The sequence below is a fragment of the Uranotaenia lowii genome, chromosome 3 (assembly GCF_029784155.1).
Source record: "Uranotaenia lowii strain MFRU-FL chromosome 3, ASM2978415v1, whole genome shotgun sequence".
NCBI lineage: Eukaryota > Metazoa > Arthropoda > Insecta > Diptera > Culicidae > Uranotaenia > Uranotaenia lowii.
Genome location: NC_073693.1, coordinates 36,309,179 through 36,381,267, shown reverse-complemented (window position 1 = coordinate 36,381,267; position 72,089 = coordinate 36,309,179). Strand labels below are relative to the sequence as shown.

At 34.1% G+C, this 72,089-nt stretch overlaps 1 protein-coding gene across 1 annotated transcript; it reads left to right on the top strand.

Annotated features, from left to right (window-relative positions):
* The first annotated feature begins 20,813 nt into the window (after window positions 1-20,813).
* LOC129756154 (uncharacterized) lies at window positions 20,814-59,054 on the top strand. Its single transcript, XM_055752939.1, has 3 exons — window positions 20,814-20,976; window positions 41,293-41,849; window positions 57,639-59,054. The coding sequence occupies exons 2-3, from the start codon at window positions 41,293-41,295 to the stop codon at window positions 58,258-58,260; spliced, it is 1,179 nt and encodes a 392-aa protein (XP_055608914.1). The 5' UTR covers window positions 20,814-20,976; the 3' UTR covers window positions 58,261-59,054.
* Window positions 59,055-72,089: the final 13,035 nt, after the last annotated feature.

The window sequence follows — 72,089 nt, the reverse complement described above, 5'->3', positions numbered from 1 at the left end:
AAACGCATTTTAAAGTTGTGATCCCAAATTTCGGTCCAAATCACGAAATAACGCTTCTAAAGGCCAAAAAACGCATTTTAAAGTTGTGATCCCAAATTTCGGTCCAAATCACGAAATAACGCTTAGAAAGGCCAGAAAACGCATTTTAAAGTTGTGATCCCAAATTGAAGTCCAAATCACGAAATAACGCTTAGAAAGGCCAGAAAACGCATTTTAAAGTTGGGATTCCAAATTTCGGTCCAAATCACGAAATAACGCTTAGAATGGCCAGAAAACGCATTTTAAAGTTGTGATCCCAAATTTCGGTCCAAATCACGAAATAACGCTTAGAAAGGCCAGAAAACGCATTTTAAAGTTGGGATCCCAAATTTCGGTCCAAATCACGAAATAACGCTTCTAAAGGCCAAAAAACGCATTTTAAAGTTGTGATCCCAAATTTCGGTCCAAATCACGAAATAACGCTTAGAAAGGCCAGAAAACGCATTTTAAAGTTGTGATCCCAAATTTCGGTCCAAATCACGAAATAACGCTTAGAATGGCCAGAAAACGCATTTTAAAGTTGTGATCCCAAATTTCGGTCCAAATCACGAAATAACGCTTAGAAAGGCCAGAAAACGCATTTTAAAGTTGGGATCCCAAATTTCGGTCCAAATCACGAAATAACGCTTCTAAAGGCCAAAAAACGCATTTTAAAGTTGTGATCCCAAATTTCGGTCCAAATCACGAAATAACGCTTAGAAAGGCCAGAAAACGCATTTTAAAGTTGTGATCCCAAATTTCGGTCCAAATCACGAAATAACGCTTCTAAAGGCCAAAAAACGCATTTTAAAGTTGTGATCCCAAATTTCGGTCCAAATCACGAAATAACGCTTAGAAAGGCCAGAAAACGCATTTTAAAGTTGTGATCCCAAATTGAGGTCCAAATCACGAAATAACGCTTAGAAAGGCCAGAAAACGCATTTTAAAGTTGGGATTCCAAATTTCGGTCCAAATCACGAAATAACGCTTAGAATGGCCAGAAAACGCATTTTAAAGTTGTGATCCCAAATTTCGGTCCAAATCACGAAATAACGCTTAGAAAGGCCAGAAAACGCATTTTAAAGTTGGGATCCCAAATTTCGGTCCAAATCACGAAATAACGCTTCTAAAGGCCAAAAAACGCATTTTAAAGTTGTGATCCCAAATTTCGGTCCAAATCACGAAATAACGCTTAGAAAGGCCAGAAAACGCATTTTAAAGTTGTGATCCCAAATTGAGGTCCAAATCACGAAATAACGCTTAGAAAGGCCAGAAAACGCATTTTAAAGTTGTGATCCCAAATTGAGGTCCAAATCACGAAATAACGCTTAGAATGGCCAGAAAACGCATTTTAAAGTTGGGATCCCAAATTTCGGTCCAAATCACGAAATAACGCTTAGAAAGGCCAGAAAACGCATTTTAAAGTTGGGATCCCAAATTTCGGTCCAAATCACGAAATAACGCTTAGAAAGGCCAAAAAACGCATTTTAAAGTTGTGATCCCAAATTTCGGTCCAAATTACGAAATAACGCTTAGAAAGGCCAGAAAACGCATTTTAAAGTTGTGATCCCAAATTTCGGTCCAAATCACGAAATAACGTTTTGAAAGGCCAGAGAACGCACCTTCGTACTAAAAAAATTCTTCCCTTTTCTGAATTTATGAGGGTACGCAGAGAGATTTTGGAAGACCAAGATGAATGGGTTAGAATTGTATGAATGGAAAAGGGATTGAATTTCCGAAAGAACGGAGTTAGCTCTTCCTGGATGCAACCAATTATGCCTGCAGGTAATAAAACAATTTCATGCATAATTCACACATTTGCACCTGCCACAATGAAAGGGAAAGCTAATATTTTTTTATCATTAGAAGGATGAAGGTTTAAATTACAGGTAGTCAAAAGAAGATCATGGATTACAGTAGTGCAATATTTATTGCAATCGACATTTCTTCTGTGAATAAGCAAAAAAAAAGTAAAGTGGAAGGAGAAGTGTGGTGAACATACACTTTGAGACTTAAAAATTGGAATCTGTGGAACAAATTAGAAGAATGAAAAATTGGGTTATGAATTCAAAATTATTAGATATTGAGTTATGAGTCATGAGCTATGAGTTATGAGTTATGTATCACTCATGAGTTATGAATTATAAGTTGTTATGAGTTATGAGTTATGAGTTATGAATTATGAGTTATGTGTTACGAGTTATGAGTTATGAGGTATGACGTATGAGTTATGAGTAATGAGTAATGAATAATGATTAATGAGTTATGAGTTATGAGTTATGAGTTGTGAGTTATGAGTTATGAGTCATGAGTTGTGAGTTATGAGTTTTGAGTAATAATTTAAAAATTTAAACTTTCTAGGGTGATTTGCCAATCGTTGCACAGCTAAGCACTTTATTTTGGTGTTTATGCTGTATTTTAGTGATTTTAACCAAATTCACTCGATTTTTTTTGTCGATGAACTCATACAGGATTGGTCAACAAGACCCAAAAGTTCAAGTGTTTGAAAAAAGTGACATAAAAATTTAAAAAAATCATTTAAAACAGCTTGTCTGTGCCCAATAGTTGCACAGGCAAATTTTGTGTCGTGCATAATGTTGTCCGATTTTTTCCAATGGTTGCACATTTTAAAAATCAGTCACCATGAGGTCGAATAGGCTGATATTTGTTACGGAAGCTTATTTTGAGATCTTCTAGTTCAAATGCAATCTAATTTTTTGACGGCCCCTTATGAGGGGGGGGGGGGGGGTCTTCCATATAAACCGTCCAATGCACTTTCCAATTCCAATTCGGCCTCAAAAAAAAACACAAAGCCGCCGGTTTGAGTGTCTGGAATAGCATTTATCACACGTGAAGTTTTCTCAGAAACTCAAATCCACCTCTTAATTCACCCGAAGCCATTTGAGTGGAGTGTTATTTAACCTAATTTGCCCAGTGTTGAGCCTTTTTCTTTATATGTCCTACCAACATAAATCTTTATGTCTTCAAAATCCCATAGAATGAACTGAAAGGTATTTAATGCTTGATTTTTAAGTGGCTATTAACAGGTGAAAAATTTAGAGAACGTGATCTGTTTTGCCCCCTTTTATCCCTATGAAGAAGATCCGATTTTACAAAACATATGTTTTAGGACTCACTTGGAAGTCGATCGATTTTTAAAATAATGAATCTCAATTTAAAACTTGAAAATGGACACACCCACGCCTAAAGTTTCAGATCGTTTGACTGATTTATGCTCATGCTATACAATTTTGTATAAGATTTTTTTTTTCGAAAAGTTAATTGATTTAAATATCTTTTTCATAGAAGTGGGTTTATTTGTAATTAATGTAACCTCTGTAGCATTTCATCAATCTTCAGGAAACATCGCATAGAAATGCTTCCCGAGAGTTTTCCGGCTGAAAAACTGTTTTGGATCAAATTAAGTTTCACAAAGCTATGACTGTTTATTTTTCTGGATGATAAGGGCCAAATAAAGCTTCACTTAGATGTCTCCAGTGACGGCAGATTCGAATTCCTAAGAAAATTGCACGTTAGTTAAGTAATATTTCGGGTCTTCCAACCTTCGACTTCTAGTTTCTGAGATTAAGGGTTGTAGTTTTCCTTCTGTACAATATTCTGACAATATTAATAACAATATCAAAGGGATCGCTGTTGACATGGAAAAAAATTCTTTTAGATTTGTCGTCACGAAATTAGAGAAACAGATTTTTTCAAAACAGCTTTTAGATTCTTTGCATAAAATGTTGAGTAAATGGTCGGGATAAAGGATTTCAAAATAAATCTGATAAAAAGTAGTCTCTCAAAGCCAATGCAGTTGAGTTGACTTTGACATTTTTCAGACAATGCAAACTGCCGACTTTCATATAAAGAATCAATCATATATTAATTATAAAAATAAAAGTAAATAAAAAAATTAAATTTTGAAAACATAAGTTTTTCAACAAGTTTAATAATTTCAAAACTTAATTTTTAAGATTTGACGGTAGAAAAAATAAACATATGGATATATAAAGGGGCCGTCCACATACCACGTGGACAACTTATGGGTGGGAGGGGGGTATGGAAATGTCCACGCTTGTCCACGGAGAGGGGGGTAGGGGTTTGGGTCATGTCCACGTGGACATACTTACTTTCAAATTATTTTCTAAAGGTGAATAAATATTAAGATGTTTAAATCAAAATCTTAAAATTGCATAGCTTTCCAGTTTAAGTTTGAACAATAAGAAGCTACAAGTGATAAATATGATAAATTAGAAATTTAAAATTTTTAAAATTATTTTATATCAAGAAATTTCAGTTTTTTTTTTAATTCAGCCATGTCAATATCAAAAAAGCAAAAAGTGGTGTTTTCTAACTGTCAAGTTATAGATATTAAAAAAAAACTATTTCAAATCTGTCCACGTGGACATCCGGGGAGGGGGATAGGGGTTTGCCAAATGTCCACGCTTGTCCACGGAGGGGGAGGAGGGGGTCAAAAATCTAATTTTTCTGTCCACGTGATATCTGAACGGCCCCAAAGTGTCTTTGAATTATTGAATTAATTCACTAGTTTACAGCATTTTTGAACTCAGTAAACTGAAGGTCATTTCCAATGTGAAATCGGGCGCCAAATCCGAAAATGAAATTCAAAAAATCTCAGTAGAACCGTTTTTGAGTTATGCTCCAATTATGAAACTTCGAAAAAATTAAAAAAGTTCTTGTACTTAGATTAAAATATCTCGGACGGCATAACAGTAATTTGAAATCCCTCTTTTGCATATTGATGGTGAATAAGTTTTCTATCGTTCATCTGAACTCTGTTTTTGCGTTTGACTAACAGTATTGTTGATATTAGTGACTTTATGAGAAAAAAAATTATAAAAAACGCATTTTTTTAGAGAAAATTTTGTTTCAACGAAAGTTTTAGACTCGATGGTAGCATTTAAAAAATCTGATTTTCTTTTGCGCTTAAATGTCAATTTGAAACAAAGATTTAAAGTGGTTATTTATCAAAATCGGTTGAAAATTGAAGAAGTTATGGCTACTTTACCATAACTGAAATTTTTGGAGTTTTTAATAATTTAACGAATCGCAGTAAACTTATCATAGTATAGGAAGAATGAAACATGATAAATCTCACTCGCTTCAAGTCAAAATTATTCATTAGCTTACCAGAAGGTCACATGCCAAGTTTCAGGAAGATCTGACCATAGGGAGGGGTTGCTTATGTCTCAAACGTGAATAAAATTTTGAGGTATTTTGCCCGGAAGGAACGAAAAATACTGGTGTTTCATCAATTACCTTTTTTCATCACCAGCTGATTGTTTTTTATGGTAAATTTTCTTAAAGCCTAAATTGAGACAAATATTTCACCCGAAGACTGTAACTCGATTGGATTTGAAACAGAAAAGTTATTGCGGTTCAAAGATTGTATTTTGGTCGAAAATTGTCGTATAAAACGCAATGCGTAAAAAGTACTCATTGCGTGTTGGACAAAATTTGCGGCCTTTGAACCGACCATAAAAAACAAACAGCTAGTGATGAAAAAAGTTATTGATGAAAAACCAGTATTTTTCGTTCCTTCCGGGCAAAATACCTTAAAATTTTATTCACGTTTGAGACTTAAGCAACCCCTCCCTATGGTCAGATCTTCCTGAAACTTGGCATGTGACCTTCTGGTAAGCTAATAAATAATTTTGACTTGGAGCGAGTGAGATTTATCATGTTTCATTCTTCCTATACTATGATAAGTTTACTGCGATTCGTTAAATTATTAAAAACTCCAAAAATTTCAGTTATGGTAAAGTAGTCATAACTTCTTCAATTTTCAACCGATTTTGATAAATAACCACTTTAAATCTTTGTTTCAAATTGACATTAAAGCTCAAAAGAAAATCAGATTTTTTAAATGCTACCATCAAGTCTAAAACTTTCGTTGAAACAAATTTTTTTCTAAAAAAATGCGTTTTTTATAATTTCTTTTCTCATAAAGTCACTAATATCAACAAAACTGTTGGTCAAACGCAAAAACAAAAATCAGATGAACGATAGAAAACTTATTCACCTTCAATATGCAAAAAAGGGATTTCAAATTACAGTTTTGCCGTCCGAGATATTTCAATCTAAGTACAAGAACTATTTTAATTTTCTTGAAATTTCATGTTTGGAGCATAACTCAAAAACGGTTCTACTGAGATTTTTTTGAATTTCATTTTCGGATTCAGCGCCCGATTTTACATTAAAAAGGATGGTCAGTTAATCAAGTTCACGCGTTTTCTAAAATTTTGTAAACTAGTGAATTATTAAAACCAATATTGAGTGCAAAAAATGTGAAAATTCTGATTGTAGAATAATTAATTAAAGTACAGAATTTACCAAAATTACTAGTTAAACGTAAATATCCACTTATTCAGAAAAAAAACATGTCATATCAATAGACAATTCGAGTTGTTTTAGTTGCATGTAGTCAATGAACGTGTTCAATGTTGTATGACAATTTGTATGCAAGAAAAACTTTTCGCATATACAAAAAATTCAAATAAGTTAGAAATGAATTTTGTTTTAAATTATTGATTTTGCCCATTCCTAAGAATAATTGTTTGCCAGCATGAGAAGAAGCAAAGTATTTCACGAAAAAAGTTATAACAATTTCGAAATAAAAAATTGTTATCCATTGAAAAGTATTGTAAAATTGCAGTTTTTGCTTTCTGAAGCTTTCAATTATTTCATGACATGTTTTTGCGAAAGTTTTGAATCATCTTACTTATTGGCTATGCAAAGCAGTATAATGCGATTGTTATTTTCATCTGGTTAACCAGCTTTCAAATTAGCTGGCAATACACTTAAATTAAAAAATATTTACCTTTTTGAATTTTTTGTATGACAACGACTATCATTTCAGAAGTACAAGTTAGGATTAGTTTTTGTTCACATGCAATGTATTTAAAAAACCAAGAAATATTTTAAAAATACAAAATTATGATTTTGAACTTTCAGTACATCTCTGATGGTTTTTGAATGAAAATTTGGATTTTTCCGTACAAGCCTCCATACTAATTCAAAACACGTTATAATTCAGGACTTTATCAATCGCTTTCAAAACTTTTATTGCTATTTTTTGTTGTAAAAACATCCAAACAATGTTATTGGAGGCATACGAATTTATAAATTTGAAATTTCCAAACAAATTTTGCAGCGGAATTATGTACAACAATGGGGCAGGAGGAGATTGAGCGGACCAATTGTTGCACGATCCAACATATTTTCTTATTAAGTATGGATCATAATTTTTTTTCAAAATCATGGTGCTAAAATTGTCCAACAAACGTTTCGTATAGAAAACTGATACGAAAAATGTTTTGTTCTGACGTAAAACCTTATTTGCCGTAGAAGGAATGTTAAGGTTTTTGTTAACAATTAGCACAAAAATCGCGCGAAAAAAACAAGAAAAATTAAAACTGTCGTAAGATGCATACTTACCAGCAGAAAATATCACAAAAGCCTCATTTCATCAGAAAACATTCCGAATTACATGATTCAGTATTATTTTTGAGGAAAAGTTGAAAAACAGCTAAAATATTGACAGTTTAAGTCATGCTGTGCAACAATGGGTTAGGGGACAACGATTGGCAAATCACCCTAGTTGTGTTTATTTTTTCAAATAAAAAAAATTAAAATTGTATAATGTTAAACTTTTATTTTTGTTTACCCATCCACTGTGAATTCATGTTCAGCTGATCGGCCTCATTATAATTCTGAATCAGCAAAGGGCCAACCGATGTCGCGGTTTGGATCGATTCAAGTTCATCGGGGCCATATTTCACACTTAAAGACGAAGGGTGAAAATGCGATCGAGCATGTAAATTAAATATCGCGGCGACGGAATCTCTCCGCAGAAAAATAAAGCAACAACGTGTATGTCGTTTGTTTTAAATGCTCAAGACGTTCGAAATGGACCGATTCTGAATTGAAAGTCAAGACCAGACTTGCGCGGCGCGTTCTTGGGTGGAACTGTTCTGAAGTAAGAAGGTTGAAGACTAAGAAGATCCTAGCTGGCAGAAACTGGTTTAGTTGCGATGCGTGTTACGTGGGGTTCTCTGCGTGCGCAAGTAAACATCTTTGGCCTAGGTCGTCGTGGCTGCGTTACTGAAGAATTGGCTGCAATTGCACATTCTTGCTTGGAATGCACTCTCGGTAACATCAGGGGGTATCCGATCTAGGAAACTAGTTTCGTGCCAAAAGACACTATCACATATGATCGGACGCTGACTTATTTACTTAACCGGTTGGAATTGCGTTCTTTTCGTTTGGATGATTCTTTCGTTTCGTTCAACTTCTTATTGCAAAAGGAGAAAGATGTGGAATTGCTTCAAATAAGATACTTTTTTCCGCATTTCATTTCGAGAACCGCAAGCTGTACTAATAAATTATGAAGATGTGCGAAGCACGATCTTAATGTTAGTTCTTCTGGTTTATTAATTTAGAAACAGAATCGATTTGTTTGAATTTCTCGGATTCTTTCTTGGAAGTTTGTTAACCAGTTATTTCAAGAAAAAAAAAACAACTTGAAAACATGAATACTGTGGAAACCACATAATGCCAAAGTGCTGATATAAACATGTCCGCGGTGTACAGGTATAACAGAGGTCCATTGCGTTAGCGATACCTAACGACGTGCTCATGATGAGTACCCGTGCGCGAAGAGGTGTCGTATAATATGCACTGCGCTTCTCATATAGCGGTGACCACCACAAATACATTAAAAAATAAAATTTGTTAACAGAAACCGAACAGACAGACAGACAGGTAGGTAGGTATAGCATGGGCTCTATCTGGTTGGAAAACAACATTTCGGATTCACCGAAGTTAGCCCAAATCCAGGGAAGCACTCGGTTCTTAAAATGTTCAAGTTGACTTAACTTTTAACTTTTACTTCAGCTTTTAGGAAAACATGAGGCACCATCAATCCATTCCAAGCAACCGCTCCAAATACCATGATACTTGGTAGTTGACTACACAGCAAAAAAAGTGTTGCGATATTACATCAAAAACGTGCACATAACTTGAGTCGCAAATGCTACCTAATATAACATCGTTTTGATGTAAAACCTAAGACCTCGATAAAATGGAACAAAATTACACTAGAAAATTCAACGTAGTAGACAAACATGGGAACATTTATTTAGAATAGAAACGATGAAATATGTTGATACAATTCAAAGGATAATAATATTTTTGTAAATTTGTGTAGAAATTTCAGAAATGTGTACAACTCTACACTTAGTCAAGATTCAATCGAACACTTTGCTCTAGAAAAAAATGCGGTAGTCCAAATGACGAAATATTTATTGGAAAATCACAATTCGCCAAAGTGCTTACAAATGATACTCTGTCTATTCATAATTTCATTTCCCCGGCGATATATTTTTCACAACAATTTCTAGTAATGTACTCCGCCGGTGGAACTATTAGCTTTTGGCTTTCCGTAGACTTGGAAGTAAAAATAACTGTCCCTTCGACGCTGGATCTCGGTATTGGCCTCGGATCGACATGTAAGACATGAAGAGATCTTCGGGATATTGCTCTGGGCCTAAAAAAAGGTGAATCCCAAGGTAGCGGGTATGAAAAAAGAATCATAATATGACCTACTCACCGATCCGTTTGAAAAATTCCTTTCCATACTCCTTGTACTTTTTTTCTTCGTAATAAATATCCTGGAACAAACTAATAGGAAAATCAGTTAGTATCACTGGATTTGCTTAATAATAAGAAACAAATCGAGGTATCTTACCAGTAGATCTGTTGTCTCTGAGCCTCAGAAACCCTTCCGGAGTTTTTGATTTGAAAACTATTTTGTTGACAGTTATGAGCTGCTTCGATGTGATTACATTTACGACGTAATATTACATAAACAGACATGTTTAAAATTGTGTACATCGATTGGATGTAATAAACGGACGGTTGAGTAGTTTCACAATAAAAAGTCATACTAAATGTTACATTTTTTGGCTAACATCTGCTCAAATTACATCGGCCAGCGTTACAATATTTTTTGCTGTGTAGAATTTCACATTCTCTGTAACATCCTAAGCCTTCATGGGTGAAATATACCGATCTGTACGTGAATTGGACACTGGATCGAAAAAAGTTTCGCATCTGTCAATACGATGATGAGCTGCTTCTTCTGCAGCTTAGAAGAATTCGAAATATTCACTTTCTTAGCCAACCTCACGATTGAGATTATTGAGTTCCGTTTCACTTTCGTCAGTTTTGAATTTCTCAAATCCTGGGGTCCAAAAAGCTTTGCATCCGTGATTTTTGGTACAAATTTTCTTTGGAGAATTTATAAATTGGCACAAAGATAGAGATTTTTCAGTACGAAATTTCGAATTTTTTCCATACAAACCTTAATGTTCAAATTTACTCGTAAGCGTTTTTTAAAAATTCTGCAAAAAATCATGGATGAGTACTGAAACAAAAAGAAGCTTTTTAGGTCGAAAACACTGAGCGCGATGCGAAGGGCGAAGAAAATTTTAAATAGCTTCTTATTAAAACACGTTGAAAAAAACATCGACCGGCGACAGAGCAAGCGATTTCTCGCGCGAAGCACCGGCTCAATCGCGCGAATTTATCCAGTTCATCCGGGCATACACTGAAAATATTTTCTCTTGTTTTGTTGATGTTTTTGCAAATAACGCGGTATCAGTCTTTTTCAATGGAAACAAATTGGAACTGGCAATAAACGACCGGTGGCATGAAACCCCCACAAATTGTTTCCAATGTTACCGTCTAGTGTAAGGTTGCCCGAATTTTTTCCACTCCCATCCGGGCGTAGCAATTCCGGGCATGTTTTCAAAAAAACCTGGCAAAATTCGGGCATGGATTTCAATTTTTCAAATCCAAAAACCGGGCAAAAACCGGGCAAAATTTAGGTGTTGTTATGTATAAAAACAAAGAAAAAATGCAAAAAAATGAAATCAATATTTTATTGATGTAATTGCAGACTTCCAAAAACTTTTTGGAACACTTAAATATTTAAAGGTAAAATAAAGTAAAAGTAAAAGTAAAGTAAAGTAAAAGTAAATCAGCAAAATAATTTGAAACAACCGTTGAAAATTTCCATACCATTAATCGATTTTGCTAAAACTTAATCAAAAACTTAGATTTTTTTTGGTTTTTTTGTGAAAATTGTGAAAAAATCCGGGCAATATCCGGACTTTTTTCACGATATCCGGGCAACCGGACCGGGCCGGACTTTCTCGAAATTTTGCATCAAATATCCGGGCAAACCCGGATAAAACCGGGCAATCTGGCAAGCTTAGTCTAGTGTCAACTGGGTCAGAAAGTTTGAATTTTTCATCTGCGTTTTGGCATAGCGAAAGAATGCTTTTGGGTTTTGTTTAATATCATTTCAATTTTCTGATTGTATTTTTCGAGAGCGTTTTTTATGCATGAGTTAAGCTGGTTGCATAAATTTATATAATTTCGATGATTTGTGGAACTTCTATCACTCCTGTAGGTTTAATGAGCTTTTTGCTATCTATTTTTTAAGTTGTGCTTATCTTTGTTATACCAGACAGGGTGCTCAAAGCTATGAGATCGTCTTTTTATTTTTGAGGGTACGTATCTATTTACGCAGAAGACTTATGTTCAATTGCTAAATAAAAAATCGAGGTATGTATTGTTACTATTTTTAACATGATTCACTTGATTTAAACTAAACATAGATGCTTTATAAACCGTAACGTTTCGTTCTCACCTACGAGGGGAAAACGATGTAAAAAGGTGATCAAAATTGTTTACGCAGAAACGGAGCGTTTTAGACCCATAGTGTCTTCGGGACATTTTATCTAAATTTAAAGCACTTTAAAATGAGTTTTTGATAAAAATGATTAAATCACCTAGCAGTGAGATAGAAAAATTATTTTTTGTATTTTTCATTTTAGAGCACTTATGTTTTTGGCAAGTTTTTAGAATGTAAAAAATTTAGCAATTTTGTTGAAGACGTCAACATCGTAGAAGCTAACCTAAAAAAGTTAGGAGGGTTCAAAATAAAAAAAATATTTTTTTATCAAAATTTTCAGTATTTTAACGATACCTTTCCAGGCCGAGCTTATACGAGCAAGATATGTTTGAAAGAGTTTTGAGTCACTTAAAATCGAACAGTTTTGTGGAACACACTTAATAAAAATATTCAGACTGAAACGAGTTAGATCGGAAAAACTAAGAAAAAACAGCTGTTTTCGAACACCTGTATCTTTCTAGTTCGGTTGAGTTCGGTTCGTTTTTTGGATGTATTTGAATCAGGCAGGTTTCAACGTTATAAAAACATGGAGTTTGTAACGTTAAGTTGTTTATTTTGTAGCTTAGTAAGTGATTAAAGTTAGCTATTTTCAAGGAATCTAGAGGACAAATTCCAATTTTATTTAAACTGACAATTAGCAACCGTTTTTATTTTGGTGAAACTTTAGCCAAATCATTCTCTCGCTCGCGTATGACGTTTTTAAGCCTCCATTGACGAACCTTATCATCTACCTTTCCGCTTACAATACAATATACTTGATGAGTTTGCTTTTCGATTAGCTAGTTTTAAATGCAAAAAAAAAAAAAATTCCTATAGATTCCTTGAAAATAGCTAACTTTAATCATTTATAAAGCTACAAAATAAACAACTTAACATTGTAAACTATATGATTCTACAACGTTGAAACCTACTTGATTCTAATGCAACCAAAAAATGAACCGAACTCAACCGAACTAGAAAGATACAGGTGTTCGAAAACACCTATTTTTTCTTAGTTTTTCCGATCTAACTCGTTTCAGTCTGAATATTTCTATTAAATGTGTTCCACAAAACTGTTCGATTTTAAGTGACTCAAAACTCTTTTAAACATGTCTTGCTCGTATAAGCTCGGCCTGGAAAGATATCGTTAAAATACTGAAAATTTTGATAAAAAAATATTTTTTTTATTTTGAACCTTTCTAACTTTTTTGGGTTAGCTTCTACGATGTTAACGTCTTCAACCAAATTGCTACATTTTTTACATTCTAAAAACTTGCCAAAGACATAAGTGCTCTAAAATGAAAAATACAAAAAATAATTTTTCTATCTCACTGCTAGGTGATTTAATCATTTTTATCAAAAGCTCATTTTAAAGTGCTTTAAATGTAGATAAAATGTCCCGAAGACACTATGGGTCTAAAACGTTCCGTTTCTGCGTAAACAATTTTGATCACCTTTTTACATCGTTTTCCCCTGTGTGCTACGGCTGGAAGTAGAATTGATTCATTATCATCATCCAAAATAAATTGAGCGTTGCGTTGATTGAAACCGCCATAAATATGTGATATTGCTTCTGTCTGCTCAGCTAATGTACTTTCAAGAATTTGGAAAAATAAGTCAAAATAATGTAAAGTGGCATATTCAGGTGGGAAGTACAATGAAGCGAAAATGTGCACTTCCTGATGTGCAGCCAATGATGTCTTTACAAAGACACAATCAAACTCAGTACGTGTTTTCGTTGCAATTTCTGCTGAGGAAAAGGAGGAAAAAGAGATAGGACTAGGTAGAAAGGAGAATGTAAACAATGATCATTTCGAACTATCATCATGCAGAATGTTATCTGATACCTCACGTGTTGAACAATATTGTAACTTTGAATCAACTTAAATTTAAATAATTCGCTCGCAACTTACCAAAGTGCATCAAAACCGAAACTAGACAGGGAATCGTGCATTATTCAAAGGTAAAAACCATTTGTTGAGCACAAATAGTGCTAGAAATGACCTTCTGTTAATCTTAGGATTTACTTGGTTAGCCACTTTGTTTAGGGACAGAACGACTCACGATTACTATAACGTGTGACTAGGACTCAAAAGGTAACAACTGTTCATATAATATGCTACATTCATATAATACCCTACAGAGCAAAAAATTTCTTAAAGTATACGGAATCTAAAACACGAGTAGTCTAATTTTTCACAAGTGTGATTCGAAGAAGATGTGTACTTCAACTTCTTCTGATGTTATTTTAGATTTTTTTCAAAAAGTGAATTGAAATACATTGTTATGCCGCCGACCGTGGCCTAGAGGATAGCGTTCAAGTCCTCTAAGCCAGAAGTCATGAGATCGAGTCTCGGTCACGCTTGCTTTTCCCAAGTCATAGTACTCTTTCTGTGGGTTGGTGGTGTAAGCACTGATTTACTAATAAGGTGCTAGCCATTATATCCTTGAAAGATGTACGCTTTAGTCTTAAGTAGAATTTAGATCTCTTCAAAGAAACATGAAGTTTCACTAAGATCCTATATGTGTGTGTTCGTTTTTTGGTATAATTTTACATTCCATGATTTAAAGATCAAGCGATCGATTCATTTTTTTTCACAAACAGTGTAAAATTATATACGTTTGACTTAAAATTTAATGTAAATGTTAAACTGTGTTGTGCGCGTCAAATACAAAGTAAACAAGTAAGGATATTGTTGGAAAATGTAGTGATCCAGACTTTTAACTATCGTACCTCCCGTTTTTTTAGTTAGAAATCATAATGTTCACAACACCACAAATAGACGAAACAATTATCGTTTATATTTAGAAACTTTTTAATAACAATTTCAATCGCGTATTTTCTTTCGATTCACACTTGCGTCTTTCCAACGTCCATTCGTCACAACAATAGTTTTCAGAATGATCATGCTATTCAATCTTTCCATCAGATTCATTCTCGAATTAGCTATACGGCACCACAGAAGTGCAAATGAGATAGAACATTCTGTGAGAGAAAGAACTCAGTTCATCTCATGAAAACTGGGTATGTCACAGTTGATTTGATTGGTTTTTTTTGTTTACGTTACACGATTAATTTCAATTAGGTACTATATGTATAATTATAAACACTTATATCATTCCCTACAGGAAACAAGTCGTACGCAGCACTTCCAGAATTTTTAAAAAGCTGGTAGGTTTTTGAAATGTGATCTTCAAAAAAGAATGCTGTTGAAATTAATCGGTTTTCTCTCCATTACAGCAATATCAGATTTTTCGCAGCGGCAGCTTCCCGATAGTGATTTTCCGGAGAAATTGTCACCAGACACAGGGGACGCTGACCGAAAAAGAATGATTTTCTGAGACGAATCGAGATTCCTGGTGACGCTTATCCGGGCTGGAAATCATCGGATGCAACAAAAATTTCAGGTTGACGCTGTCCGTGATGGTGGGTGATATAATTTTATGTTAGTTTAGGAAATACATGTGTAATTAAAATTATCAAAGCGGCGTATTTGTTCATAGAAAAAAAAACAGAACATACAGCAAAGATTTACGGTCATAAATTCAAAATTTACATCCCTGTGTTTTTTTACACGACGGCTTTCGTCATCCGATTTCGTGCATTGCTGGGGGAGGAAGACTGAAATTCGCTGTATCGTTTTCTGTATCGTTTTTTTACTGTTCGACAAAAACCAGCAATTGTAAAAAAGATTTGTAATCGTTCAAATTTTAACGTTAGATGATCAATAGACTAGTTCACTTTTCGGCTTTTTTCGCTGATCACAACGCCACTTACAGGGTTTGATCCTCATTCATTTTCAAGTACTCTGGCCGAATTTGAGCTCATTTGAGTAAGTTTCCAGCGTGCGCTAGGAGTTTTATTGAAAAAAGTCCATTTTTCTGGAAAATTTCCGTAGATGTGTTCTAGCAAGCTGTTGTTAATATAAAATGATAATTTTACAGTGCTCCGTGATTGGTATGACAAGCATTCGTATGGAACTGTTTTAGATAATTGACTAAATCAAACCAAAAAAATTTAAAAATTCATAAACTACCAACTTTTACAGAAAAATTACTTACAAGTTGAGAGCTTAAAATCATTAGTAAATAGAAAAAAATATTTTCGATATAAGCTTATCATAAAAAGATAGCCTTATTTATAACCTTTAATTTGATGTATAACACTTAATGATCGCAAAAGTGCTAGCAAAGTTATTCTAATATCTATGCAACAAATTTGATTTGATAAAATATTTTTCATTCAAGTTTGCTCCACACCAACTTTGCACAAGAAAGCATATTTTATTCAATCAAGTACCCCATGACGGGGCCAGGAGTTAAAAAAAGCGCGCGCTTTGATCAAGTTGTAAGCAAGTCCTCTTGATGCCACGTTTTGCAGGTTGCATGATGCTAAAACTTGAATGGAGACAACATTGATATTTTCGATATAAGCTTTTCATAAAAAGATAGCCTTATTTATAACCTTTAATTTGATGTATAAAACTTAATTATCGCAACAGTACAAGCAAAGATATTCAAACATTCACATCACATTCGCAACAAAGCGCGCGCTTTGATCAAGTTGTAAGCAAGTCCTCTTGATGCCACGTTTTGCAGGTTGCATGATGCTAAAACTTGAATGGAGACAACATTATGATCATCACGCGCGCGCTTTGTTGCGAATGTGATGTGAATGTTTGAATATCTTTGCTTGTACTGTTGCGATAATTAAGTTTTATACATCAAATTAAAGGTTATAAATAAGGCTATCTTTTTATGAAAAGCTTATATCGAAAATATTTTTTTTTCTATTTACTACTGATTTTAAGCTCTTAACTTGTAAGTAAATTTTCTGTAAAAGTTGGTAGTTTATGAATTTTTAAATTTTTTCGGTTTGATTTAGTCAATTATCTAAACCAGGTCCATACGAATGCTTGTCATACCAATCACCGAGCACTATAAAATTATCATTTTATATTAACAACAGCTTGCTAGAACACATCTACGGAAATTTTCCAGAAAAATGGACTTTTTTCAATAAAACTCCTAGCGCACGCTGGAAACTTACTCAAATGAGCTCAAATTCGGCCAGAGTACTTGAAAATGAATGAAGATCAAACCCTGTAAGTGGCGTTGTGATCAGCGAAAAAAGCCGAAAAGTGAACTAGTCTAATGATCAATTTTGTGTAGCGAGCCATGTAACTCAGTTATTAAGGTGCTACATTTAAGTCTTCTGAGTTAATTGCTGCAGATTCAAAAGTAAACAGAGAAATCGAATCCAACAGCTAGATTATTCGATACGCGTCCGTCAACTCTGTCGTAAATATTAACTTTGAACTATATAAAAATGTTGTTCGGTCCAAGGGAACTACCCAAAATTTAAATCTGTTATTTAAGCTATTTTCAAGATCAACCATTGACCAAGCAATTTTTATTTATCACCTTCGAAAACTTCAACGAAATTTGAGCGACTTAATATGCCTGAACATGCCAGAATTTGCCAGAGTGAAACAAAACCTAATTAAATGATTGTTTAATGCAAAACAAGTGCTTTTCAGCATCAAAAATTTTTATTGAAAATCTCTAAATAAGAAAGTAAAATTTTGAACCTTCGCACTGCTCGGTAGATTGATGAGAGAAATTTGACGTTTAAAAGATTTTTTTCTTTTTTTATTCAGTCTTCCTCCCCCCAGGTGCATTGTTTTCAGTCTAAGTTTACACGCCTCAAAAATCACATCATAGTAAAAAATACATCATGGTAGAATTTTACATCAAAATCGGTGTTCCGTTTTCGTGCATCGTTTTCCATCCAAAAGTACACGAATTTTTCTTGCTGTATAAAACAAAATAACTTTCAAGTCAGGAGCTACGTTGAGTTAATCGCTGCTACCGTACTGGACAGAATACCGGGTACACGAAGATTTAGCAAAAAGAAACACTAAACGTAAGTTGATTGCAAACTTAGAAAGTAAGTAAAAAACGAAAGGATTATTGAAAGAAAATTGTAATCTATTGCAGGAGAAATTAAACGGTTGTATTAAAACGAAACCTGTTTAAATGCTAGAAGTTTTTTCGATCTTGTTGCTCCTGACGGGAACAAATTAAATTTCTCGTTTACTTGGTTTGTCCCGAAGTAGCGAAAAAGGCCCTGAAGGTGGTGGTTCTCCGGGAGATAAGAATGATTCGACGGGTTATGAGGGGACGAGTTGTGGTATTTGCCGTCGTGTTGATAACAGTCGGATGGTACAATGTGATACCTGCGATAGTTGGTTTCACTATGAATGCGTTGACGAAGACGACAGCGTTGAGAATGTGATTGGAGTTATACCAAATGTTTGCGGAAAGCTTTGGAGAAGGAAAAAGGTGCGTTGATGGACGAACGTAAGGAGTTTCGGAAGCAGCAGAAGCAGTGGCAACAAAATCTACCGCAACAGAAACAGTCAGGGACAGCAGCTGCTGGAAATGCAGCGACAGAAGTCCGGAAAGTTTGAAAAACTTCAATTGCAATGGGAGAAGTCACAGCAGCTGAGCACGCCGTTAGAAAAAAAATGCCAATGTGTTCACAAAAACGAATCCCTTCTGTCAATAAGTTTGTTCAGGGTACGATCAGAGAGCAGTACACGACCAAGTTCACTCAAGAACCAGTAGCAAATTCCACTGTTCAGCAATTTAGAGCTTCGTAGAGAAAAACGAAGACATCATCGGAAGGATTCAAAAAAGTCAACGAAGTTTAGGGACATGCAGTTTAAAGCGATGAAAGCTTGACAGGCGCTGGAGAAAAAGCAGTTGGAGGAGCGCTTAGCATTTGAACAGGAGATGTTAGATTCAAGCGATAGCGAGTCCGAGACAATTGCAAGTTTGCAAAAAATCGACGACTGGTTGAGTGAAATGGATATAAATCGTAATTCTAGGAACCCGAAGCCGATAATCGAGACTCCTCTTCCCAAATACTCTGACGTGCGACATAAATTCGGAGTGTAAGGACACAGGAATCTTCCCACCAGTACGACAAAGGAAAAAATTGAACCATTATTATATAAATAACAAAAATCTACATTTGTTATTCATTCTCATAATTTGTTTATTTCTGTCATAGTTTTGTTACATTTTTATCATATTTTTGGCATGGCTTTGTCAGATTTTTATCACATTTTAAATATTTTTGTCAGATATCTGTTATTTTATTGCAAAATTTTGTCATATTTGTAATTTGTAATTTTGTAATTATCAGTTATTATAGTTGTAATTTTTTTCATCACGTTTGTCATACTTTCCATAATGTTGTCAAATTTTTGTTTTTTTTTTAGTTTTCAATTTTTTTTTCGTTATTTTATCAATTTTTTAATAGTTTTGTTAGATTTTTTTTGAGTTTATTGACTAAATACTGCCATCTGTCTTATTTTCATTTGATTTTTTGTTATATTTCGATCTTGTCTTTGTCATTTTACTGTCAAATTTTGTCAAATTTTTGCTATATTTTTCTCATACTTTTATCACTTTTTCCATATTTATATTATAGTTTTAACAGAGTTCCGAAATTTTTAAGTCATAATATTGTCACATTTTTGCTTGAATTGATTTGATAATTTTGCTATATTCTTGTCATAGCCTGGTAAAGTTTTTTTATGCGGTTCTCAGTCATTTACAATAGTTTTAATTTGCGCGGAAGCCGCTTCGCGCTCACTGTGTTTGTACCCTTAGATCTCAGGAATTGAGAAATTCAAAAATCCAGAAACATAAAAAATCCTCAAATATCGTCATAATTAACCGAAATGAACTGCTAAAATTTTCGCTTTTTTCATGAGTCATACTGTAAAAATGGAATCATTTATACTGTGTATCAGTTATTAGATGGCATTGCACAAAGTTTCCCGATAGTTCTTAATAATCAAACGACAAGCCAAATGGACTCATCTTAATGAGGAAATATCACTTGTCAAACGTCCCCGCAGTGGTGGGTCTTTATAAGCTTGCTTTTCCCAAGTGATTCTTCGGATCTTAGGAACGAGATAAAACTGCATCGTTTCTCAACTAGGATGTTATAGAGCCAAATATGGACCGCGACCATAATCAACAATTGGCCCAGTCTGCGATAGAGGTATGAGAAAATCTTCGCCACCATCATAAATCTTTCCCTGCAGTAAGATCATTCCCAAACATTTGTTGTGGGTAATCGGAAATCGTTAGTTAGTTCGGGGTGGCAAAGAAAGGTGTTTGTTCTCGGAAAAGGCTATAGAGGCCTTTAGTATGTTTTCAAGGTTTTTTTTTGCCCGTGTACAGAAAGAAAGGCCGGTCTTTCTTTATAGACACAGAATCCATAAAGAAGATTCGTAAGGTCCAGAACATCTGCAATGATAGCCATACATAATGTAAATAAGTTGGAAGGAACGAACGTAAAAGGGTTAGGACCGGTTTTTTTTCTCTCCCGGTGAGGTGCATTAGCCGCATTTGATGCAATTTTTTCCAGCTCGTTCTCGCTGGTTTTGTTATTCTTCTGCTGCTAGGTGGCTGCTTAGAAGCTGTCCGTCCATGATATGATATGCTATGCTGTGAAGTTTGCCGGTTTTGTTTTGCTCTTTTTCTTCGCTGCGTCCGTCTCCTATGCATATTGCATGACTTTTTACTTCTGTCGATTCCTACACTTCCTTACTTACCTTCCTTGCTCCTCTCTTCTAGTTTTGTTACGACAGCGACGATGTGGTGCGAAAAAATCGTTGAACTGAAGGTGATAGCTTTGGGTGGTAAAGGGGTAAGACATAGACTTATACCTACCGGTTTTCTCTTCTTCCTCTTGTTCCTCTAGTATGGTCCAATGAAGTTTTGCGGAGGCGGTTGGCCCAGGTCAGGACATGCCTGCCGGTGAGTTTGGCCGTGAAAGACGAGTAGTTGTTGCAGGCACACTCGCTCATTGGCTCTGGCTAGTTTTCTCATGATATTACTTGTTGCAGCCGTTTGTAAGCAGAAGTGCCAACGCCTAATAGAATCTTCCAAGTTCCAACTACGACTGATGGTGTGTCTTCTTCTTTCTTTCCCCGCACGCCCCGCTTAGAGAGATGAACAACCGATAGAGGAAGGCTTATAAAGGGTTCGTCTTCACCGGGTACTTCCAGTCTGTGCCGGATAGACACCGGGATCTAATCGTGGGTCTTGCAGTGCTTAGTTAGTTAGTTAGTTAGTTAAGTGTTTCAAGTGCAAGTGGAAAGAGTGCTAAGGTAAGAAAGCGTCCGGTTTAAGTGATTTCCAAGAGTTATAAAAGCCTATTAAAGCCGAGCTTAAACCTCTACAAGTGAAGATTAATTACCATAAACTTACTATGCAAAGCTGATTCGGCTAAAGAAGGATTTAACATTAGAGATTTATTTCAAATTCCTGGCTAAAGAAAGTTCATAAGGATTCAGAATCTTAAACTTCTTGACTTAGCAATGTTTCTTTTTTTTTTAATTTTTTATCTATTTCAAACTTTAAATTAGAAAATAAAATGTGATTATTATATGTGTTTTGATCTCAATACATAATTTGCACCCCAAGCTATCCAACGTTCTTATGTTCACCAATTGGTTTGGAAATCGATTTTGTCTGCTGTAGTCCCAGACCAATTAGCGTCACCGTTGGTTTAAATGCGAAAAAAAAACATAGAAAAATTTTTAGCCCAAACCGCTTCCGCAATTCATTTCTGGTGCTGCTGCACAATCCACAATAATTTGAAACAAAACCTCGGAAAAATGAAGTCGCCCCTCTGCCAAAGGATACGGAGAATTCGGCAGGAATGAAATACGGATCGGCAGCAGCAAAATTTGGCTCGTTCCCAGCAGCCGTTAGACGCCAGTTTTTGCCTATCCTTAGCTAGTGAAACAATAAAACTACTTTCCAATCCCCCCACCTCTTTTAAGCCTTTGGAAAACGCCATTCCGGAGGATGAGGCATCAGTTTTCGTCGGCATTATGTATTGGAAAAAGTGAAATGTATTCTGAAGATACGCTTAAATGATTTATATCTGGCAGTTTTTAGGGTTACCATGAGAGCAGAATTTTCGGTAACCTGTTCTATTAATTTTTTAAATCACCCTTTGAAAATTAAATTATTTGAAAAACATGTTTTTTTTTTTAAATATTTTAAGTAATAAAAAATAACTGCGTTGTATCCAAAGTAACCAAAAGTTCCATAACACAGGTACAAAAAAGTTTACTTAGCCCCATCATTGCAATGATGCATTGATGCTTTTTTGCATTGATATGAAGTACGTCCTATGCAACTCAAAATTTAAGTTCTTGTTAACACTTTCAAGTTCTAAAACAAGTCTTAATAACTTTCTATTCAGCTTCTAGCGGCCTTTTAATTCAGCTTTCAAAATCGTAAAATCAGCAAAAAATTCTCTCTCTATCTCAATTGCACGCACCCTTGGCATCGGTTGTGCCGCGCACCCTTGGCGTGATATGTGCTCTTGATTATTTACTATGTTCAGTACATGGTGCAGCCATGGTGCCATGCGCAAGATTTAAAACTCGATAAATTGCGGTTTTCCGAGATTTGTTAAATTTGCTGCTCAATTGCTTGTTTTCCTACATTTCCTACACGTATAGCATCAGAATGGTCACACAAGAATCAAATTACTTATTGACAATAAACTTGCCCGGCTAGGGGATCGAACCCCGACCTTCGTGGGGAGAACCGAACACACTACCATGAGTCCACGACTAGATATTTTTCTAACTGAAACTAAAACTCGAAGTGATGATATGATTTTGTAGCATATCTGCAGGCGCATCCAGCCAGCCAGGAAGAAAGCACCTCAATGCACTTTTTGTGACTTAGTAAATCCCATTTTAAGTACTTTTGTGCCCTTTATGTGCCTTATTTCCTTACAACGTACATCTTAATCACTTTTGCAACTTTCAAGTTAATTTATTAATAGGGGAGAGTGGGGTATCGTGGGCCATGGGGAAACGTGGGCCACTTTTAATATCTCAGATGTGTGTTGAGATAAAAATCTCAAACCAACTGTCATCGTCGACGCTTTGCGTGAGCATATATTCCTATATGTTGTTGACTGAAATACGCATAATATGCTTCTTTTATTTATCAAGCTAAAAAAAGCTAGAAAAATTTACTTACATAATTAAAAAAAACACCCGCTAATTTCATCGATGGGGAACCTAAAGTGCATTACAAAAATATTCTCATACGCTTATGATCTTTGTTTTGTCATGATCTTTCACGTGAAAAGAAATTTTTGATGAAACATCAATATGTCACACAAACGCAACCAATTTGCAAATCATAGCTTGTGGGGAATCATGGGCCACACATCTTGAATCACCTATATTTTTATGTTTTTATTCACTTAAAATAGTTTTACCTATCTGTAAAGTTTTCTTATGCCAAGTGAAGAGTTTTGAAAAAGATTCGTCCATCCTATATAAGAAATTTTGCCAAAACGTTCACGAGCCAGGTTTTGGAATCTATGCGATCATTCACAGCTCTCTTTTTTATTTCATCATCTGGAATTGCTTTAAAATAACGAAACTTTGCATGTTATTTGGTCAATTTGGATTTGGTGGCCCATGATTCCCCACCATTTTTCAAATTCCAAAAAATATTGCTTTTTCACACAGTCAGAATTTGGGGAAAATAACATATTAAAAATTTAAAAAAAAAACCTTATGATACCTTGAAAATGTAGAAAACCATACCATTTTTTATTTTTATTTTATCTTTTATAATAAAGAAGCTATGGAACAACGAAAAAAAGTGGCCCATGATTCTCCACTCTCCCAAACATAAAGAATAGTATAAAAGGTATACTAAGAGCATCTCATCATTCGGGTTCAAGTTCTTTTATATTATAAGTCATTTGGAATTATTACTTTTGAAAATAAGTCCCAAAAAAGTTAAGTTTTTTGAAGCTTTCAAAAATAAATGAGAGATCTTGAAGGCTTCATTTCAAGAAAAATACTTATTTGGGGATCAAATCAGATTAAATTTCAAGTCTTGTAAATTCAATACACTCAGATTTAAGTTCAAATGTTTGTTTTTAAAGTATCTACAATATTATAAATGTTAAACAAAAAACCAATAAAATAAAATGTATTTCGAGCTGAATTTTCCCTAACTTGAAGATAAAGTACAAGTTATTTCAAATAATTTATTTCATTATTCAAAACCGGTTGAAAAAATAAAAATAAAAATTTAGATTTTTCAAAGAATGCAATTTCGAAAATGAGTTCAGATCTTATTTTATAGTATTGGTTTTCACCTGTTTTGTATTTTGTTTTAGGCAATTTTGAATTTTATTTCGTTTTTAAATAATGCAATTTAAACCTGAATAAAAATATTGAATTCTTATTCGAAATCAATTTCTGATCTAAATTCCAAACGAAAATTTCCCAAAATTTTGAACAGAACAGACAAAATCCTTCACCCGAAATCTCTCATTAGGATTTTGAACCATTAATTTTCTATACTATTTGTTTTTCAATTATTTATACGTAATTCAACAAGTGAATGAAAATTTCGAATGATGATACTCTGATATTTCAATTCTGAATCACCGTTAGGAATTGTTTTTAAATTTCAATTCAGCATGAGAATTATGGTTTGATATTTTTAATATTTTCTTTTATTATTCCAAAATTATGAAATTCGAACATGGAAAATGAATCTAATTTTAGTTTTGAATGCAAAATCAAGATTCGAATTAGGATATTGTCCTAGTGATGAACCAAACTGAAAATCAAAAACAACATACTTGATACAGATTCCACAATCCGGTCACAGGCAACAAATGAAGATTAAAAAAATGAAAATGATTCAAACCTAAGCTCACCAGATATTTTTCCGTACTACTTATCAAGGCAAATCCGGGCAATTTTATCTAAAAACCTTACTAAATCCGAGCATTCGAATTCAAAGTTTAAAAAAAACCCAAAATCTGTGAATATCCAGGCAAATTAAGGATTTCTTCAATTAAAATGAAGACGAAAAAAAAACTCGAAAAGTTGTTTTTTTTTTATCGAAACACATCAGCCAATTTAATTGGATAGACATTGTCAAAAAAAAGTTATTTTGGACGCAACATTCATAATTGTTATCACCCAATTTAAATTTTTATTTTGCAAATGAAGTAAATACATTCGGCCAAAATCGGGGCAATTCGGCAACCTTAGTAAGTCTTATTTTATTGAAAACAAGAACTAAGGACTGTACCCAAAATTCATGAACCAACTTCTTTTGTGAATAACTTTTGTTAGCGTTTTTCGACTACAGTCTTTAAATATTTATCAACAAGTGAGGAATTTTTTGCAAAACTGTAGTTGAATTGTGGACCTGGGATAAGATTTTGAGGTTTTGGCTCTAGTTCTGAGTCGAGATTTGTTACTCCTTATTCACTTTAGTCGTTCATTAGTAGAGTGTCCTACCCGGGATTTCCCGGTCGGTAATTCCCGGGAACTTGAAAAATTCGAGAATTCCCGAATCCCGGGAAACGCCTAAAAAAATCCCAGGAATTACCGAAGCCAATAAGGCTGGAACAAATCTCAATTTCTTCTTTTGTCACCCCCCCTTCGAAATTTCCAAAAACCCGAAGGGGGAAATAAATAAAGTTTGAAGTATTTTATGTAAATTTCGTAAAAAAATCAAGTATCAGAAAGATTACAAGACCGAAAAACTAAATTTCGGAAGATTAGAGTTATTTCACCGTTTGTATTTTTGATTTTATTGAATTTTTTGATAAAAAATTTCTTGATTTGTAGGTTTTGTGCAATGATATAGTTTGTAATTTTGTTGAATACAAGATTTCGTGCAATTTATTTCAATTTATTTGTTTTTCGCATTATTTTTTACTGTCCCCCCCCTCGCGATGTTCCAACTCCGAGTGACAAAAGAAGGATTTGAAATTTGTTCCGGCCTAAATTGTGCAATGTGCAAATTTTACACGATCTAAAAAAAAAAAAATGGGTCAAATCGAGCAAGGTAAATGATAGTTATACCTCGATGGCTTAGTCTGAAATATTTTTTTTTCTTAAATCTGGTTAATACATTGAATATTATTAAAAAAAATGTTTTTTGCGATAGGAAACTTAGTGTAAAAGTGAAAAACGACAAAGAATCCAAAAACAATGAAACGCTCAGGAAAGAATATAAATTTTCAATTTTGCAACACTCATTATTTAGAGAGAACTTCCTTTTCGGAAACTGTTGAGCGCCGATGTGGTCTAGTGGATAGGCTGGCGCGAGTCTGGTATTGGTACGCCAGGCGTACTGGGTTCGATTCCCGGTATCGGCAAGAAAAACTTTTGGGTTCGAATCCCATAAGCGGGCCGACAGGTAAGATGTGTTTCATTATATAACTGACTATATAATTGGAATGTTCAATCAGTTGCCAGCTGGCCAGGTATATACACGGATGCCGGAATACCTGTAAGTAAACTAGCCCACCTGATTGATTCGTTCTTCCAAAATATACCTACATCAACACACGCAATACATTCACCACATAACAGTTCAAACAAAGCCATGGGGTCCGGGTATGATGGGGCGCTGCATTGGAGATTTTTGGAACATAATAATCTAAAGAATGCATGTGAGCACATACTTTGGCAGAAACTGCGGTGAATCCGTGCACCCATGGTGGATTACCAACAAACATACATACAGAACTTCCTTTTCGGAAACTGTTATCAGTAGCAAAATCATCGGCAAAAAAATGACATAATGTGATGCAAATGGATAGTTATTTGAAAATTTACCATATATGATAAATAACCTGAAGTCTAGCTAACTAACTTCTATCGATAATAAAAAATCTTTTTCAATTATTTTATATTTTTGCAGCTAGAATCAGGCCAGTTTCTCGGTTAAAGTATTTTGTTTTTGGGTCTTGAGTTTGCTTATTGATTTTTTGAGGCATTAAAAAAGTTTGAAATGTTTTGCAATGCTACAACCTTAAATTTAAAAAAGACCATATCGATAAGGATTCCTACGCAGTAGATGGATATGATCTCCATGTTGAAATCTTCATTTTCAATTTTTCCCGGGATCCCGGGAATTCCCGGGAAAAGGATCGCCAGATTACCCGATTCCCAGGAACGCTAAAACGGCCGGGAAATGGACGCTCTATTCATTAGTATTTAATTAAGAATTTATAATTTTTAGTTTACAGAAGAACATTTTGCTTGACATTTTTCGGTATCTCATGGAGGGGGGAGGGGGTGGCGCCAACCCCCAAAACATCCCTCGTTCTTACGGACATGTCTCTCATAAGCTTATACTATGCTAGAGACATATCAAGGAGCTCACATTCTCCCCTTTTCAAATATTTCATTTATATTTATTTCTTTTTTTTTTAATTATCATATTATTTCCTATGCCATGGGTTGAACCGCGCTGAAATATTCCTGATAGCCATGGGCAAAGACCCGGCTAGCTATCAGATTTTAAAAGAACACTAACTTATTGCTTATATGGGCTGTCAAACTCTCAAATTTCTCGAATTCGATCCCTGGACTTCTGGCTTATAAGCCAAAGACGTTTGTCATTGGGCTAAACGACTACCCCCGTATTTGAAATGTAATACTGGCCAATTGAAATTTTTTTGAAGATTGCAAATCAACATGTAAATTTAACAGTATTGAATCTTAATTTTTGTTTTCACAGTTTTCTGTCGCACGACATAACTTGATACGCATAATTCCTTAAATTCACTCGGTCCATGGAACTATGGAATTCACTCGATCAAAAATTATTGATTTCAATAGAACAAATAAGCTTTCTTCGATTTTTCAAGCTGTAACAAGTTTGATTAAATTTGTGTCAATTGTAGCCTGATGTCTGGTTCCGCGTTTAGTCCGGATCGGTATTTTTTCTTTATTGCAATATATGTGGAAAATCCAGACTCACATAGATAAGTTGTGGAAAACGGCAGAAGAATAAGTTCTGCTTTATCGGACAAAATTTAAAATTTATTTTTCAGTTGACAGAAATACTCTTCCAACGACTTTTTGGATACAAATCTTTCGATGTCACATTTATCAAGCATTCATATCCTTGCGATGTTAATGATTCTGGTTTCTTTGACATAAAGATAGACTGTTCCACGCATTTAAAGTCTTCGATCTTTTTATTATTTTATGATATTCTTCGGGGAATATTGCTGGAAGCTGTTCAACAAATCCTGCGACAAAACATTTTAATTGAAATTGTTAATCACTTCATTAGACACGTGGGCCTGTTAGTTTAAGTTTACACCAAGAAAAACAAAAATAAATTTATCAATTTATGTTGTGATTCTCATAATTCTTGAAAATTTTCGGATGATAACTTCAAGGTTATTTCTGATGAATGCTTCTTAACTTCGGTAAGCTGTCCATGTTGCGCTTTTTGAGCGATTCTGCCCATGATTTTTCCGTTTTAATCGAAGATTGTTATTCCTTTACCATGCATTGAAAGACTGAAGTCATCCTTAATTCAAACAGGCGATACAACGTTTTTCTACGAGATAACCAGCGATTTTCGGTATGAAGTAGTAGCGTGGAATTTTGGCTAATCATCTCTTCGTACAACGCCTTGAATAACCCTGAATTTTTCGGTTGAGCCTTAACTAAGTTGATTATTTTCATGCTTTCGTCCAAGACTTCCTTCAAAGATGATGATAGATTCTTCATAGCGAGTGCATGTCGATGAAGGATGTAATGACTACTACCGAAACTTTTGGTCATTTCTTTGATCTTGGCAACGACTTCTGAATCAGCAATATTTCCTACTATTAAAGCTTTCGCACCATCCATACATACATCAATGCAATTTCCCCATGGAATATTGTTGTCCGTAACATAATCATCAATTATTTAGCGTGAAAATATCAGCCCCCGACGTGGAAGTTGGCAACGGTTTGCAAAGGAACGAATCTTCTTCGAAACATTCAGAACCTTGATAGCGAACAAATATCATCAGAATTGCTAGTCTTACTACATCTGTGGATTCGTCAAGCGGCATGTCAAGTTTTGAAGTTCTTAATCGCTTTCAACATCTTCAGCCATGTCACAAATTCGACGAGAAACCGTGTTGTTAGACATGGGAATCGACCAATTCCACTGTTTTATTACCAACCATGATACGGACGACTCCTTGAATGCAAGGTTTGATTAAGTTTTCAGCAATAGTATGCGCTTCTCCAGCTTTTCGAATTGGTAGCTCGCCAAGTACGGTGCAAGAGCAGCCTTTTCATTGAGTGTTTTGCACACTCAGTCCTGCAGTACAACATTTTTTCGATCAAAGCAGTGCATTTTGACAATCCACCATGCTTTGCTAACATGCTGGAATTTAGCCGCCAGTAAAAACAAAGTAAACAAAATTTATTAGTTCGTACTATATGCCCTGTGATTTTATTTTCTCATGTTTCGATAAAAATGAAACGATAAAAAATATCAGAGTTTTTCAAAGTTGGTTTATGATTTTCGTTGCGAACGTTGTGGAGCACTTTCAAAAGCTTCGGGAAGCACCAAGTGCTCCGCGGAGCACGATCTGAAACCCCCTGGTCTAAATGCTTTTCAAAAATATGTAAAATAAAAAAAAAAATATTTGATGAAAATGCGGTGAATCCGGGCACCCATAGTATAAAAAAAACATGTAAATAACACAAACTTTCTTTCGAATTCATAAATGCCTTTATTCATTACCTTAAGCATGCAAAAAAGTTGGTTTTGGATTAATGGCGGTGAATCTGTGGTAAATTGCTCTCCATATACAAAAAAATTATGCTTAAAAACAGGTATACTGTATAACTAACATATTGAAAAACTTCAGAGCGATAGGTGCTAGAACATATTTTACCGCGACAAAATTGAGGTGAAATTTTTCACCCATGACCAATAAACCATTAAACATGTTTTTTTTTAATAAAATTGATTATGTATTTCAATTTTTCGATAATTATTTGGAATATTCATTTTATGAAATACCTGCAATCGTCAACTATGCCGAAATGCGGTGATTTCGTGCTCTCAAGGTGTAAAAAATATCAAAAATATTATCGAATAAGTAACAAAATAATACCAAAGGAAAAAGTTAAAAATATGATGCTAAAAAAATGTACACTTTAGCAGTCACTTTGTGTGGTTACGGTCTGAATAAGTATATTCAATTTGCCGGTCTTTCTAGTGTTAAAAAAAGTTGAAAATGTAACAGAGTTCGACTCAAAAGAACAACAAAAATTACAACTAAATAATAAATTCTATCGTTTTTGTAATGTATTCTAGAACATCACAAACAAACAAAGTTTTCCATTAGGGATAACAATCTTCTCATGGATTTTAATTTCACTAATCCAATCCACTAAAGGAAGTTTTATGTATTTTTTATTCCCAAAATTTAAAAACGAGTAAAGTTTTATCGTTTTCGTTTTTTAAAACCTGTTTTCGGACAGAATCGAGAAAAATCCAGAAAAGTCCCAGTGGAAGACCCAAAAACAGCTGGAAATCAACTATTCGACTAAAGTTTCAAAAAAATTGAATTAAAGTAAAGATTATTGGTTCCAGGAAGTGAGAGAAATGTGAGAGAATTTTTCAGGCTCATTCATAAAATATGAATAGAGGAAGTGATAACAAAAAGTCCAATTTTTCTGAGTAGTTCGTCTAGTTGACTTATAAATAGGCGTGACTTCATTTCTAGATGGTAGAAAATCTGCATACAAAATAAGGCGGTCAAATCGTGCACGGCTTGTTAGTAGATATTTTGAAAAATTAACTTTATAGCAGTCACCTGGCACGTTTCCAACCAGAAACTTGTAGTTGACAAGTCTCGCCTGTATTTCCTGGAGATAAACAAGTAGAAAAAAAAATAGAAAAAAATCATGTCCAGTACTATCCTCCTCAAGTACCGGAAGTACAATCTGTGGAAAATTCAAATTACTCAGCCTTTCATAAAGATTGATACGATGACTGACTAAAAATATAAAGAAGACTACCTCCAAATACGACTGATTTCTCTGCAAAGCACTTAAATATGTCCCACAAAATTTATACTCTGTTTAAGTTAAATCTGAAATCGTGTTATTGCACAAAAATGGTGGTGTAGTGATAAAAAGTTAAATCTGTGGTTTTTGTGCTGATGGAAGCCAATCGACTAAATTTGGTATAACTTCCACGAAATTAAAAATTTTGAAAGGCGAGCTAGCGTTGATTTGAAAAAAAACGGGGCTCATAGTATGCATTATAGATGGCGCATGTGATGTCCAAAAATTAAAGTCGAAAAAATTTCTTCATTAGACTCTATCTCAAAAACCACCTGACATCACAAAAATCAGCATATACATATCAACATTCCATTACCAGGTAACTTCGCTGAAAATTTCATCAATTTCCATCCATGCATTCAAAAGTTATTCAGAAAACAAAATGTTGCATTTTATTTCGAGTACACTCCTTGGAAAGCCCTGAATGACATTAAAATTTTAAAATTAAAATAATTTAATCATTGAAATTTTTCTTTTAGATTCTACATAATTGATTGATGATAGTTTTATGCCTGACATACAGAAATTTTCCTAAACCATGACGCAATGCGAACGGCTGACAAAAATCTGGCCACCCTAGAGGGAGCTATAAAAGGGAACGAAAAACCGATTCCGCATGCATAAAAGTTTCGAAATAATCCCCCCTAGAAGCGGTGGCGACGACGACGAACGAAACTTGACCTTCATTGCTGCTGCAGCTTTTCAGCTTTTCAAGGCTTCCCGGCATTGTTTGTGGTGTGTTTCAGCTCAGTTTTGTCTCCACCACGCCATTCCATTCAAGCCAAAAACCATTCTACAGAGAGAAAAAAAACAAATTCAGAACTGGTCGAAAAGCAACAGCGGAGCTTTTAAACATTTTTTTCCCTAGGTCGAAAAGATGGAACGGTGCCAACGATAATTTTTGGTGAATAAATGGCACCGATAACTGGCGTGGCGAGAGAGATATAACTGAAACTGGTCGACGTCGACGATGAAAAAGTTCGAAGGAAAGTTCGCGATTTCGAGATGCCATTGACGGCATTCGGGCGTTGTTGATTCAGATTGGTGGAGCTTTCCTTCTGACCTATGCAGTGCCTTTTTTTGCATTTCAAGTTTTCGGATTCGACTCGAATTGAGATTCAAATTTCTTGTCAAAGCTTTCCGGACCAATACAAAGTGTGATCGCCATGCATATTGATGCAGGAAATAAAATGTGGTTTTGCGATGGAGATTTGATTTATATCGCTTTTTACTTAAATGAGCAAGTTCATCAGGCACTTTCTGTTATACATTTAAATTCAAAACTAGCAGTAGGCTTGGAGCTAGAATGGTTGATGTTTTTTTTAAATAAGGTTAATTTTAAGCTTGGTTTTTAGGTTAATTTTAAGTTCGAGTGTAATTTTTTTTTTTATATTTAAAGTTTAAGGACGGCTTTTAAAACCACTTCAATGCTATTTTTATGAATATCCGGTTTGGTTGCCAGATTGCCCGGTTTTATCCGGTTTTGTCCGGATATTTGATACAAAATTTGGGAACAGTCTGGCCCGGCCTGGTTGCCCGGAGTTTATTGAAAAATGCCCGGATTTTGCCCGGATTTATCCACTTTATTTGACAAATCAAACAATAAAAAATTTTGTGCTGTAAATTTTTCATTTAGCCTCCGAAACAAATTTTTTTAGCAGATTTTACAAAAAATAATAATGAAAAGAGTTTTCGAAGCTTAAAATGCGATTTAAAATCTGTTTACAAATTTTGATGGAAAAATAACTTTTTTTTAAATATTTTTATCTTGATTTTTGTTGCGCAGTTTCTGGGTTTTGACAAAATTTGCCCGGATTTTGCCAGGTTTAAAAAAAAATTGCCCGGATTCTGGCATCCTAATTCTAAGCGCAATGACAAAAATGACAAAAATGACAAAATGGCAAAAATGACAAAAATGACAAAAATGACAAAAATGACAAAAATGACAAAAATGACAAAAATGACAAAAATGACAAAAATGACAAAAATGACAAAAATGACAAAAATGACAAAAATGACAAAAATGACAAAAATGACAAAAATGACAAAAATGACAAAAATGACAAAAATGACAAAAATGACAAAAATGACAAAAATGACAAAAATGACAAAAATGACAAAAATGACAAAAATGACAAAAATGACAAAAATGACAAAAATGACAAAAATGACAAAAATGACAAAAATGACAAAAATGACAAAAATGACAAAAATGACAAAAATGACAAAAATGACAAAAATGACAAAAATGACAAAAATGACAAAAATGACAAAAATGACAAAAATGACAAAAATGACAAAAATGACAAAAATGACAAAAATGACAAAAATGACAAAAATGACAAAAATGACAAAAATGACAAAAATGACAAAAATGACAAAAATGACAAAAATGACAAAAATGACAAAAATGACAAAAATGACAAAAATGACAAAAATGACAAAAATGACAAAAATGACAAAAATGACAAAAATGACAAAAATGACAAAAATGACAAAAATGACAAAAATGACAAAAATGACAAAAATGACAAAAATGACAAAAATGACAAAAATGACAAAAATGACAAAAATGACAAAAATGACAAAAATGACAAAAATGACAAAAATGACAAAAATGACAAAAATGACAAAAATGACAAAAATGACAAAAATGACAAAAATGACAAAAATGACAAAAATGACAAAAATGACAAAAATGACAAAAATGACAAAAATTACAAAAATGACAAAAATGACAAAAATGACAAAAATGACAAAAATTACAAAAATGACAAAAATGACAAAAATGACAAAAATGACAAAAATGACAAAAATGACAAAAATGACAAAAATGACAAAAATGACAAAAATGACAAAAATTACAAAAATGACAAAAATGACAAAAATTACAAAAATGACAAAAATGACAAAAATGAAAAAAATGACAAAAATGACGAAAATTTCAAAAGTAGCAAAAGTCACCAAAATAACAACAACTACATCAACGCATAACATTTAAAGAGATTCCCAAAAATTTAAATGTTAATTGGTTTTTTTCAGTTTTTTTAAGTTATTGTTTTTCAATTGCCGTTATACCTCTTTTGGTAAAACTTTATTATTATTTGGCCTTCAAAATAATCTGCTGACAAAAAATACCAATTTGATTATTTCAAATGCAAAAAAATCAGTTTTAAAAATATGAATATTTTTGACAAACCATCTTAAGTTATTATTATTGAGCTTGATAGGGTATATAGACATTCTAAACAGTTCCGTCAGTTGAAGACCTTGATTAAAATTTTAATATTGGTTGAACTTTTCGATTCATCACTTATCACACAAATGCAGACTCGACGAACACAGGGGAAAATTATTAAAAAGGGTGATCAAAATTGTTTACCCCAAAACAAAGCGTTATAGACCTTAAGTTTCTTCGGGGCATTCAAACTACGTTTTAAGTTCCTAAAAATTAGCCTTTGATAAAAGTGATTAAATCAACGCAAAATTTTGATTTTTTACACTATCGAATTTCTTTGATACGTTTTAGTTAATTATTTAAAACTCACCGAAAACAGTCGATAAAATTCATGAGCGTTTTTTTAATGATAAATCTCCTATTTTTAAGCTTTTATCTTCTTGAAAATTTATTTTGTGAATAAAATTATGCATTCAATACTTTCAACGCTTTGGTGAAGTTGTAGATAAAATTATGATTGAACCATTCGTTAAGAAAAACTTTAAACATGAACTTCATTCTACGGAATTATTATTATTATTGTTATTTTTTTAAAGGCAAGTCAATTCTACGGAATGAAAAAAAAAAAAACATCTTCTCACGAAATAATTTTTTTTTTGAAAATTTTGGTTATATGTCCTGCAATACCCTGCAATCAAAATACATGCGTATTATAATGAAGCAAGCAAATTTATGAACAAACAGAATCATTAAGACTACATCTTCTGTCTTAAAATTACTAATCTTCAATGCCATCAACTAATCGAGAAAAAATAACAAAACAGAAACAAAATTTGTTATTTTGAGTCTAAGGAAGTTTATTTCTGAAAAAAAACCAGTGCAACAGACTGATAAGTGAACTACACAATTCATCTATATGTATTGTGGTAGATATAGCCTAGAGAAAAAAGTTTATATTGAGTTGAATTGTTCAAATTAGAAATTAGTGACAAATATTAAATAATCCGCTGTATTTAGATGATGTTAACACATTCATAGGAAAAATGTAGAACTCTAGTTTTTCCTGTGAACAAAGATTATTAATTTGTGTTAATTGTTATTTAAAATTGCGCGAGTGGTTTGAATTTACGTTGTACTTGGTTAAGATCTTCGAAGAGTGTACCTTTTCACAGGTGGAATCAGATGAATTTTGAGTGACTCGTGAGAGAAACGAAGGTGGATGAATGGATTCATGAACGACACGAATGAATGATCGAGGAATGATGTTGAATGACAGTCTAGTACGGGGATTCTCTATTCCAATTTCGGGAAGAATGGTTGGATGGTTTGTTGGCGGCGAAATGTTGAATTGGTTTAGGGTAAGGATGGTGTTGTATCGTGAGATCTGTTGGTTGGAATTTGGAGAAAATGGTGAGAAAAGGGAAGGTTACCACAAGACCTACTAATTTTGATATTTTTTTTTAGAACCCGAATACGAAAATATTGTAACATGACGGTTCCTGTAGTAGTTATAAAACGTTTAGAAATAGTGTAAAACAACGTTTAGAAAATGATATCTGAAACCATAAAAAACATTGCACTTAACTTGAATTCCAAAACGACGGTCTGTTGAATATGGCGTTAAGTTATGTTACTGTTTAAAACTGTTAAAACCTCTATATGGAGGAACTGTACTACAAACAGTTTAAATAACGTCCAGAAACCGCTCTTGGAAAACGTATTCAGACAACCAAACTGTTAATATAACAGTTTTTCGAAGAGTAATCTTTTATCTAAACAGTAACAGTAATAGTTATCAAACGATTCAAAATAACGTTTTTTCCAACGTTATCCAGAACCGTACGTCAATGGCGGTCTCACACACACACATAGATGGTAATATTTTGGAAATTTTCGGATGTTTCGATATCAATTCCATTTTTTACATTATCTTTATTGAACTTTATTGAACTTACAAACGGTGAGAAATGAAAACCGATTCATATCCATGATGACCTATGATGATTCTTGCAGAAAGATCCTACCCGGCCATGGGCATATCATATGGAAACGCGTAGCTCTGCGCTATGGAATGCTGGGAAGCCATCGTCAACCGGGTGATGAATGAGCGAGGAAGCTGAAATAAATTAATGATCATTAGTCTTTTTTAAACATTTACAAATAATTATGTTACTACTTACGGTAGTTATTTCCGGTAGCTTTCGCAGAACGAAAGAATCAGCCAGTATGAATCCCGATTTCAGAGGGACGAAAAATTGTTGTTGTGTTCTCTTCCAGTTGTGGACAGTGGTGCCGACTAGACCGATTATTCAAAATTGTACCGATATGAAATTAATATGTGATAGTAAAAAAAGATTTATTAAGCTTTGATGTTTCTAAGTCGTCTTTTTGCATGCATGCTACACACCAAATTTGTAATTGCTGGTTGTTTCTTTATAACATGCATTATTTTCAACGACAATTAAACTAAAATTGAAACTAAGTGCCTCAATTGTAAAAAAAAACAAAACCGAGTTTGGCTTGTTTGAAGGTATGGGCCGTTTCAAAAAAGAGTTATTAAAAAAAATGAAAGCAAACATTTGTCGTGGGAGAACCATCGATTGTTAAGAAGAATGACAAATTATTTAATATATCATTCATATAATGGCTGTTAATAAGTAAAAATAAAGTATAGATCTTATTGTTAGTTGAGGAAAATTTACGGCGCTGTGTTGTAAAGACATCAAAGTAACCGAATATAAAATGCTTTTAAAACAACATTTTAATTTATTTTAAAGTAATAGGTAGCTAAAAGGTTCTATGATAGCTGATACTCGGTTTAATAGTGCATATAAATATTTAACCTAATTTTCATTTACGAAGTCAAATGTTGTTGGTATAGATTTCGTTGAAATGTCACGTTGAGTTTGATTTTATTCGATTGAAAATACAGGAGTTTGAAAGTAGCAGCAATACTACAATTCAAACAAAAGATTTAATTTATTGGGTTGTAGTTGATGAGTATTCGATAACTTACTTGAATCAGTAGATCCGTTCAAGCAGTCACAGTTTTGAAAAAAAGGCCTTGAGAATATCATCTATTTATTCAAAGTAACATTCGTTAAAAACTATAAACATCCAAAGTAAAACTATAAAAAGAAACAGGATACACTGTAAGAAGAAACCGAACAATATTAAATTTAGGTTTCGAAAAAGTTTTATTTTTAAATTTTCGAATTTAATCAATGCGGTGTTAAACGATTTCTATCATAAAACTCATAACTTAATCATAAGAAAACACTTTTAGACCCGAATGACCCGGGTTGTTAAAAGGTCCCTAATAAATTTATAATAATAAGAAAATACTGCTTCAGTTATTATAAAAAAAAACAAAATAAAAAAAAAAACTTGTAAAATAGTATAGGTATAGGCTGTTTGAGATATGAAATGTTTATAATAAAATTTCTTATGATCTTTTGAAAAATGCATGGCATAAGAGCACTATTGTTTGTCGAAAACGGTACAATATAAAGAATACATGAATACTGCTTCGACTTTCCATTAAGATCTGTAACGATATTTGTACAGATTTTGTCGAAATAAGTGTTACAGAGGAACAGATTTTTTCATTTGAAAGTACACATTTAAATGTAGCAAGAATAGCTGGGATTAAAAAAATTGGTTTCTAGTTTGTTTGTGGTTGACGAGTGATGAAATACTAACGCTTAGTGCTGTAACTTTCCAAATAACAAAAATGGAAAAAAATCTAACATATTTGAATGATCCCTAATGAAAAATCAACGGATGATTCATTTAGACATTGGTATTTTAAAAGTAATAGGTAGTAGAGTGATAACGTGCACAGGCTGTTTGAAGTCGAATCAAATTAAAATTACATATTGAATGGGAATTTATTGAAGATTTTAACATTTCTTCAATAGGTTGGTTAACGATTTTTCTACAAAAAAAAAAAATCAAATCAATTACTGTTCATATCTTGAATACGTACACCTGTAGGATTGAATACTTTGGAAAATTCATATGTTGAGCATAACTTTCTATCTGATGATCTAAAAAAAAGTACATATCTATAGTTTTTTTTTCATTTTATTTTAGATTGTTTCGAAATTCTTCACAAAAATGTGTAATAAAATTATGATGTGATAAATTTTATTGACACGTGTCTAGAATTAAAACCGGTATACTCGTAGGTTACATAATTTGTGTCTTTTAGAATCTTACTTTCACTAAGTAGACGATTGAAAGGAGCTTATTTGAATCTCCAATTTCGTTCAAAGCTGCAAATTCTCCTCCATTCAAAGCTGCAAATTCGCAAAATGAGATATTTTTTACAACGATAAATTTGGTAACAAAGTCTAGAGAATCAATTTGTATTTGAATCATGATGTAAAAAAGCAATTTAAAAAAAACTTGTAAAATAGTATTAGGTATTTGTATATATTCGGAAGTATCAAGAATGAACTGTTTGAGGAATGAAATGTTTTGGCCATCTCACCGGTTTGAGTTAACTATCAATTAAAATTAATCTTCGTTACAAAGGTTTAATAACGTTTGATGAACCAAAGCATGTTCTTGGATTTTGGATGCTTAAAAACTAGTTCACTTAGCGAATTCACTACAAATCTTTCACATATCCAATGTTTCAAGCTTCTAAGTTTTAGAAGGATAGAAGATACATAATCTACGTCTAAAGGTATTATATTAAATGTTAAATTCATTTCAAAATATATGTATTCAAGGAATAATGATTTGCTATGCATTGATAAGTTCCCCTACAAATTATGAACTCTCTAACCGCTGTTCAGGTTCTTCAGAACTTCCTTAATGAAGTCAGAATACACTGCTGTCTGATGTTATGGTTTTCTGGAATATGACTTCGGTCTTCGGTCCAGCACGAAATTTATGTACACATCCTGTTCCGGCCTTCGATACATACGGTAAGTTAGCTGTCTTCCGCCATCCGCAATGATCTGGATATCCCTCCAATTCTGAACTGGATTTCTTGTTCTACTATTCTGCATTCTTCTGCCGTGCCTCTTGTACAGTTGCGTTCGGAGATGTCGCAGCAATTAATTATTTTAAAATTTCCTTCGCGAAGAATATACAAAACCGTTTTGTAAACAACCTGTGAATGAATTGCCAGCGGCTGTGTTGACAGATTCTTGAAGGGAACTCAATGCAATGAATATAGCAATTCCAATAAGAAAATATAAAAGGGAGAAAGTGGGCCTATTTGGATCTACACGCACAGTTGAGTTTACGCAGTAATTTTTAAAACCTACACTATCGAGAAGTAAGACGAACACTTTTATGGTACCGCTACACATTAATAACTATTATTGTTGAGAACGCAGATAATATATGAAATAATAATAAACAGGAGAGGTGTTAAATTGTTAAATGCTAAATTGAATTGAAAGCTATAATACTATTACGGTTTCTAAGTTACGATCAAAACAATTTAGAGAACATTGTTTCAATGTTAAGTGTTGAAACCTTCCAAGAAGCAGCCATAATAAGCGTATACTAATCACTTCAATGACGTAATTAATTCAATGAGATTTATTAAAATAAATAATAATAACAAACATGAAATATTTCTACAAAATGTAAATGAGCAAAAAAAAAACATTTTTTATACACTCATTATAAGAGTAGAGAAGAAGGCGAATGTGGTAGATATAGCCTAGAGAAAAAAGTTTATATTGAGTTGAATTGTTCAAATTAGAAATTAGTGACAAATATTAAATAATCCGCTGTATTTAGATGATGTTAACACATTCATAGGAAAAATGTAGAACTCTAGTTTTTCCTGTGAACAAAGATTATTAATTTGTGTTAATTGTTATTTAAAATTGCGCGAGTGGTTTGAATTTACGTTGTACTTGGTTAAGATCTTCGAAGAGTGTACCTTTTCACAGGTGGAATCAGATGAATTTTGAGTGACTCGTGAGAGAAACGAAGGTGGATGAATGGATTCATGAACGACACGAATGAATGATCGAGGAATGATGTTGAATGACAGTCTAGTACGGGGATTCTCTATTCCAATTTCGGGAAGAATGGTTGGATGGTTTGTTGGCGGCGAAATGTTGAATTGGTTTAGGGTAAGGATGGTGTTGTATCGGGAGATCTGTTGGTTGGAATTTGGAGAAAATGGTGAGAAAAGGGAAGGTTACCACATGTATAAAAATGGATTTCTGCCTGTCTGTCTGTTCCCTATAGACTCAGAAACTACTGGTACCAAATTTGGCATGGGAGGGTATTTGGGTACAAAAAATGTTTCTATGAGTAGATATATGATTATTTATCATCAAAAATTCGTTCAATATCCGGAAATTCGCACAACATTTATAAAATAAAAAAAAATCGAGGGAAATTGATGAAAAACATTTTAAATATTAATTTATTTTGATTTATGTCCGCAGTGTTTAAGTCAAATAATGAAAATGAAAACTGGGCTTTGGTTTGAAATTCGATCAAGTCTGGATAGAACCAGGCTATCGGGAGTGCTGACTATAGATATATATATAGTATGTTAAAAGTTGACTTACAACTGGCCTTAATTAATATATACCCCTTTAAAATTTTTGGCAAACAAGATTTTACACAAATGATCCATTTATTTTCACAAGGGCTCTAGACACAAAATGCAAAAAGCGCTCGTTTGAAAATATAGAATTGAAATATATAGTTGCTCGTTTTTTTTCGAATTACTAAACAAAAAACAATCTTGTACAATTAGATTAGATAATTAGATAATTTTTGTAACAATATTTTCTCAAATCATTTAAGACTTTTTTCCCTATCAGTCAATGGATTTTCAACTTCAAAAATTTGCGTGATTTTAACAGTCGTTTACCCTATTGAATAAACAAAGTCATGGTCAGCTGCAGTTTTTAAAAGGCGAATTAGGAACCAAAGTAAATTCCATAAAACCGCACGTCTTGCGCGGTTGCGATTACGATGCACTTACTTAATGCAGTTCAGGGCACCAGAATGTCGTTGGAACTTGGCCAACGAACCGCGATCTCAGTCCACGTCGGTGCCGGTGCCGGTGCCGATAATGTTCCGTTCATTGCTCCGGAACCCCATTCAGAAGCTTGCACAATTTCAAATCAGTTCCCTGGAATCTCGTTTTACCGTTTTTTATTTTCTGCTCTGTCGTTTGTATCATTCTTGATTCTTGACCTTGCCCACGGTTTTGCTGCTTCAACCAGGGAAGAGATTCCTCGAGCATGATGATACGGCTTATTTGAAACTCGTTTTAATGATGATGATTCCCACTTATTATTAATCAAGATTCAATGTTGTTTCTTCTCCGTCTTTCTTCTAATTAACCAGATGGGAAGACTATCGTCGGTAATTCTCCTGCTAGCAGCTTTCGGCGGCATTCGATCGGCCCCGACGACCACGATCATTCACCAGCCGGCAACTCAGTACTATCTGCTGCAGCCTCAATCGGCGGCCACCGTTAAGATTCAGCAGCATCTGATCCAACCGATTCAGCACCTGAAGCTGGAACCGAAACAGGAACTGATCTACTACTATCCCTCGATTCCGTTGAGTAGCAGCGTCCAGCTACAGCATCACGAGAAGCCCATCCGGTTGGTTTCGTTGAAGCAGCAGGAACCAAACTGGTTCGACCAATTCCTCAACTTCTTCCAGCCAACGTCGACGGAAAAACCGGCCGCGGAATCGCCCACCGAGGCACCTGGCCAAGCTCCAATATCGGAGACAAGTGAGGCCGCTCCCATGAATGAAGCTGATTCTACTACTCCTGCTGCGATGAGTGAGGAGATGATGAAGATGATGATGATGCAGAAGCAGCAGATGTTCATGAGTCCAGCCGATGTTGAACGGCTTCCAACGAAGGCCGGCGTTCAATCAATCCCGAATCGGTAGGTTGAAATCATCTATCTGGACAAGAAAATCTATACAGTCAGTGACAAAAGTTAGTAACCAAGAATATTTTGAAAATGAACTCAATGTACTCTATTTGTGGCTAAAGGGTATGGAAATCCTAATTCAAAATCAAATGCTACCAAATACTTTCCACCTAAATGAAGCCTTGGATAAACCGGAAGTTTTTTCAGTATGAAGGATTTTATTTGATTGTGCCTCATTTTCTCTAATGATTCATTTTTACTTCAAGAAAATTCTGGAATTTCTTAAAATTTATTTTCAATTTAAGATGTATAAACAGATTTGCGATTACATGACTCCTACCGAATTGTTTTACTCAGAAGCGTAATCTACTTGTCTACTGCCGGACACTCAAAATTTTTTAGCAATAACTTCAAAAATATATTTGTGAAAATATTGGTTCCTCCACTGATTTGAAGAGTATCAATATTCGGATCACAAAACTATATAAGAAATAAGTTAATTTACCACCTTTTCATGTGGTAAGAGTTTACTTATTTCCATAGGTGTTGTCTATGGCTGGACACTTTGAATTACTTCGCCAAATTTGTCACCTATGGCACAAAAACGTAGCAAAGTGACTCAAATCACTTGCACAGGTCTTGTGAGTATGTTTTTTTCAAAACTGAACATTCTATGAAGCCATTCATAAAAGTATTTGTTTGTGACAAACCAGAATGAAACATTTGTTTCGATTAAAACTAGAGAAAAATTGTCTTTGACCGGATAGCAAAATCCTCAGATATCCAAATCCTTATCCTTTGAGGGTGCTATACTGTCGTTCCAATCAAGATTGTCCCATGTTGAAAAACATGAAACGAGAAAAACGCGATTGAAAATTCAGCTATATTTCAAATTTTTCTCTCAAACAAAAAATTCACCGACAGTTTTTTCGTAGTGAACAGTTCAAGTTAATCATTCAACAATATTCTCTGCCAAACAAAAATTACATTTCCTACCAAGAGGGTTCTTGTCCTTCGGAACCACCTGCACGTAGTTGGCGGCGTACCACTCCATGGCCTTTTAACCGTATTGGCAAGATGCCGAATCCGGCCAAAACAGTACGAAACAACCGTTTTTCTTCAGGAAAGGCAGAAGACGTTTATTCAAACACTCTTTCACGTAAATTTCTTCGTTGACAGTCCCGAAAGCTATGAAAATGCTGCTTTTCAAGCCACAGGTACAGATGGCTTGTGAAACCAGATATTTCTTCACGAACTTTGACAGTTTCATGTGCTTGAAAATATCTGCTACCTTTCTCCTTCCTTTTGCCGTATAAAACTCCTGTCCCGGAAGCTGCTTGTAGTCGGCTTTGACGTAGGTTTCGTCGTCCATTACCACGCAGTCAAACTTCGTCAGCATCGTCGTGTACAGCCTCCGGGATCGCGCTTTGGCCGTCGTATTTTGTTTATCATCGCAATTTGGAGTCACTACGTTTTTGTAAGTCGATAGTCCGGCTTGTTTTTTGGCTCGATGCACGGTTGTAGACGATACACCCAGCTTATTTGCGGCCTCTCGGAGAGAGGGGTTAGGGTTTCGCTTGAAACTACCGGCAACTCTCTTTGTCGTCTCAGCGGCTTCCGGTTTTCGATTTCCCCCCGATCCAGACTTCCTGGCTGTTGACAATCGTTTCCCAAACACTTTAATTACATTAGTAACGGTTGATTTGGCAACTTTTAGCGATTTTGTCAGCTTTGCGTGCGAGTAGCTCGGATTTTCGCGATGCGCGAGCAAAATTTTGATACGCTGCTCTTCTTCCTTGGACGGCATTTTGACAACTGAAGAGTGAATTCCAAAATTAAAATAGGAGCAACATTCTACACACACACGTCTTCAAAATAAGGGATGTTCAGGTTTTTAAATGCAAAATTGAAAGAAATACGTCAAGTTGATATTGACCAAATTTTGACCGTATCACCCTTTAAGTTCAGAACAGAGTATACCTGTTTGTGTTTTTATTCGAAAGTGTTGAAAGAGAGTGTTTCCAGCAAAAAATTGAAAATGACCCAAAAGTCACATAGGACAGTCTTGCTTAGTACGGCAGTATAGAGATGAAAGAAGTGACAGTTTCAAGTTGTAATCATGTTCAATTTTGAATATCTGCTGTCTGGTCATAGACAAATCGATTTTTTTTTATTTTCCTAACATTTCGTTTGAACGGAAGTTTTTTTTATCTTTCATCTACTGTAGTCGAAAGATAACCAACAAACGATGATATTTATGTTCAATTCACATATGACAAACCGTAAAAACTGACCACAATTTGAATGCAAAGTTTAGGCGATCCTCTCCGAACTACTCAGCAAAAGCATTCGATGCCTTTCTGTTGTTTACCTTTTCAGACTGGATTGCCATATATCTAACACCATATCAGGCATCTATTTACCCAATTTTTATGTTGACAAAACATTATTAGGATATTGCGTGTTCGAAAAATCAATGTTGTTCGGCCATAGACAAGTTCCCCCTATATTTTTCTTTGTTTTAGATCGAGATTATTGGTTCAAAATTTATTTTGGAATTTTAAATCTGATAACAACTACTCTCCCTTTTTTTAGAGCTCCAAACTGAGATTTGAATTGATATCTATCAATTGAATAACGATCTTTAAGAATTTTTTTTCAACTAGAAGTCTTAATTAAACTTAATTTTATTCGGGTGCATCCAAATAAAACAATTTCTTTAGGGACCCTCAACAATGAATTCTGGAAATCATTAACTTTGCATCACTACTTTTTTTAAGGACACACCCTGAAAGTCCAGAAAAACTCTCCTATTTTTCTCAACGGATTTTTACCAAATTTTAAGTTTTGGAACCTCGTGATGTAACTCAAATGTGTTTCTCAGACGGTATTCAGCTACAAGACTTCAGTTTTCCGTTAGTCAAAGTCTAAGAAAAAATCCTAAAATACATGCTATGGAAAAAAGACTGTAGATCACCTAAGGAATGCTCAAAAAATTTTAATTTATTTTTCAAGAAAGCTTAAGTTAAAAGCTATACGTATAACTACGTATACGTACGTTGCTTATATATAGGATATATTTAATAATTTTGTAAAGTATTGCAGCACTTTTTCAGTTACTCAATTAAAATCGGTATGAAATTGGCTTTTGGTGAAGTTAAAATTTCAAATTGGCAAAATGTTTGAAAAACAGCTACACCTAAGAATTCGTCAAAAAATTTTGTTTCGTATTTTGACAATTTTAAAAATTCTAAAATGTGCCACATTAGCTTAATAATCCTTTTTTCAAAATTTTTCTTGTGTGACTTAAAAAATTTTGACGGTTCATTGATTGAAAAGTACGGTTTTTACACCACTTTTTTTACATTTGTAGGGTTCATGATCTAACAAAATTTAAAAAAAAGTATCCTTATGTGAAACGTATAGCTTCTAACATCAACTTTCTTGGACTCTAACGGAAATTTTTTTGAGCATTCCGTAGCTGATCATCAGTATTTTTTTTACGAAGCATGCTTTTTCGTATTTTTTTTCTTAGATTTTGAATAACGGAAAACTGAAGTATTGTAGCTGAATAATGTATGAGAAACATTTTTGAGTTTCATCACGATGTTTTTAAAACTATAAATTTTGTAAAAATCGGGTGGGAAAAGAGGGTGTGAGGTGTCAAATTGACACTCCAGGGACTGCAATGGGTTAACATTTCAGGGATGGATGATGTTTAAAAATGTTAGAACCTGGTTGGAGCTTTATCAGGGAGTGTCAATCTCAGACTGGATTTTTTAGTTAAAAATTACCGCTAAATAAAATTCTAAAAGCCGACTTCATGAACTCCGATAATATTTCATCGTTCAATTCAACTATAAAAAGAACAATTCATATTACTTTAAGATCACTCAGTTTGAACGTAAATTTGCAGAGGTTAAGGTACAGTTCGGTTGAAATATAACTCAACAATCGGAACATTATATACAAAATTATAAAACAATACTTCTATAAATAAAAAACATTTATGTTTAGATGGGTATTCCGCCGTGATAAATTTGCGTTATTTTTCGGCAAAAATTTAACTGAAAAAATTTACATGCTTAAGGTCACCAGATTGCCCGATTTTAACCGGGTTTGTCCGGAGATTCAATACAAAATTTGGGAACAGTCCGATCCGGCCCGATTACCCGGATTTCAGCCGGATTCATTTACTTTATTTGACAAATCAATAAAAAAAAAATCAAATTGTATTGTAAAACGATTTTTTTTTGAGAACGATTTAAAAAAATAATCATGAAAGGTTTTCTGGATGAATAAAATACGATTTAAATTCAATCGATGAGCTTTGAAGAAGTTTTTTTTCAATTTTTTTCTTGATTTTTGTTGAATAATATCTGGATTTTGATTTGATTTACATTCATCGATGGTTAAAATTTTTGAACTTGCTCAAGAATCTGATTCATTTACCTCATTTGACTCGAGCATAAAATAAGTTTTTTTTTAATCCGCCAATTTCTTTAAAAAAAAAAACTAATTCTTTGTTCACATCGAAAAAGTTAAGTCTACCAAACTCTTGAGTAAATTTAAAAATCAAATTTTCAAAACTGATAGTTAAAAATTTAAATTCACGCTTGAATCCTATTCTTATTATTTGGATCCAAGTTTAAGACTTTAGTTTGAAATTTGGCTCTTGAAAAAACTGTAAAATGTATAATGTTGAAAAATCCACAAAAAAAAGGAATTTTCTGAGGCTTTTTTTTTATTTTAAATTATATGTTTCTTTTTATGCAAATATTATTTATCATAAATCATTTCCTGAACTAAAATTCTGTGACTTCTTTGAAATAAACTCAAATTCTACTTAAAACTAGTTATTTTTGTAATTACGAACTGATTTGATGAAAATAAAAAATTTTGAAATTGAATAAAAAATTAATATTGTAAGTCTGCGATTGAATTCCTCAACTATTTATGCGTATAAATTATAACAATTTTGATATTTTTATCTTAATTGTTGGAACCAAATTCCAAAATTCAATACGCTTTCTAACATCTACTAAATAGAAAACGATTTTTGAACTATTATTCAAGATCTGAATTTTAAATATGAACCCAGAAGTAAAATTTAATGTTTTGGGTATCAATTTGTTTCTAAATGGACCTTCGCATTTGAATTTAAATATGAATTACAATTGATGAATTCCGCAGCATTGTTAAATATGTTTTAATTCTGCAGAACATTGAAGTTTAAGAACTCTGACTCTAAATAGGTAGCGGAAATTCAAAATGGTTTCTTTTTTTTTTAATATTTGGAAAATTATCTTTATTATCTTATTATTGAAAATGGATATAAGTTTAAAAAAATCATAAATCGAATTTTGAATAAAATGCAAAATCAAATTTCAACCAGTATTTCAAAACAGCCTTTCATTTCTAATTTCTTATGATAATTCGACCTGTAAATCAAGAATTCTGAACTGGATTTAGAATCGCAAATATGAAAATAGAATTGGATTTTTATCATGATGGTTTTGCATCAGTTTTCAGTAACCTTAATCATTAATAAAAATTTGATAAAAAGTATTAAGCCTTGGGTGTAGAGTAAAACCTTTCATTTGTTTTTTCTGGACCCTCATGGGGGGGCTCAAAAACCCCCTCTCCTCCCTCTCTTCCTACGGCCATGGCTGTATGCAGTTGTTCAGCAAATTGGCTAGGTCTTTTTTGAAAATTATCGATTTTTCCAGATGTTCCCATTCTAGCTATCTGCCAATAAAGTCTCAAGTTTTCATTTAAGTTTTATTCTTGATCCACGTACAAGCTCCCGTCTTGCTTTATTCCCCATTAATACTCTTGTGTGATTCTCGTGAGATATATATATTTGTGCTGCATAATTTTGCATGACGGGTTATAAAATAGGGAAAGCAGTTCCGATTCACTTGAGGACAATAAAAAAATAAGTGACTCAAAAAGGAATGAATGATTTATGAAATTGTTTTTCAGATTTTCATAAACATTGTTTAAACAAAACTTCTTTAAAGAGATCAATAAACCCTTTATCAATTTAGGCTGAGATTGTACAAATTTGAAATGCGTTTTTTAATGTTTTTAATATAAGTATTCAAAACTGGATTCGCTAATCAGCTTTAAAATGTTCTTGTGATTCTCTGAAGAGTTTTCAAGATTCTTTGGAAATTGAACCAATAATCTGTTTATTTAATAATAAAAAACTTCACTGTTCAAACCATTAAATTCCCTACTTTCAATTAAAAGTACTATTAGGGAAATTCCTTTTTTCCGTATTTCGTCATTTAGTCCCTCGAACATTTCGTAAAAAAATTCACTATTTTTTGACATTTGAAAAAAATACTACCTTTTATTAAATCCTAATAAAATTGAAAGTTGACAGCTCAATTATTCAAAAATTAATTTAGGATTTGATAATTCCTAGTAAGTTTGTTTTACTCACCCCTATGATTCAAGGATGAATTGCATTGGTTTACTTGAAATATATTTTTTTAATTATATCTTAAAACAAATGAAATTTGAAATATTGATGAACAAAATCTATTCTATTCGAATGAAGCCCCAAATACATACTTTAAAAACTTATTTATTGCATTACAAGGCAACAAAATTAACCTTCTTCCGAGGTTTAACATTTAAGAACTGATTTTGACTAGTTTGCGGGTGCTGGTTTCAAATATGCAATTAGATTTATTTCTAGCAGCTCTTGTTTTCGAGATAACTTAACAAAATGGGTTAAAATTTATTGAATCGATTTTAATCGATCAATTTCAAAATTTCCACATGCCACTTAAACAAGAGCTGATAGACAAAACCTGGAAAATGATTCAAATTCAGGACGCCTAAATCTCCAAAAACAGTAATGGCACTTATGGCACCAAAAATGCTGTTTTAACTTGAAAAAAATATCTTTTAGAGCACCTTGACTTTAAAAGCATTTTCGCCTATTGTTTGTTAATGTTTGGTTTAATATAAATGCCAGTAGTCCATCCATAAAATAACTGATAGGAAATTGAAAATGTACAATTTTGACACATATGAAATATATCAATCAATATTTAAAAAGGTTGTTAGAATTTTATCAGCATGTCTCCTGGCTGGACAAATCCGGGATCTATATATAAAAAAACAAACCGGGCATTTGATTTCAAATTTTTCGACCAAAACTCTTGGCAATATCCCAGCAAATTCGGTCGAAACCCAGGAATTGCTCAACAAAACGTATTTAAAACTTCCAAATTACTATTCGTTATTGATTTTATAAACTTGCTCTAAAATTTTAGTTCTGGAAGCATAAATAAATAAGAAATAAAAACACAATTTGTTTGATTTGGCAGATAAAGTGAATAAAGCCTAACAAAATCCGAGATTTGATCAATGAATTACGAGAAACCCGAAAAAAACCCGATAAACTGGCAACCTTAATATAGAATTTGTTTAACTGTGTAAAGTTTTTAAATAAGGAAATTGGCAATTTCAGAAATATTCCAGCGTCTTTTTGCTTTTAATTTTAATGTGGAATATTTCTGTACCAATTCTTGTGTTAAATTTTGAGACTGTTTCGAGAATATCTTCAATGCAATGCAATGTCCTAATCTTCAATGCAAAACTGACTTGTTTCGCCAATATAAGTTTTTCTTACATTCTGCACATTTTGTGTCATACACTTCATTACTTTTTTTCTATTGAAAAAAAAAAATCGATTAATAAAAAATGATTTTTAATAGTTTTTCTTCTAGATCTGCGTAATACGGTATTGTTATTGCGAGTTTTTGGAATGTTCGTTTATTTCACTTAAACTGTTGAACGAATTATGCGATCTCTCTTTCATCCTTTTTCGAACAATGATTCCGAATAGTTATTTATGTTTAACATGTTTCTTCACAGTTTGAAGTGTTCTCTTCCTTAGTTTACATTTGTTGATTTCGATGTCTTTAATAAGCTTATTAATAAACTTGATAAACTAATTATATTTATTGATGCTTTTTATTGAGAACAGCTATTTCTTATGTGTTTTTTTTTTTTTTGCATTTCTGCGAATTGATAGTTGGAAATATCAAAACATAATAGCCGTTGGGTGGAAGGAATCAAAAAGTTGTGGAAAATGTCAGTGTTGAGGAACGGTATTAATTAGTTGCTATAAAGCAAGAGCCACCCCAAGCGATTTGAAAACTAGTGAGTTCTCTCCTGAGAACTCACTCTCGAATGACCGATCCCCAGGATCGTGTTGAGAAAACCGATTTGTTTTGCCAGCCAGCATAAACCAATAAAAGTCAGTTCGCAGCAACCGCCAAACAGACAACATCGGTCTAATCAAGGTGGGTACATATTCAGGAGGTGTTCCCGAATAACGAATTCCCGATTCAGCCATTTTGGCTATGTAGGCTATGCAACTATACGGAACTCATGAAGTTTGTTTACCAACAAACCCCAGAAAAGCTGAGCAAAAAATAAACAAACTCATTGAAAGCCCCGCTCACTCCTCGCCTACTTACTGTGAAAGTCGGAGAACCTAGTGTATCTAAGAACCTTGGGTCTAATTATTACTCCGTCGGCTCGGGCTAAGTTAAGTGTTGGGAAATAAAGTTCAAGTGATCCCAAACTCGGTCGGATTAGTTATTCCGGAAGAAAATAACCATTTCTAATGTGATCAATATCACAGCACCGCAACAAGAGGTTTAATAAAAAGACGGTGGTGATTGGGTAGCCTTAATTGCACCCATAGTGCAAGGTGTAAAACTCTAAAGTGCTAATATTGAAGTGTTCCCCAGGTCGCTCCCAAAGTGAATACAGTCCACTGAAGAACATTTATAATTTATTGGGACGATCCGGAACATTTTTTGGTCCTTCGAGCCGGATGTGTGGCCAGTAAGGCCTACGGATAGTGTCGGGAAGATTCGGAAACCCACCAAGCGGCTTCAGTGCGCGGCCATCGCACTTAGGAAGCATCAAGCCACCGCTGCCATCGCTGCTACGCCATCGCGCTGCTCAGCGCTATTCAAAGCACCGCGAAACCACAGCTGCGCCATTTGCTACAACACAGAGCAACCACGGAGGGCGAACAATCAGTCGGATTTACGGTCGGAACTTTCCTGAGGCCTATGGAATCGGCTTACGGAAGCCAGGAAAGTATAAAGTGTGCATGATCTGTGGTGTCGTTTTGTGGGTCAGATAATTGTTAAAAATAAAGTTTAACAAAACGGTATCTATTTCTTGAGTTGATTATTTTTTATTATTGTGTGCAATCCTTGATCGGTTTTTTAACCATCCTCCTCTGCTGCTCATGATTTCTGAATTGGCAATTATTTTTGTTGATATTTCTCAGTCATTCGGGTGCGTTTGGTCATTTAATTCGGTAAAAATTAAGAACGTTGAGTTGAGTTGAGTCAACTAATGATTAGTTGGAGCATAATTAAATAACGGTGAAAGCAAGTAAAGTGCTTTGTGTGAGCGAATCATTGGCCTTTGAATGAGTCAGTTTTTGGTTTAAGTCAGCATAATTTATTTATGATCTGCGGAGATCACTAGGACGTGTCGGTGAAGAAATCTTATCATTTCTTAAAAAAAAAAAAACTATTTCAAATTATTTTTAAAATTTGTGTGTGATTCGGCAATCTAGTGCAACATTAACAAGCGGACGTGTCGATGTGCAAATAATTTTTTTGGTTCAGATTTTTGAAACGGATTTTTAAGTTCTTAATTGAGCTTTGTCGGATTGTGTCAGAATATTTGTCGGTTTTTTGTCAGATTTTGAGTCAGTGAAAATTTCATCATGGAAGACGTCGACTTCAACGATTTGAAAGAGCAAGAGCGACAACTCAAACGGACCATCCACGGTGTAGCGAGGTTCGTTGAAGGCTTTTCGATGGAACGACACGAAAACCAAATCGACGTTCGGTTAGAATTGTTAGAAGATGCGATGCGGAGATTTCACACAATCCAGCGAAAGATTAAATTGATTCATGACGAAGAAGACCTCGAATTCAAGCCAGAATCAAAAGAAACCGAAGGCCAGCGGGAGAAACGAGTTAGAGCCAAAATCGCCAAGCGTGAAGCAGAGTTTGATGAGGCAGCATCCCAGGTCGAAGAGGTTTATTGCACAGCGAAATCTTCCCTGGTGGCCTTCAAGCGGAAAAAACAAGTGTCAGTTGAATTGTCAGAATCTTCTACAAGTTCGGTTATGTCTCGCGTGAAACTTCCTGAAATCCAGCTGCCCCATTTCAGTGGAAGAATTCGAGAATGGATCACCTTCCGCGACATGTTCCAGAGTCTCATTCACAACAACGATCAGCTGTCCCCAATTGACAAGTTCACCTACTTGAGGTCATCGGTGAGGGACGAAGCACTCCAAGAAATCGGCTCTATTGAAATTACGGCGGCGAACTACCAAGTGGCATGGAGTATACTAGAAAAGCGGTATGAGAACAAAAAGCTCATTGTTAAAGCTCATCTCGATGCGCTCTTTGCAATTGAACCAATTCGTCGAGAGAACAGCGAGTCCTTGAATCGGCTTATCGGTGACTTCGACAAAAACTTGCAGATGTTGGACAAGATTGGGGAAAATACCAAAGAATGGTCGACGTTGTTGGCGCACATGATCTGCATGCGTCTGGATCCCGTAACACTTCGGCAGTGGGAAACGCATCACAATTCGAAGGAAGTGCCAACCTATTCCAACCTGATGAACTTCCTCCGAGATCAGTGTTTGGTTCTGCAATCTCTAGTCGCCAACACTTTGCCAGAGCCTCAGCATCCAAGGTTCACGAGATCACCGGAGCCACAGTATCGACGCTTTAGGAGCTCGCCTCAGCCAGACTATCGACGGTTGAGAAACACTACAACTTTAATCGCATCGCAGCCTCCAGAATGTTGTACCATTTGTGGAGATCGTCAGCACAACATTGTCCAGTGTCGGACGTTGAAGAGTTGGTCTGTGTCAGAACGGTTTTCGGAAGTCCACAAACGTCGCTTGTGTTTTAAGTGTTTGCAACCTGGACATTATGCCATAGATTGTACCAGAAGTCCCTGTCAAAAATGCCATCGGAACCACCACACACTTTTGCATTATGAAAGTCCTCGCTACTTCTATCGGCCTCACTCACCATCTTACTCCTCCTCCGTTCCACCAACGCGTAACAGACCCGATAATGCCAATCAATTTGAAACGAACCAAAGTAGAGAAAGCACACAAAATCAGCACACACCAAATCGAAGAACTCAGCAATCCACCAATTCGTACCCAGTTGTTCAAGCACCCCACCCACAAAATTACCCACAGTACACCACAGATAACCTTTCGCACACTTTGGAATCAGTCAGTAACCCATACAGAGTATGAGTTTGTCAGTTTTTTTGTTGTCGACTGCTATCATTCGCGTTAAAAATCGGTTTCGAAAATCACACGATTTCAAGAACGTTGCAATTGTGGTCACAGTTTTGCTACGTCTCTAGTAGTATTGCAATCAACTAAATCTCCAGAAATGTTGAGATCACACGGAACAGGTTATATCTCGGTCGTTACGCAACTTGCCTATCTTGCGTTCGTGAGATTGTATCTGAACAAATGTCGGAAAATCGGTCAGCAAAACTGTCAGTAAATCATTTGGTTGAGTCAGAAAAACATTCAGATCCCAAAGCGGAAACTTGTCAGAACCACATTCAGAAACTCATTCAGAAACCCATTCAGTACAACAGTCAGAATCTATGTCAGTTTTTACGTCAGAAAATCAGTCAGTCGGACGAAGGTCCTGAAGTAACTCGCATCAGCCATTTGTTGGAATTTCTTCAGCTCATCTTGAAGATTTGCGAGTAGAACAAATTCGTCGAAGGCCAACCCACATTGGTCCAAATTTAAGATCGCTTCGTATGCGAGCTGAAATCGGACAGCACAACTGCAAAACCACTTGAAATTTTGCTTCATCGTGTCGCACCTCAATCGTCGTTTGTCGAACGAAGAATTGACGGTGGACCCAGTTGGTCAGAATGACTAAAATGTCCCCTATTCTATGCCTCCGTCTACATCGATATCCTATCAGTGCAGACGTCGAGAAGAACCATCAGCACATAACACACTCTGCGAAAGACGGTACAACTCGCGGTCTAAAATCGACGAAAAAGGAAGCGTTGGAAAGGGTCGACAGCAGACATTGTCATAGGTGACAATGTAACGGTTGTTGGAGCTAATCATGAGCTCAAAGTTTCTGGTTGAATGGTCTACTTTAAAGAAAATAGTCAATGGGTAAGAAAACGTCAAACATAGAACAAAAACGAAATAGTTGACCGAGACATCTACATAACCTTATTACTTTCCATGCGCGATAGCAATCATGTCGACAACATAATGTCAGTTGATCAAGAATGATCGTGTCAGATGAAATGAGTCGGAAATGAAACATGTCAGAGTATCACATATCAAAACTTGTCAGATATTACAGTCAGAAATGATTCTGTCAGAAACTAAATTTGTCGGAAATTTGTCAGATTATGCGTTTATTTATATGTACGTTTTTTGTCAGAATGTGTTTGTCAGATTTGAGAAATGGAAAAAAGATGCATGTCGTTAAAATTGTCCAAAAGAAAAACTAAAGTCCTTCCGAATATTTTTCATGACCGCATCATCGATGGCATCATGTTCCACCAATGGCCACTTCCGGTTTTTGAGCGGCCTATCACCTAACTGCGGCGGCGGCACAATTACGGACAGCACCTAATTTCGGCATTATCAGGACATCACCGGTTCAAGAATGGGTCCAAGGAAAAGGCAGAAGTGGCTACTACAACGATTACTCAATCCGGTGTCAACCTCTGGTCGGAAATCGACGGGTTGACGCTTGGAAAATTGGTCATCGGTCGAACAAGTAACAGCCAAACAGTCGAATTACAACCTCTGGTCGAAAGTCGACAGGTTGTGATATCGACTACATCGTCGTCATCGGTTGGTCACCATAAACAACCATCATGTCTGGATCGTTTCATTGAACAACAACGCCTACACCCTACACATCGTAATCGGAATTCTTATTCACGCCACCCTTCACCAAATTCCATCGGATCAGCCTGCTACCAATCACCTATTGATGAGCATCGCCACAGCATCATCATTTTCAAAATTTCATTGTCCTTTGAAAATCACGTATGATAAAATCGACAGGGTCTTGTGTTCGTCGTTGTTGTCCACTAGCCAGAAACATCAAGTCTTGCCAAGCACCACACGAACATTCATCGTACCCCGAACGAAAATTCAACAATTTCCCGGTCAATTTCCAACGTCAGTTCGGAGCGCATCATGTAGTCATCGGTCATCGGAAAAATGTTCATCGGCTCATTCCCTATATGTCATCATAGTTTCGGTTCCGGAAACGCCAAGAATTCAACAATTAATCGGTTAACAGCTGTTTTATTGGTCAACTAATGAATGATGGTCGAAAAAACAACTCCTGGTCGAAAGTCTACGGATTGAACCTTCAAAAGGTATCGCAACGCAACATCACTATGTGACGATGAGCGGGATCAACATCGGCCAACAAACGGTGGTCATCTTTCAAACCATTGACCCATGATTCTTCAGCTAATCTGCATCGGGCCACAGTTCGACATGCAGCACAATTACACCCACTGTATGGTTTCACCAACTGCACTGAAAGGTCCTTCGCAGCGTATCAGTTTCTGCTTACGGCCAATAGCACATCCCATGGTCACCAGGTCCATCATCACCTACAAGAAAAAAACCACGGTCGTGATTTTTTAATTTTTTGGATGTTTAAAAAACTTACAATTCACGCGAAATCGACACGGCCTATTGATTTCGGTTGCTGTGCACCTGCCAGCAACTGCAGCGAGAAACTAAAATCCACCACCCAGCAGCGGATGGAGCTAATCGGAACCAGCAGCAACAGCATCTAATTAATTGAGGAGGAGAATCAAGATATCCATCAGCTGCGTCTCGAATAAGTAATGTTATGATTCGACTTACCTTGTTCTTGGAATTTGCTGTTTTTTCGTACGAAGAAAGGATTTTTGGCACCACATCAGCAGTCTGGAAGAACCACGATTGATTTTTGATTGTTTTGATCGTCCGTTCATCATCGCCACTCACCACACAACATAGTAGGAAGGAGAGAGCAAAAAACGACATGGGCGAGAAATATTCTGGTGCGTTAAGCTCTCGATGCACGAGCGATTGATTTGACAGAAATTGAAAACTAAATCATTAGAATGTTATTTGCATTGTATAATTTTAGAACGTAAGCATAGTTTTGAAATTGTTAGACATAAGATACAAATGTTAATGTGTTGAAACGTGTATGTTTCAAGGGGGCCGGCATGTTGAGGAACGGTATTAATTAGTTGCTATAAAGCAAGAGCCACCCCAAGCGATTTGATAACTAGTGAGTTCTCTCCTGAGAACTCACTCTCGAATGACCGATCCCCAGGATCGTGTTGAGAAAACCGATTTGTTTTGCCAGCCAGCATAAACCAATAAAAGTCAGTTCGCAGCCAGAGATGCCAATATGCCTGATTTTTCAGGGATTGCCTGATTTTTCGAGGCTCTGCCTGACAACCTGAAAAGCCATTGAATTTCCCTGATTTTTCAAAAAATGCCTGATTTTGCCTGATTTTTGCGAATGTGATGAAAAATGGATAGTAAGGAACTAAATTAGGTACCATTGCTGAAGTTAAAAAGCGAAAATGTGGCTGAATGAAACCAATCGAAAGATTCCCATTAATTCATATCTTAAAAAGGGAATGAAAAGGAATCTTTCGGCTTTGATTCAGTAGAATTATGCAACCAAGTAGGCCCACAACACACTAAAAATGTAGGGTGATGACCAAAAAAAAAAAAAAAGGTCATCACTTTTAGAGGAATTTCCGTTACTTATGTAGCCTGATTTTGCCTGATTTTTATTTCACCAGTTCCCTGATTTTTGAAAATATATGTTGGCAACCCTGTTCGCAGCAACCTCCAAACAGACAACATCGGTCTAATTATTACTCCGTCGGCTCGGGCTAAGTTAAGTGTTGGGAAATAAAGTTCAAGTGATCCCAAACTCGGTCGGATTAGTTATTCCGGAAGAAAATAACCATTTCTAATGTGATCAATATCACAGCACCGCAACAAGAGGTTTAATAAAAAGACGGTGGTGATTGGGTAGCCTTAATTGCACCCATAGTGCAAGGTGTAAAACTCTAAAGTGCTAATATTGAAGTGTTCCCCAGGTCGCTCCCAAAGTGAATACAGTCCACTGAAGAACATTTATAATTTATTGGGACGATCCGGAACAGTCAGCTAGTGCTTTTATATTGTGAACACCTTTTGAACTTCTTGTGTTATTCTTCAATAACAGAAAAGGTTCTTAAAAACGCAAGTTCATACGTATATAAACTCATTTAGATGAGATATTCTGAGTTATGTTGAGATAAGCTTTGAGAGATTTACATTCATAAGAATGAAAGTTTGGAAGTTGAAATAAATCTTAAGATTGAATAAAAATGTTTTAAAATGTACAAATGCATAATTAGAAAGAAGCTACTAAATGAAAAAAAACTCTACTCACTCGACAGAGAAAGTGAAGAAAATTATTTACATTAATAGGAACTTTTTAATTTTGTTTCTTACCAAAGTTTGTTGAAAAAAATATAAAATTACTTCGTGGGTACACTTTCTAATTTCTTGAAACAAACTTTTTTTGTTCTCTATGTTGAAAATTGCTATTTTTCTGTGTTTTGCTATTTTTTGTCATTTTTTTCCTTTCCAATTTTTTTTAAATATTTTATATTACCGCTGTATTCCAGCTACTACATCTTGACCGGAACCCCCCAGTTCTATGGCAACTTCGATGCCCTGCAGAACCCTCTGAGTCCAATCTTCAGCCTCCAACCGCTGCAAGCCATCCATGCCCGTAACCCTAGCTCGGACATCCTGGCTGCCGAGGACGACCAGCAGCGATTCCAGCCTCAGATTGTATCCTCTCTGGCCCCGATTGCTCCCGTTCCGGCTCCAGTGCCAGCCCAGCTAAAGAACGACCTGCTCGAATCGCACCCGGACAAGGTGGACCGGACCTGGGGTCGCTCGTTGGCCGAAGACGACGAACCGGAACCGGAACAGGAACAACAGAACGAGCAGCCCCAAATTCAGCGACGAGCTGACGAAGAGGAGCTGCCCATGATCGAAGATGAGGAGGAGGACAAACCTCAGCAGCAGCAACAGGAACAGGAGAAGGCCACCGGAAGGCAATCCGATGATCCATCTGTGGCGGCCGTCAAACCAGCAGGAATTGCCATCGCCGGAAAGGGTGGATTAGCTGCGTCCTCACCCACTGGAACTGCCATCACCGGTGCCAATGGGCTGGCCCTGGCGAATCCATCGGCCACTTCCGTTGCCGGAAACTTTTTCGATGACGATATCAAAGCTTAAAAGCTTGGAAAATTTCATGCATGACAACACGACTGACGAAATGCCATAAACTTTGACAACATCAAAAAAATCGACGGAAATTATTTCTAGTGATAAAAGTTAAGCAAACTCAATGAGTTTGCCTCGAAAGTTGAGATATCGCGTATCTCGACGATGAGAGCTATTGAAAATCTCGACAATGGTGCTGGTAGAAAAAGCTTAAACGAAATGATTGGTTGAATGTAATGAAAAACGAACCAACATTTCGTTATTCTTGGAAAAACGAAATCTAAACGTGAAAGGATATTTTCGTATACGTAGTAAAACGGGACTATTTTTGGCACATTAGTGGTTCTACTCGTGCCACGTAATGGCAGCCAAAAGGTTCACAAACTGGACTGAGTCATCCCACCTCTTAGAGAGCGTTGAGGATGCCAAATTTTTATTTATACACACGATAGATAAGTGGGGCAGGTGGAATCGAGCTTGAGATTAAAATGTTTGAAAGTTAAGAATAGGAATCATTTGTTAGAAAGAAGAATTCTAAATTAACACAAATCACGCGTATTTATCCGAAATCGAATGAGACTTTAGCTTTAAGGAACACTCATCATGCCATCATATTTCATCGCTACTAAAATTAAGTGGATCTTTTTTGGACTAGCGGCTTTCAGTTAGCAAACATTGTGGCTTCAAATTAAAATAAAGACAGTCGAAAAAAGATCTACTGCTCTTGGAACGATCATTGCATATCATCACTACAAAAATGTGTGAAAAAAATAACGCAAAAAAAAGAAATAAAAAAATCGAACATATCCTTGTTATTTGGATATCTAATTTAAGGATGACAAACCTATTCAAATAAAAGTACTCGCTTGTTAATCTGACACTTTTTGATCGGACATCAAGATCGGATTATCAAAATTAGAAGTTTTTGGTGTCTGGATGGATTTTCATATTCCTCCCAATCAAAATGTCTGAAAATCCCATATAAACTTCAGGCTCGTTGAGCGACCCCTTCCCGCAATCCGATCTGGCCCAAATTTGGCATGAAATCCTATACTAGGCCTAGGATCAATTTTAGCTTGGAGCGCAAAACTTTTTCAAAAGTCAGATAATCAAGGCATTCTAAGCTACACATAAAAATATTAGATTCGCACCTATTCTTCAGTTTATTAAAAAAAAATGTTTTTTTAATTATTGTATAGCAAAAGTCCCTTTTAATGTTGCACATTATAGAAGATACGAGGCCCGAGTTCAAGAAAACAAAATTCGGCATCTCTGAAAGTTGTTTTAGTTATGAAGAAATCTCCTTATTCCAATTTACTTTGCGATCAAATACGGGTACATTTTGTTTTCAATTTTCTTGAAAACTATTTGATCAATTATTTATTTTGTCTTTTAGTTTTGTACATTTGTGTTTGAAAATGTTATGATTGAAGATTTTAGGAATAAGTGAAGTCTTAAGGAAATTTGAAGGAATAAGTTGAAATTTTTAAATGTGATTTACTCATGAATTTTGGTCGCATACTTCGAAAACAAAAGTCGTTCTAGACTCCCTAATGGATTTTCTTATATATAAAAATGGAGCCATTTTCTTTGTGATAACATCACGTATGAATGGTCGGTCGGAAAGAAGTGAAATTTGGTATCCGAGGGTTTTTTGGGTCAGAGATGGTTTGTATAATAGTTTCAAGAATCTCACTTTTTTTGAAAGGGGGGTCCCCATACAAAATTATCTCTTCACATCTCTTATATATAAAAATTGAGGCATTTTCTTTGTAACAACATCACGTATGAATGGTCGGTCGGAATGCAGTGAAATTTGGTATCTGAGGGTTTTTCGGGCCAGAGATGGTTTGTACAATAGTTTCAAGAATCTCACTTTTTATAGAAGGGGGGTCCCAATACAAATTCAACTTGATTTGTTACGAATTCCATAAGAATCTATTCGCATGCACGAAGCAGTTAAGGACGTGTTGATGATATTAAACATTTATTACGATTTATACTTCAGAAGGTAAAACGAAGTTTACCGGGTCAGCTAGTTTTCATTAAAAGTGCATTGGCATTGGGTTGGGTTGGGAGCATGCGATTGATTGCCTTAAGAAAATGTACCTACAGTTAATAACATAAACAATGTTCGAGTATTACATCGAAGTCACCTACTGGATTGAAAAAAGAAAAACAAACCTGCGAATGACAGAAATCTCGTTAGTAAAAAAGCGTCGCTAGTCCTACAGTCTCTTTTCGGTTTGGTGCTATACACATAATAATTTGAAAAGCTTTCGGTGATGCCGATATTTGATTTATAAAGAAAGTTAAATTAAATATTGACAGTCAAATTTCGTTATGAAGTAGGCGATGATTCGTTTGCCCTTTATAAGGAATGTGGGTGGTCAGAAGTGCTATTTGTCATGAAATAGAAACAGTTATTCGCCGGAAATTAGTAATTTGTGCCTGAGATTGCTTTTGATAGCCTCATGGTGCAGAAGTAACAACATACATATTTGAAATTGTAGTGAAAATTATTAGCCTAATCATTACTTTGGGATACCTTCCTAAGATGTTCATATTTTCGATTTTTTTTATAAGGCTCTCTTAATTATTTCCTAGTTTTTTTTTTTAATTTCCATTTCCGCACCTTTCATGCGAAATGAATGTAAGGGCTTACTACAAGGTTGATTAAAAAAAAAATAGTCCTAAACAGACCTCGTATGGTTTTTTGTTCTACCAACAGATTCCGTTTCTTTTTTTATTTTCAAGATTAAATAAAGGCGCTATATTTATCCTTGGCCATTGATAAGAAATGCTTGTTGCAGATTAGCTTGAAAAGGTATGATGGAATGCGAACAAAAAGCTGTTCATATGAAAAGTTCAGCAAGTAAAGCCGGGATGAAAATTCAAGCTTTTTTTTTATTTCACCCTTTGAAGTATACATAGAATACAAATTTTAATAAAAAAATCTCCACTGGCCTGCTAGATGATCAGTACAAGTTTTCTGAAAGGACTTTATAACTTGCCTCAGAAGTATAATCAAATTTTCAAAACTTCCAAAACTTAAAATGTTAAAATGAAGATTGACGATAACAATTAAATTCAATTTAGATAAATTGGTAAAACTTCATTTCGCACCTTAAAACTTTCGACAAAGCAATAAATAGTTACAAATTATAATCGATTACTTCTTTTTCTCTTGATCTATATACTAGTATAGAAAAATAAATGAAAGGTTTTGAAACAGCATTGTATCAAAGTCGTTCCATAGTACTTTTATTTTAGCATTTAAAATATTTAATAAATTGTCTAAATTCTTTTTAAAATTCGAGACCAAAGCTTGATCTGGAGTAAGGTTGCCAGATTCTTTTCAGCACGTATCCGGGTTCAATTTTCTTTTAAAACCTAGCAAAATACGCATTTCAGCATTTCATTTCTAAATTGAAGACCAAAAATCCGGGCCATATCCGGGCAAATTTTATCAAAATCCAGAAATGACTCAACAAAAATCAAGAAAAAAAAACATTTAAAAAAAATTTTTTCATCAAAATTAAAAACAGGTTTTAAATCGTATTAAAAGCTTCAAAAAATCCAAGATTTATTTTTGCAAAATCTGCTCAACAAATTTAGTTTCGGTGGCTAAATAAAAAAAAAATCACAACACAATTCTTTTTTGTTTGATTAGCAAAGTACAAGTGAAAAAATCTGGGCAAAATTCGCTCCTTTTTCAATTGAATCCGGGCAACCTGGCTGGGCCAGACTGTTCCCAAATTTTGTATCAAATATCCGGGAAAACCCGGATTAAACCGTGCAATCCGGCAACCTTAATCTAGAGAGTTTTAAAATTTGATATTAAATAACAAATACATGCTTTAATTTTTCAATCACAAAATTTATAACTATCTGCCAACATTTCCTTCGAGTTTTGAAGTATGGTTCTGCTAGTTTTCTTAGAAACACAATGAATTATTCGATTTGAAAATAACAATGCTCATTACTTCCTTAAAGTTTATGCCGATTCTTGTAAACCATTTACAAAAATAGCTCTTTCTTCAGATAATCATTTCACTTTGTAATCTGAGTTTTAATTTATGTTATTCAAATTAAAGAACTATATTTTATGTTTTTCTGTACTAGATGGCTGAACCAAATGCTGACTCTGGATTTTTATTTTATACTCTTAATTATTGAATTCTTTTTTATCTTTAACTCGTTTTTTTGCAATTATAGTTTGAAATCCTTTTCTATATTCCAATATTGATTTAAAGGACAAATTTTTTTCATTGTTGTTTTTATTTTGAAACTTTTTGTATTTTTTTTGGTATAATTTCAAAATTTGAATCATTATTCCATATCTAAAATTGGATTCTGCGCTCCTATAGATATGCTCAAATCCCAGACAATACATAAAAATGTTTTCGTTTAGTTAGTTTTGTTTAAGAGAGAATATTTATTCAGGATTCATCTTTCGAGTTTGAAGATGCGACCGCCTGTTTTATATTTTCCTTGAGATCTTCGAAGTTGCATTTGCATTCTTCATACGTTTCTTATTTAAAATCTGGTTTGATTATTATTAACCTACTTCAACTGTTGCATTCCCCAGATGAACTGTAGAAAATAGGTTTTACCGAAAGGAACCAAAACAAATTTAATTCAAACATTTTCATTTATTTTTGAAGTGCAAACAATACAATTTGGAAGATATAAAAAAATATAATTCAATGAAAATAATTTTTTTCCCAATATTTGTTGTTGAAATTTTCGTTTTAATGTCTGAAAATAAGACAAACATAATTGTCGTGATTCAATATTTATATAGCCATTGTGATTTTAGTTCAAACGAAATATTTTGTCAAGCTAAGAGACTACATATCCAATTTATTCAATGAATTTTCATACAAATTAAAAGTCAACAAGATAGTAAAAAATTTTGAATTTAAACATGAAATCCATAACAACTCAAAAAGTGAAAAATAATATAAAGTGTTATTTAGAAATCATTATGTACACATTCTGAATTCGTTTAAATGTTTAAACCGGAATAATGTTTTTTTTTGTATGCATATGACATCTAGATTTAACAGCGATTCAAGCTAGGTTTGATAAGGTTAGGTTTGAAAACGAAATTTTAAATAACATTGTTTGAAGCCTTAACTTTTAAATCCATACTAATTGCTTTGAAGATTTTGAAGGCTAAGATAAATATCTATAATTCGAATTCCAGCTTTATTAAAGTTCTTTCCAAGTTATTTCAAGTAAACAATTCAAGCTTTCATTGAAAAATTTCATTTTTTAATAATTTTTTTATTGAATTCTATATACAGATACATTAGAGACTTACATTTTTATTTCAACTTTTGTCATATCTTAATATCTATTTCATTGATTTCACTTATTGATCACTTTTCATTTATTTTACAACTCATATTTACTTAGTTCAGAAAATGATCCTGGAATAGGTATTTGTGATTCCACCTTGCTGAACTACATTCTAGTGTTAACCAAAAATCTGCTTTGAACTTCTAATTATTTTTGTTTAATGCACATTGAAAAAAGTCTTCTGCATCTGAAAAATTTCGGTTTAATTTTGTTTCCAACTCTTTATTCAACCATGTACAAATTATTTTTGATGCTACGAAGTTTTTATTCTATGAAAGTAGTTTAATCATTATTGCATAAATTACCTTAGGATGAATTTATCCCTCTTATATTGTACCTGAATAACTATTCATTTGTTGGAATAATGTCACGTAGCAGGATAAAAAAGGATGATTAAGCAAAGAAAACTTTTGTTACCGTTTTAAAAAATTGTTTCCCATTGAAAATTTGGTAGTTCTTTTCCTATTTTTATTTCAATATTCAAACGACAATCAAAAATCATAACTAAGTTTTCTTGTGTTGAAATTCGGCATAGTTCAGAATTCTTTTGCCAACGTTAGCCATCTCCTCATATTTCTAGTGAGATGACTTTTGTTTATTTTCGTCATTAATTCATTTGGTGTTGACTGCCCTACTCGATTATTTAAAATATTTCTAAAAACCTTGTTTCAACATGGTCAACATCTTCCAAGCTCAAATTCTGAGCTAAGAATTCAAATGAAGAATCAAAATTAAAAAAAAAAAACAAACCAAATCATCATCATTAATTTACAAATTACAAATTTTTTTCGAGATCATAAAGATAAAGGGATTATAATCTTGAAATTCTGTGTTTTTATTTATTTATAAATTTTTAAATCAGGTACTAATACCATCTTAAATATTTTAACTGACACTTATCTTGTAACTAAGTGCTAGGGTGCCAGGAAAATAGGTCATGTCGGATTTCACAAACCGACCTTAATCATTTAGTTTAAGGTTGCCAGATTACCCGGATATATGACATAAAACTTGAGAACAGTCCGGCTTAACTTTGTTGCCCGGATTTCATTGAAAAATCTCGTATTTAACCCGGATTTATTAACTTCATTAGGAGAATCAAATAAAAGTAAGTAAATTGAATGTAATGTATTTTTTTTATTCATGCGAAAGGTATTTTGGGAGCCTTCAATACGATTTTAAATCTGTCATGAATTTTGATGATTTTTTTTTTAAATTTTATTCTTCTTTTTGTTGAGTAGTTTCTAGGTATTGATAAAATTTGCCCAGCTATTACCCGGATTATGGTCATTAATTTTGAAATCAAATGCCCGGATTTTGCCAGGTTTTTTTTATTTATAAAACTGCACGGATTTTCCTGGCTCGGATAAGTGCTGACAAAATTCTGGCAACCTTAATTTAGTAGATTTGCGTTAAAAAACTAGCTTGAGCAAAATTCAGCTCAATCGAACTTCATTTAAATTTAATTCAAAGTTTCGATTTTTAACCCTAAAAAATCACTTATCGTTTTTCTGGATTTCCTTTTTTCGAGATAACACCAGATTTTGACGTTTCATGCATTTTCTAGCCATTTGGCATCAAAATTAAAATTAGGATTTTTTCAATATTCTTTATTCCTTCTTAGGTGATTTTTGAGGGTAAAAAAGCGACTTTTTGAGCTTATTGAGGCAACCCTACATCAAATCCGATTGGGCTGAAATTTTGCGAAGGTCAGTTTTTGGGGCAACCTACAAAATGTATATGGACGGTTTTCAAAATTTGATCATGAAATTTTTCTTTCACATTTATTGTCACCCTTATATGTATATAACTCTGTTTTGATGATCAGATTATTATTGATGAAACTCGAAAGTTACTGCTCAATAACAAAAAAAAACTATGTTGAATATTTTTGAATAATAGCCTAATTTTTAATAAAATTTGAAAAATTCTTTATCAAATTGATTCTAACTTTGAATGGAATATAATGAGACTCTTGTATTAAAATTATTTATCCATTTTTATTTGAAATTTTTTAGAATAATCCAAACATTCACAAGCCTTTATTGATTTGTCAAAAAAAAGGATTATTTTACTGCTTTGGGATTTTTTAGAAAATTTCATTATAATTTCACATTTTATTATAATACTTAACTCAATTTTAAACAAATTTTCAATTTTTGGGAAGCTGAGTCCGGTTAAGTGATTTGTATTTTTTTTGCGGAATAGGAAAATGATGGACTTAAAACCGAACGCAAACAAGAATTCAGATTTTATCATTTCACAGTATTTTTAAATTATTCAGATGGATTTTATTAGTCAAAAGATATAAATATTCAATTATGAGTGGAGAATATTTACAGAGGAAATACAAATAAGTTTATTCATATTTTTGAGTACTTAACTAGAAATTTTTGGAGCTTTGGACGAAAGATTAAGTAAAACTTAATTTTATGTTCGTTTTTTTTTGGTTCGGTTTTAATTGTTTTAATATTCTTATGATTGTTTGGCATCTTGACTTCGTTCAAATTGACATAGTTAATTTAAATTATCATTGTTTTATGGTGGTCCCTTATTTCAATCACAATTTAGTTAAAGTGGAAGACATAAACAAACTATCAATTCAAGCTGACTTATAAATCATTTCGAATAATTTTCTTCTGTTTTCAAAGAAAAAGTACACGAAACTGTCATAAATAATCGTAATTATGTTTATACATAAACAATGCATAATTTCCTAGGCCTCATAAATCCTTTCTTCCGAAATGCAATAACTGCCAGCCAAGAAGTATCATAAATATTAACCGCCCCATTCGTTATATCTCATTATCAATTAGCTTAATCGAAAAGTTCAGGATTTAATTATACCATTATCGCATTCTTAAATTTAAAGTACGAAAGCTTGTTTGTTTTTTCTCAGACCTTCCCAGATGAGGTGATTGTGGAAAATACTTTCATCTTAATCATTATCACTTGTCGTGGGTCCATTCTTTGGCCATCACACTAATTTCCCATAAAACCACATCGGATCAAACAGCAGGAATTTCAACTCTTCCGGAATGCCACTCGGGACCATTCCAAAATCCTTTCACCGAGGGCCAATTCGGTACTTTGTCTCGGTTTTGTTTTTATTTTTCTGATTATTATTATTAATCATTTGAAAGTACGCCACACGAAATGGGATTCCTGGCCAAACACCAGACAACTCCAGTTCGCGGAATCTTTATTTTCCCAAACTATTACAGAACTAAAACAAAGAAAATGACCGAAGAAGTGAAGGGAGAACCTTTCGCCTGGATTGGGAAGCGAAGCAGGAATAAAAAATCTTCGACAAGGAATCCTTTTTCGGCTGGCTGAAAAAGAAAGGAAAAAGTAAAAACGATCGTGATGCCCGTTGGCACGAGGACATATTTTTTATTCCTGGGACCGGCTGATGTCCCGGCCTAACGGTAAAATTGTGGCCGATACCGAAAGACCCATTCACCGACTTTTGGACCGGATCGAGGATGATCGAATTTCGGCGGAACATGTTTTTTTTTGTGTGGATGGCTGGATAAGTGGGATCAATTTACGGTCATCGCACCAGGATGGCGTTCATTGAGAAGAAAGGAGTATTTTTTTTGGCAGCGACGGGTAATCAGATATGGTACACTTTCAGAATTGATTGATGTTTCACCGGAGTTGAGAAAGGATTAAATTGATTACTCTGTAAATCACAGCTCTTAGCTTATTCCAAAAGGTTTGGAATGATAAAAAATTAATGGAGATTGAAAATATTAGGCACTGATAAGGGGACTTGTGATATAGCTCAGTTGGCAAGTCAGTTGCATCCTGAGCCAATGTCCGCGAGTTCGAGCTCAAGAGTAAACATCGATCACGGTTGTACCGGATAATTTTTTCAATGGCTGTCCGCCAACTGCATTGTTGATATAAGTCGCGAATGACATAAATATGTTAAAAAAACTAAACGAAACAAAAAAAAGCACTGATAAATGTCCACCGTCCAATTGGAAAAGCACAAACGCGATGGAAAAACAATAATTTTTTTTGCACAGTTTTTCTTTGTGAAGAAATATTAATTTCGTCTGATTATAAAAAATCTCAACATTTCCAGTTTTTGTTGAAAATAATTTAATTTTTTTTATTCTTTTTTCTTTTTCTTAAATTAAAAGCCAACACAGAAAGGCATGATTTGAACCTAAAACCTCTGAATCTCTTTAGGGGAGAATGAAGATACTTGATCCCTGGGGATACTTGATTCCTCGGCTTTATCTCGAAACTGGAATGTCTTACATCGATCAAATGTTCTTGAAAAATGTGCTTAAAAGCCAAACATTTTTTATTCTGAATGGATGTTGAACATTGCTAAGCTCGAAATTATTTTTATTTATTAAATAACTTATGTTTATCCAATAATTTCCTGACAGAAGAACTTGAAAGAATGCTTTTATCTGAAAAAAATAGAAAATTGCATCTTTATGTAGCTGAAAACGACACACAGAGGGCTTTGCGATAAAAATGATGATGTTATGGGCGCGAATGTCAAAACGCTAAGTATTTTTTCAAAACATTCCTTCAATTTTGAAAATTTCGGTGTAAAATATGATATTTGATCAGATTTGGCTGGAGGATTTGGTAAGAAAAAGTGAATTACGTAACCCTTCAACCTATTAATAAAACTTCATAATTTCTAGTTTTCGGAAAAAAATCATTGTTGTTCCAACTAATGCAGCCTGAAATAAAAGAATTCTTCTGCTTCCTCAAAACAAAACGACAGCTGGTGAAATTGAAGGTGATATTGACGACGATTGAGACGTCAACTAACCTCATCTTGAGTTTGATGAACGTTCTTAAGGTAATTTCAAATTTCCATATTCCTTGAGTTGTGGAATAAACACAAAATTTCTCTCCGTAGAGTCAGCTTGAAGGTAATTCATGTTCCGTGTAAGCTCGTCCATATGCGTAGAACCAACAGTATAAGAATAGAGAAAGCAACTGGAGAACTTTCTGTGAAATCATCACGAATTTCCGCTTAAAATCGAAACGTTTAACATGAAATCCGAATAAGGGGTGTAAATTTCAAACATGAAGATCAAGATGAAAATTTATTCAAATAAATTCATTGCATATGATGGACAAATATTTCAGAAATAAACAAGTAACTGAAAATCTTAATTCGAAATTCAAAATAAAATATTTGAAATGATTGAATGTTTGTCATAATTTAAAAAGAATCGCTTTGGTTTGCTCCATTATATCCGTGCATTTTATGAAAGCGCATTCTGATGATTAACTGCGTATGGATGTGCGTCTTTAGATAGCATTTAAATTTCACATATTGTTACATTCATCAAAATCAACCTCTGTCAGCGTCGTTCATTTTTCATTGAAGTTTCAAAATTTTCAAATGAATTTATCAAAAAACACGATAAAAACATCTATTTGCTAATGCCAAAAGCATTGGAATAAGTGAATTAAAGATTTTCTTACAAGATTTACTCGTTATAGTTGTCTAAAATTTAACAGTTTTCTTTAAATTCGCAATTTAAGAAACAATTTGTATTCCTGCCGTGTTAAAAAACAGCCTTTTTGTTAGTTCCATAAGTGAGAATCAGTTGGCGCTGCATGTCAAAAAGTTTTGCTGCAAATCGCCAATAGGGATGTTATTACCGAATGATTCAACGACAAATCGAAGCTAAGTATCTGTTTTTATTTATTTTCATTACTTAAATGCTGGCGAGCCTTAGTAGAGGTGCATGGGCACAAGACTTATGACTGATTAGGATCAACAATTTTAGTCAAGCTTTTTTTTTCTTTCAATGTGCCTGGGCCACAGGCGGATCCATTTTGCGAGATTTTTGTAAATAGCTGTGTACATTTTCTGTTGTTTGTTAAAGGTCCATTTCGTAAAACAGATTGGAGCATTTTTTCAAATGTGTTGTTTTTTTTTATCCAAATTGTTTTGCTTACTTTGCCTCTTTATACAAGTTATCAATGAGATCCAGCTTAGCAAATTCATTCTATTGCTATTTTTGCATCACAACTAGGGTGGTCGGATTTACCGGTTTTTTTCAAATCCGGTATTTCGGTATTTGTAATTTATAAAACCGATAAAACCGGTAAAACCGGTATTTTTCAAAGTATATCGAATTCATGAAAAGGTTTCGTCTAATTGCAGTAGTAATGGCATAAAATGCTCAGAATTTATAGCGCAACAGATTTAGCAACATTTCCAATGGAAAAAGATGGTATTGTGCCTTTAAATAAACCCATTGTCATAAATCTATCATCATCCTTATGATAATCATAATATTTATCATCTTGATTTTATCATTATAATTTAGCCGTGAGGTTGCGGAAATTCTAGAAGTTTCATATTATTTTCAACGAATTTTTGTCCCAAACTCTGTAAAACAGTATTCATATTTAAGAACAGATTTTACAGATTTAGTAAAAGTTTATATAGTCTTCATTCTAGCATATTATTGTCGTTAATTCCTATTTTTGTTTTTAGTAGATCATAGTTGATAGTACCATTTTTAAGATTTATTGTTTTAAAGTAATTTGCTTTGTGCATAAGATTGAGTTGAGTAGTTGAGTAGATGGGACACAAAAACTTTGACCAAAATCAATGTTACACAACAAAAATGAAAAATATTTATTTTATAGGCTGGGATATTATGGTTGAAATTTTATCAAAACCTTCTAAAATACGTTTTTTTTCACAAACATTGAGTTCTGATTAAACCTACAAATCGAAAAACAATCACATTAAAATATTTGGAATCAATAGTCTTCACATTTAAATGCAAAATTTTACCATTTCCAAAATATTCAACATATATCTGCTAACAACATTTTATAGTTCAGGTTGAAAAACAAAAGTAATCTACTCATCCCTCTTAATCTGAACGTGCTTAGGTATTGCTGATTTTGTTAAATTAGTTAATGAGTGAAATGCAGAATAAAAGTTTATTTGTTGGGATGTTCAATTTTTATTTTAAGTTCAATTTGGATATGATGATTTCAATTTGGATATGATATGATGATGGATATGGATACGATTTAAAAAAACTGACGGAAGTGGTTTAAACAAGTCGAAATGTTGGTCTTCAGTTGTAAACGATTTCTAATATGAGGTTATTGAAAAATGAAAAGATCTCCATGACATGTCGAGAGTAATTAGTAGATGTCCCTACAAATTCATTAATTTTGGAAACATAAATTAGTTAGCTCACCTACAATCAATAAAAATACGTCAATGTGTTAAACAGTAATCGAAAAATTAAGGCTTTTAAAGAATTTTAACGACTAGACTTTACTTTAAATTGATGAGAAATACGAGATATTTTTAGGAAACCTTTAAAAAATAATTCCTTTAAAAATGAAAATGAATATTTTGATTAACAAAACACCTATGTAAAACAGTGTTGAAAATACAAACAATTAGGCAATGAATAAGGGTTTCAGCTTTAGCAGATTAACTTGGTTTACTAGATCGCACTGGTCAAAAGTGTTTCCTGATCATATCCTTGAACCCACACTCCCATAAAATTATTTGCTAGGATTCAGAGGTGACCTCGGTCCTAAAGCACGAATTATTTCTTTTATCCCTTTCTTTCTTTTCCAAACTTTCTTTTAATACTAGGACGTGGCCGGCGCCGTTATTGATGATTAAAGAGAGAGCATCAGTTTTGGGCATTGTGAATGTCCTGCCAGTCCCAGACACCATTCATTTGACCTTTGAACAAAATTGGTGGCCTCGTTCAATCACGGAGTAGCAATCATTGGCGATGTGGAATTCGTTTTACTGAGCCACGCCTGCGATCATGGAGTTCGAAATGCGTTTGTTTCAAGTAAGATTATAAGAAATAACATTTAAAAGTTTTCGGAGCTTGCAAGGAATAATTGATTTTAAAAATGTTTAATATTGCATTTCGAGTTCAATGATTAAAGGTGGATGTGAGTAGTCGATAAAGCTATGCTAAGCTAAAATGCAACTTTTTAATTTCTTTATAAATAATGTTTTTAAACCGTGTTTTAATCATTTTATGACTCTGGATTTCTTTGCTTTAAAATTAATAACAAAATAATTTTTCTACATGGTAGCTTCGCTGTCACTTTTTAGTGTGGAGAGGATTTCAAACTATCATAGAAACAATTATTGTAACAGAATAACGTTACGGTACACATATTTTAACTTTTCGTTCTCAAATTATTCTACAAATTGTGAGAGTGATTTCTATATTCACAATGGAAGGAGGGGGGGGGGGGGGGTCTCACGACATCAGAAAAACATTTCTTGTATACAAATACGATCCCAGGTCATATATGGCTCTATTCCTAATATGTTCTCGATTTATTTAAAAAAATGGTGACCCTCTCCCAAATTTATATCTCTCCTCTGGCAGAAGAAGGGGCTCTCAATAAACCATCGAAGTAACATTGCCCGTACACAAATATGGTCCCATGCAAATTTTGTTCCATTTTCTCGA

Bases quoted from the DNA above. Each gene is read 5' to 3' on its own strand.
- LOC129756154 (XM_055752939.1), top strand. From the start codon at position 41,293: ATGGGAAGACTATCGTCGGTAATTCTCCTGCTAGCAGCTTTCGGCGGC. The intron at 41,850-57,638 runs GTAGGTTGAAAT...GCTGTATTCCAG, and splicing joins GTTCAATCAATCCCGAATCG to CTACTACATCTTGACCGGAA.